Source organism: Megalops cyprinoides, chromosome 23 (assembly GCF_013368585.1).
Source record: "Megalops cyprinoides isolate fMegCyp1 chromosome 23, fMegCyp1.pri, whole genome shotgun sequence".
In the NCBI taxonomy this organism is placed as follows: Eukaryota; Metazoa; Chordata; class Actinopteri; order Elopiformes; family Megalopidae; genus Megalops; species Megalops cyprinoides.
The window spans coordinates 1,999,809-2,071,897 of NC_050605.1; the positions used below are offsets into that span (position 1 = coordinate 1,999,809).

The 72,089-nt window shown below is 44.2% G+C and overlaps 1 protein-coding gene and 1 pseudogene across 1 annotated transcript; one reads left to right on the forward strand and one right to left on the reverse strand.

Moving 5' to 3' along the window:
• The first annotated feature begins 7,807 nt into the window (after positions 1-7,807).
• On the forward strand, positions 7,808-44,657 carry LOC118770634 (annotated as a pseudogene).
• A 7,138-nt stretch (positions 44,658-51,795) lies between these two features.
• On the reverse strand, positions 51,796-52,889 carry LOC118770635 (the record flags this gene model as incomplete). The annotated part of the gene is made up of 3 exons (XM_036518397.1): positions 51,796-51,815; positions 51,905-52,561; positions 52,757-52,889. Coding segments are annotated over 3 exons (810 nt in total), but the record flags the coding sequence as incomplete, so codon positions are not given.
• Positions 52,890-72,089: the final 19,200 nt, after the last annotated feature.

A 72,089-nucleotide genomic window follows, 5' to 3' on the forward strand; every position in this document is an offset into this window, starting at 1 on the left:
GCAGACCCTAATGCACAGGGCAACTTGCATATCTTAAAAGCTTTACAAGTTTTCCACTTACATTTATGTTTACAGGAGCATTTAAGGATAAGTGCTTTGCCAAGGGCACTACAGCAGTGGTCTAAATAATTTATGTAAATGCTGTACCACAGCTATGGAACATACATACTGAATGTAAAGGTGCAGCAGGGCTGCTTAAAGCAGGTACTTTATGCAAAATGTGTTGGCAGGACTGCCCTAGGTAGACACTATATGTTGTGTAGAAGATAATACAGGGCATCTGAAGGTGTATCAGTCCTGATAAAGGTGCATGGTTCATGTAAAAGGTGCTTCAGGGCCGTGGAATGTGCTGTTTTTTAGATACAGCTAGAGGTATTCAGCTGTTTGTCAGCAGCGCCGTCCTCTCTTGTCAACAGTGCACTCTTCTTCTCTCCACAGCTCATCTGAAGTGCCATTGATGTTCTTTGATATATCGGTGAGAGCCCTTCACTTCCCCTCATCCAGGGATTGAGGTCAGAGAGAAAGAAGTCTGAGATACCTGTGGAACAACATTCTTTAGCATTAGCTTCTTCACAATTGTGGGAAAAGCATTTCTATGTCAACCTCATTGTCAGTATTGTAAAACAGGCATTCATAGTTTATGCTAGGCTGGTATCCCCTCTCGCAATACTGTAATAACTTATTTAACTGTTTGCTGTGATTGTGGTCATAGTGGTTGGAGTGGTTGCCATGGCTATGATAGGAAAGTAGGGATTGGTCAAACCTTGTAATCTACGTGCCCGAAAACACTCATATGGGGGCTTTCCGACAAATATTTGTATACTGTAGATATGTTTGAATGTTTCTTATACTGTATATAGAATATAAGAAACATTCAAACACATGAATATGTATCAATAACAATAATTGCCAATGCATATTTAAAGAAGACCTGTGAACCTTGGAAACTGCAAGCATGTTAAAGAGTCTGAAAAACAGGAGAACAGTCTGATGCCCAGTAACTGTAGGAAAAGCTAATTAGGGAGGTGATTTAAGGGGCTCAGAGAAGCTTGTTTTCTTGCTGTTTGAGTGCATTTTACACCGGCATCAACAGTAGAACCTGATTCTCTGTATTTCCTCTATCTCCCTGTACAAATACCTGGAGAATTTTTTTAAACGTTTGCCATTCTTTTGCAGCATGTTGAAATAAGCAGCACACACATCCTGGGAACATAAAAAATTGAAAGTGCTGTATTCTTAGCGTCGTTGCCCAGCCTTTATGTGGTGACCTGCTGCGGGGTCCTCTCCTGCCCCCCGACAGTCCCCACTGCCAGTCCGCTTTTATTCATAGCCAATGATATGATCCAGACGTGCACTACCTGACCCCAAAATCCTCATTTCTCTTTTCATTCCACTGTGGAGCACCAGAACGACCATTAGTCATATCACTCTATAGATTATGTTTCAGCAGCCCTGCCCCCCCTTCGCTCCTCCCGTTGGCTCATTGGCTCTGCCCGACCATCAATCCCGCCTTGTGTTTCCCCCAGCGTCATGACAGCAAAGGGGTGAATTGAGTGGAGCTGACCTTCGGTCTGAGACAAGGTGGTCCCCTGGCATTACCACAGCCTGGTGACACTCAGGTTGTGGTCCGCATTCAATTGCAGTTACCCAAAGTCCAGCTGGATTGAACCGCTTCTGTGGAGCTGGACAGCTTAAAAGCAGGTGATGCACTTGTTGTCTCAGCTCTGTGTTTGGGGCTGGCTCTTGTTCATGATGATGGCATCCTTGCTTGTGCAATATCTCTTGTCATCTTGATGAACTTTATGTTCACCTTTGGTAGCTGCTCTGGATAATCCATCTGATATCTGTCTGCCGGATGTCAAAAATGTAAATGTCAAGCACATTCACACTTGATAGTAGATTGTGTGGTATGCTTGAAAGTACACAGATGTCATGTTCCACCCCCCCAACATAGAGAGACGCTTTGGCTGCACACTAACCTTCTTGTTCCACGTCCCTCTTCCCACCTCCAGAACACATACATAGCATGTTTTATTGATCTCCCTCCTCTGTGCAGCGACTTCTCCTCCATGGCATTAGTTGGCTGGCTCATCATGCATCTACATGATAGGGAACAAAACCACAGGACCGCATGTGTTCATGTTGCGGTCTCCCAGATGACCTTCCAACAGTCACACACCAGTCCAGGCAGGGCAGCCACACCATAGATTTGTCGCACACATACACATACACACTACATTACATCTTCCTTACAGTTACTTCAGTTACTTTGATAAAGAATTGAGCTAAATGAGTTAAATGTATCTTATTCAAGCTGTCTTATTCCTCTAAGCTGCTGAATAAATTCAGCCTGAGGTTTCATTAAGTTTGACCATTATACTAATTCTATTACACATCTCATGCAGTCTGACACTGGTGGGGAGGTGTAGAAGCTATAATTATACTAATACAGGTGCACCCTGTTATTACTCCCACTAAGGCAAGGCTAGGGTAATAAGCAGGCTGTAATATTAACAGGTTTCCATGAATGGCATTTGATGAATCATTAGTGGGAGTGATTCTATTTCTGTGTGTCCTTAAAAAAGGTATGGCGATGCTGTACTTGAGAAGAGCTTTGTGGGGGCTATACACCTGAGTGCGAGTCTGGTGAGAGGGTTTAAAACTGAAAACAAGGTACTGCTAGTAACGGTCATATCAGCAGACACAACAGCTCGCTATTTCTGGGCGGCAGAGGCTGTAGCCATAGCAGTGGCAGCACTGCGCCCACGCTCACATACACAAACCTCCGAAATGCATAGAGGATGGCCCCTCATCAAGAGCACCGGCCCCACCCCCGGGTCAGAGTGGACAGTGACGGGCTCTGTAAACAGGTCTCTCTGCACCGGATCTACAGCAAGCCGCCTTTGTCTCTCCGCGGGTGTGTGATGACAGATGGTAGCAGCGTTGTCTGCCTGAAAGCGATGGAAAGCCCGGGAAAAAACAGTCATTCCATTTATTATTCGTGTGGAAAGAACTCACACAAACATCCTGCGCGTCACCTGTCAGGTGTGAAGGCCAGGTGTTTTTTTTTTTTTTCCCAACTCAAAATTTCCACGCCCCTACTCCAGGCCCGTGGGTTTAACACTATTTAGTGCAGGAGCACAGCTTTGACAAGCCCCTGAACCCTGAGCCCAGGCAAGGGACAACAACAGATTAACCAATAACCTTCTCCAGACATAATGGAAATGTGGTCCTGGATCAGTGGGAATTAGGGTCTGTAATAGGTTCAGATCATCAGGTGCACATTATGGGGGTGGTGATGGTGGTGCCCCCTCTGTACTGTGAGAATGCAGCTCTGTTTCAACCCCTAAGCCACGGAGTGAAATGTATAATTCTCTCAAAGTATTACCATATTTTGAAATATACATTAATCTTACCTCATTAATCCTATTTTTGTACTATTCTATGCTGTGTGATTTACTGCCATATCAATGTAAGACATTATTGGTTTGTAAAAAAAAAAAACAAACTGCACACTCCTCATATTCAGATGTGCAAAAAAGAAACTTTGAAGAATGCCTTAGATGTGGAAAGTTGCACAGACTGCATTTCCAGCTCAAAGGAGGCAGGTCAATTGGTAGGCATTCATGACAGTTCATTGCCTTTGGCTGCACTCAGGATGGTTACATATGCTTTGTACTTTCACCATTGCTTTCACTGTTGGCATGCACACTGAATGAGCATGCTTGTACAAGGAGCAAACACTCGTCGCTAGCCTGTATCAAAAATGCAACATGTCTATGATATTGGGATTATGTGGCTATTATGTGGCATTAAAAATAGCAGCTACTCTAGTGCATTTACTGTGCTTCAATATCTCCCCAAAAGCTTAGCCTGAGTGGAGATACCATGCAGAGTTGATTTTCATTTGTCTGAATAGCATGTTAAGATTACTACTGTTGGACTGTAGTGTGTAATTCATGAATAAAATATCCAATAATGAAGACACTGATAATAACTGTTGGCGAATTCTTTGAAAAGAACTCAGTTGTGGCAAGTGGCGATGCTCAACAATATGTGGTTAATTAAACAATAAAATTAATAATTAATTATACATCAACACATATTTCTGATGTAGTCTTTTGATACCCATGAATATAATGATACTCTAGTCCATATCACTCAATCATGGGCTTGCTATTGTGGTTACTATCATTATTTTAAAATGAGAATTTGACTGAATCTACCACAGATGGACTAGGGGCAGGAGCTACTACAGTTATTTATAATTGTTATTCAATACTAATTACCAGTAATAGAGGGAGCAGGGTATGTTCCTGTGTATGGCTCAGTAATAAAACCATGCATTAACAGCCACTTTAAGTGTAAATTCTACAGGGTTATTTCCAGACAGCCTGTTAGGCAGTTACCTCACTCTGCCACAGTGGTTTTCTCTACAGGTATGAAAATGCCACAAATCTTCACCCACCCATGTCAGCTATTTCTAGTATGTGGTATCCTCCCCACCTCCACCTCTTTATCGTCACTGTTCCTGTTCCTATTGTCCATGACGTCCCCAGGGGGCATCAGCAAACTCCTCTTGGCAACATGGCAGAATCCTTTCCCCAAACCCCAAGCCCAAATTAAAATTTACACGCAGTAATTATCAACTCATTTGAATGTGTCTCATTTGTCTGTAAATAGTACCGCTGATTGGATACAACCAAAGTTATTACTGTAGCTTTGCTGCCTTGCTTAAATTTTGCTGTCATATCTATTTGTAGCATTTGGGCAAGGATGTTTAGTTTGTGGTGCTGCAGTCACTGTAGTGTCCTCATCACATACTAAGAGATGATTGTTGGAGGTTGCCTGGCATTGCGGATTTACTCACAGGATGGAGTGTCAGGGCTCAGGCAGGGACTCAGGCGCGGACCACGGGAGCTTCGGGTTCCAAGCGTCTTTGACAGAATCGTGAGGCAGAATCGTTAATCAGAAAACGGGCAGGGTCGAAAACCGGAAGGCAGTCCGTGGACAGAGCGAGGATCGGGAAACGGGAGCAGGCAAGGTCGGGAACCGGACAGGCAGGCAATCAGGCAAACGAGACAAGGAGGCAGGCAAAAACGAGGTCTGGGGAAAAAGCAGGGTCAAAAAGCGAGAAACCGGCAGACAGAAGCAAAATGCAAACGCGGGGACGAAACAGGCGAAAAACACTGTGACGAACTAGCAACAGGACAGGGAAAAGCAGGGAAGATATAGGGCAGGGCAGACGAGGGAATGGGAAGCAGGTGTGCAGGCAATCAGGCGGGTGGAGACCGGGCGGGGAGCGGGGCAGGACTAAAACACAAGGAAAACAAAAGCACATGGGCAAAGGAAAAAACAAAAACACAACAGCTAAGGAGGCGGAGCACTGACAGTACCCCCCCCTCTACGGACGCCCCCAGGCGTCCCAGCGGGTGCGCCAGGATGCTGGCAGTGGAAATCCCTGATGAGGGCAGGATCCAGGATGTCCCTGGCAGGGACCCAACACCTCTCCTCGGGACCGTAGCCCTCCCAGTCCACCAGGTACTGGAATCCACGTCCCCGGCGCCGGACCTTTAGCAGGCGGCGCACGGTGTAAGCCTCCGTTCCGTCGATCAGGCGAGGCGGCGGAGGAGCCCTCGGAGCCGGGCAGAGGGGGCTACTGACGACAGGCTTGACTCTGGAGACATGGAAGGTGGGGTGGATCCGACGGAGCGAGAGCGGGAGCTTGAGCCGAACTGCTACGGGACCAATCACCTTGGCAATAGGAAAGGGGCCGATGTAGCGGGGTGTGAGCTTGCGGGAATCCGTCCTGAGGGGAAGATCCCTAGTGGAAAGCCACACCCGCTGACCCAAGCGATAGCGGGGGGCTCTGGAACGGTGGCGATCGGCGAGCCGCTTAACCTGCGCTGAGGAGCGAAGCAGGGCGAGCCATGCACGTCTCCAGGTACGGCGACATCGGCGGATGAAGGCAGCTGCCGAGGGGACGCCGACCTCCTCCTCCTGGGCTGGGAACAGGGGGGGCTGGTAACCTAGACAACACTGGAAAGGGGACAGTCCCGACAATGATGAGGGCAGGGAGTTAATGGCATATTCTACCCAGGGCAGTTGCTGGCTCCATGCTGACGGCTCCTGGGAGGTGAGACACCGCAGTACGGTCTCCAATTGCTGGTTCGCCCGCTCGGACTGGCCGTTGGACTGGGGGTGGAACCCAGACGACAAACTGACCGTGGCACCCAGCAGCCTGCAAAAAGCCCTCCAGAAGTGAGAGGTGAACTGGGGGCCCCGGTCGGACACCACGTCTGTGGGCAGCCCATGTAGCCGGAACACGTGGTGTATAAGCAGTTGGGCTGTTTCTCTGGCAGAGGGGAGTTTGGGGAGTGGGACGAAGTGGACGGACTTGGAAAACCGATCTACGATGGTGAGGATGGTGGTTACCGTCAGATGAGGGCAGACCGGTGACGAAATCCAGAGCGATGTGGGACCAGGGTTGTCGGGGAACTGGCAGGGGTTGCAGCAGGCCAGCGGGCGGCTGGTTAGATGTCTTGTTTCGGGCGCAGACCGAGCAGGCAGAAACGAAGCTGCGGACGTCCTCCTTCACGGTGGGCCACCAGAACCGCCGACTGATGAATGCCGCCGTACGTCTGGCGCCGGGATGGCAGGCGAGTCTGGACGAGTGCCCCCATTGCAGGACCTGAGCGCAGACAGAACGCGGAACAAAGAGGCGATTAGGGGGGCAGGAGCTAGGACCCGGTTCGGTCCGGAGGGCGGCGTGGACGTCAATGTCCCATTGTGCCGCTGCAACCAAGCATCGGGCAGGTAAAATGGTGCTGGGTTCCGGAGTCTCGTCTGCTGGCGCGAACTGGCGAGACAGGGCGTCGGGTTTCCCATTCTTGGTTCCCGGTCGGTAGGACAGAGTAAAGTTGAGCCGGGAAAAAAACAGAGACCAGCGGGCCTGTCGGGGGTTCAAACGCTTAGCCGACCTGATATACTCCAAGTTTTTATGATCTGTCCATACCAGGAACGGCGTCTTTGCCCCCTCCAGCCAATGCCTCCACTCCTCCAGCGCCAGTTTAACTGCTAGTAGCTCCCGATCGCCGATGTCGTAATTGCGCTCCGTGGGCGAGAGGCGATGGGAGAAGTAAGCGCAGGGGTGGAGTTTGCTGTCGGTGGCAGAGCGCTGAGACAGGACTGCCCCCACTCCCACGTCTGAGGCATCCACCTCCACAATGAACTGCCGGGCAGGATCGGGCTGGGTCAGAATGGGCGCTGAAGTGAAGCGGCCCTTCAGGTTGCGGAACGCCTCCTCCGCTCCCGGGGACCAGGTAAATGCCCTGTTGACTGATGTCAAAGCAGTGAGGGGAGCCGCTATCGTACTGTAATTCCGAATGAAGCGGCGGTAAAAGTTAGCAAAGCCGAGGAAGCGCTGCAGCTCTCGACGGGAAGTGGGGCGAGGCCACTCCTCTACAGCTCGCACCTTCTGCTGGTCCATTTGGATGTTACCCGCCGTGATCACGAAACCCAGGAAAGAGACGGTGTCCCGATGAAATTCGCATTTCTCTGCCTTGACATACAGGTGGTTCTCCAGCAGGCGCTGGCGTCGTCCAGGTAAACGAACACATACTGGTTCAGCATGTCACGGAGGACATCGTTTACCAGTGACTGGAACACAGCTGGGGAATTCGTCAGACCGAATGGCATGACCAGATATTCATAGTGCCCGGAAGAAGTGTTGAAGGCAGTCTTCCACTCGTCTCCCTCACAGATACGGATCAGGTGGTAGGCGTTGCAGAGGTCGAGTTTAGTAAAGATGGTGGCCCCTTGCAGCGACTCGAAAGCAGTGGACAGGAGCGGTAGGGGGTAGCGATTCTTAACGGTGATGGCGTTGAGACCACGGTAATCAATGCAGGGACGGAGGGAGCCGTCCTTCTTCCCTACGAAGAAAAATCCAGCCCCGGCAGGCGAGGAGGACGGGCGGATGATCCCGGCAGCTAAAGACTCCCGGATGTAGCGATCCATGGCCTCCCTCTCTGGCGGGGACAGGGAGTACAGGCCCCCCCTTGGGGGTGAGGAGCCGGGCAGGAGGTCGATCGCACAGTCGTAGGGGCGATGCGGAGGAAGTGAGGTGGCGCGGGACTTACTGAAAACCGGCTTCAAGTCCAGGTACTCCGGCGGCACTGCCGACAGATCCGGGAATTCCTCGGACGAGGGAGCGTCTAGCGACACAGGAGCCAGAGCATCGCGAAGACAGTGGGAGTGGCAGAATGGGCTCCAGCCCAGAATCTTGTTGCCCTGCCAGTCAACGTGGGGGTTGTGCCGAGCTAGCCAGGGATGGCCCAGGACCACGGAAGCTTGTGGGGTGTCTAATATGTGTAGAACAATCTCCTCGCGATGGTTGCCGGAGATGAGGAAGCTCACAGGAGGGGTGGCGTGAGTGATGCGGACCAGCGGGGGCTTCTAGCGGTGAGCGCAGCGGGACACGGGGCAGCTGCAATTGGGCTGCCAGGCCGGCATCGATAAAACTCCCGTCAGCCCCCGAATCGAGTAGCACTGAGACGGCGTGGGGCTGGCCCCCAATGAGCAGAGCGGCCGAAAAAAGAGGGCGGACTTCAGGGGACTGGCTTAAGGGGGTCACGCTCACCTGTACTCCCCTTGCTACGGGTGAGTGCTGGCCCTTTACCGGACAGGTCGCCACGAAATGCCCTGACTGCCCGCAGTAAAGGCAGGACCCGGCGCTGATTCTCCTCTGTCGCTCGGCAGGGGACAGGCGAGTCAGGCGAGCGCGGTCGACCTGCATCGGCTCCGGGGAAGCAGGCGGCGGAATAGCAGGGCTGTGCACAACTGGCATGGGCAGTTGTGCTTGAGAGGGGCTCGGCAGTTCACTGACTCCTCTCTCCCGGCGCCGCTGCGCCAGGCGCTGGTCGACTCGGATAGCCAGGTCCACCAGGGCGTCAAAGCTGGCCGGCAGTTCCCGGGTGGCCAGCTCATCCTTGACGGACTCAGTAAGGCCGTGGAGAAAAACGTCGTATCGAGCCTCCGTATTCCAGCCGCTGGAGCGAGGTCTGGGGAAAAAGCAGGGTCAAAAAGCGAGAAACCGGCAGACAGAAGCAAAATGCAAACGCGGGGACGAAACAGGCGAAAAACACTGTGACGAACTAGCAACAGGACAGGGAAAAGCAGGGAAGATATAGGGCAGGGCAGACGAGGGAATGGGAAGCAGGTGTGCAGGCAATCAGGCGGGCGGAGACCGGGCGGGGAGCGGGGCAGGACTAAAACACAAGGAAAACAAAAGCACATGGGCAAAGGAAAAAACAAAAACACAACAGCTAAGGAGGCGGAGCACTGACATGGAGTGCTCAGCGAGGGAACCAGATGTGTTTGGTCACCATTACAACAAGTGCTCTGCCCTGCTCATTCGGGGTTCATCCGCTTAAAACGTGCTCAGCCCAGCGTCTAATGAACAGATCCCCCACTAGAGTGCCTGCATTATTCACCACTAAGATGTGTGAAAGTCAAGCCACGCCTTCCTGATGTGTAACTGCAAACCTTATTTATGGTTTCACTGATCTGGTATATGAAAAAAAATGTAATAATAATTCCAGACAGTTGTGCTCTGAGTGCTGACAAAGGACATGATGCGCGAAGCTCACAATGAAATTAATCAGTGGGGCGGAAAAAAACATCTCACTCCGTACCAGACGCCAATTAACAAGGGAAGAGGAAGCAGAGGTGAAAACCTTTCCAAGAGCTAAGTGAGAACTCATGATGCTCTGTACAGTGTTTCGAGAGTACAGTCTCACCTACACGTCAGCAGAGAAAGAAACTAGCTCCTACAGTAATCTAAATACAGACTGACCCTGGTATTCTAAATTTTTGGCACAGAGCCATTTTTGTACAATTCTTGATTCCATGTATACCATAGGCCTTTTCTTAGCAAACCTTGTATGCTATAGGCCTGTTCTTAGCAAATCATGTATACTATAGACCTGTTCTACGCTAACCAGCTATACCATAGGGATATTATTAACTACCTAGTTATACTTAACAAATCAGGTTGTTCTTAACAAATCAGGTGTACTACAGGGCATATCTTAAATAACCGGGTATGATAAATGACTGTTTTTAACTAATCATGTGCCATTTTTAGCTACCCAGTAGGGGTGTAACGGTTCCTAAACCGAAACCGTTATACAAACGTCCACGGTCCCGTCACGGTTCCGGAAAACGGAACCAACCAACCCCAACCCCAACCCACTGCAGCTCTCATTATGTTACTAATGTAACAAAACTCATTTTTCATTTCACAATTAACACTATAACACATGTAAATCATGAAATTATTATTCTATTTTATAGGGGGTGTAACAGTTTCCAATAACAGCCACCAAAAATGGAGAGGGTAGCGGTGGAGAAGTTAATTGTGCTAGTTTCTGAGTACAGTGAACTGTACAACTTGACAGTTAAACTGTATCATAATATTCATCATAAAGAGGCCGCTTGGAGTCAAATTGGATCCTAGGAGTTTCTGGAAAGTGTTTGTGTTTAATGCTTGAAGCTGTTGTTAGCAAAACTAGCCTGTTAGCTAAAGTTAGCTCTGCAACAATATATAGCCAGCTAGACGCTAACAATGTACATGCTACTGTTGTTATGGCAACAAAAGACGCTCTCAACTGCTTTTTGGAACAAATGCTGCCAGCGTTTTTTTTACCTGAAAAAATTCTCTGGCCAGCGTTTTTTTTTTTTTTTTTTTTTCAAAAAAGACGTGTGAACACAGCAGCTGAATTAGCACATGTTCAGTAGCGTAATGTCTTACCGTAGCGTAATCAATATTTCATGTCACTGTCCCACTGAAATCGGGTATGTTGCTGGCAGTACATCGAACATGATTACTCATTTGAGACGGCATCATCCAAATGTGAATATCACCAGTACAAGGAAAAACACTGGAGTGCAAACACTGCTCCCCGTGGAATTTAACTAAGCAACCTCTACCTGCTAATTTAGATTGGGCAAAAGCAGTAACAAACGCCATAGGTGTTTGCCTTTATGTGCATTCCTTATGTGTTCAGGAAATTATGGCCAGTTTGCCACTGTTTACAAGTTTGTACAAGTTTTTATGTTTACAAGTTAAATTCATAGTAAATGAAACAAAATTTCATGTTTTGCATGCCTTTTTTTCACCATACCAAAAACGTACTGAACCGTGACTTTTGCGTACCATTACACCCCTACTAGCCAGGTATACTACCAGCTTGCTCTTAGCTACCCTGGTAGACTAAAAACTTGTTCTTAGCTATCCAGGTTTATTCTTACAAAACTGTAGGACTATTTAGGTTACTAATTCTCTCAACTCCCAACCTAGTCATCTCTCTTCTCACGTAATCATTATAAAGAATTATGTCACATGCTTTTGAAGGAATTCAGCCTGATAAAGAACATGGTTCTCTGCCAATTATGCACTTATGACCTCTCCCCCCAAATCAAATACATAGTGATCTTAATGACCTCAGTGTGTGTCTGAATTACAGCTGGATCAGGAAGCCAAGATGCCCTTTGGCCTTTGTGTAAATGGTATGGTAGGTAAAGACCATTAAATGGAATGGAGCAGAAAAAAAATTCTCAGAGCAGCAGAAAGGTTTTCCAATGGGGGAAACCACCACAATGTCAGACACGTGCACACACTGCCTCCCTGCACAGTCAAATGCTCCAAAAGTCAGCTCCACTAAGCCTTAAAGGTCACAGGTGCTACAGCTGTGAACTTCAGAGGACCAGGGTAGTACATACAAACTCAAACACAAGACAGGCTGCGTGAGTGATTAGCACCAGAGATGGACGGGAAGACACAGTGCAAAGCTGAATGATAATGTAGCCCTTGTGGAGACGTCATGTAGGCGCGGAGGTCATTCTTCTTAGCAGGAAATGCAAACCACGAGCCGTCCATCCCGTGATAACACGAAACTTCACTCTCCTCCCCTCACCCCCCCGCGTATGATACAGTGGGCTTCCAGGGCTCTAGCTGGTTTCCTTGTGAGCTGGATGGAGATTCAGAGAAAAGCTGCTTCCTTGAGAGAGTGAGGCCTGCTGGTGACTCGGTGTAACTGCAACGGCAGCAAAAAGCTCTGGTCTGCTGAAGTGGCTGAGTTGATACCATGTTGTGAAGATTTATGTTTTCTGCTTCAATGCAAGATTTCCTCAGGTCTGATCCTGGGTCAGCTGAGGTTCAGGAGCACATAGAGATATCACTCTGGCACACTGGCCTGGAGCCTGTCCTTTCCAGGAGGATTCAATGTTCTTAACGTGTTCTTAACTGGACTGGAGCCCAGACAGGCAGGCAGGCAGTCCAGGACCTGGGTAGGTTGTCTTGTACTTTTGACGTCTTTACTGTTGTCACAACCGGCGTGTGTCACAGTAATTTACATTCTGAGACCCTGTGTGTGTGAGTGTGTGTGTGTATGTGTGTGTGTGTGGGTTTGTGGGCGTGTGTGTGTGTGCGCTGGATGTCTGTAAAGGAGAGATAGAGACTTGTGAAAACTGCTTATTTATTGGCCGTAATAAAGACCATACATAAATAGGAACAGACGGAAAATGAACTGAAAGCATAAAGTAGATCACAAAAAATCCCAACAATGAAGCAAATCAACATGAGCAGCCACATCTAACAAGCATATCACATTCTGAGGAAACCTTCCTCAATATCACACATTGCCATCTTGTCTTTAACCACTTCATGTACACCTTTCAGAAGAGAAGGACAGAGAGATAGATAGATAGATAGAGAGAGAGAGAATGTTTTAAAGTCTCCCTTGTTCTTGTTTTTTATGTTAGCAAATGACAGACATGCCATGCTAATCCAGCAGGTAGAAGGTGACACTTTTAATATCATGTGTGTGTGCCTGCTCCAGCAGAAGCCAGTGTAAATGCCACAGCCCTGCTCTCTAACTGCTACAAAAATGTCCTGATTTTACAGCACCTTCAAATAAAGCCCACACTGAATAATCATGTTATTGTAACAAATTGGAATGTCTTGTCTTTTCTTAATTATAAAACATCATCAATGGGTGGTATAAATCACAGTGAGACTATTTGCTTTTTTCCCATGTAATAACATCCTTAAATCCAAATTTTGACTCATGCATAATCAAATGTACAATGTAAGACATCCAATTTCTGCCTGCAAGTAAGTCTCACAAAGTAAGCACCCATACCATGTAACCATCTGCTCAGCAGGCCAGTGGACAGGTAATAGAAAAGGCAACATCAGATGATCAGGGAATTTTGAAAGACTTTTTAATCCTTGATAAGAAAATGAATTAGTGTTATGGGGTTCAAGGGTTCATTATGTGTGAAAATAAATTAACAGGAAGAGGAAGTGTATTTGTGTGTGTGTGGGTGATAAGGTTCTCTTCGGTGTAGATGTATTGAAAGCCAGACCTATGCGGAGAGGGACAAATGCATCCCAGGCCTGTTAGGCCTGTGTGTCTGACACTGCAATGATGTGCATCTTTCATCACTGCTGTCTTCCTGTACAGTAACCCCTCCCCATGGACATGGACACACACACACATTTCTAGGCTGTGACATTTGCTGCCTCCCCATGCGGCCATGGCGCTGTGAGGCCATATGGCCTTCCCTCCATCTGTTTCAGGAGTGCACTTGCTCACACAGTCAGGTCCTTAAACCTTGACCCAAACACCGACCTGAGGCCCACTTGTTTTCCTCTGCGAGAAAGGGAGGGAAAAATAACAGATTGATGGGGTCAAAAATAAATGAATGCTGCTTTGACTGAGTGGGGCAGAAATAAAACTCAGCTGGATACATGAATAGTTTCTCAGTCTGAGCAGATGCCTGTTACCCAACAGCCTTGGAGAGCTCATATCAGCTCTGTGGAGGCAACAAAGCCTCAGAGCAGGGCCTCTGTAAGTAAGGGTCAGCAGGTAAGTAAGTAAGCCTCTGTAAGTAAGGGTCAACAGGTAAGTAAGTAAGGGCCTCTGTAAGTAAGGGTCAGCAGGTAAGTAAGTAAGGGCCTCTGTAAGTAAGGGTCAGCAGGTAAGTAAGTAAGGGCCTCTGTAAGTAAGGGTCAGCAGGTAAGTAAGTAAGGGCCTCTGTAAGTAAGGGTCAGCAGGTAAGTAAGTAATGCACTTTGTACTTTCCCCTTGTATGTCATTCTGGATAAGACCATCAGCTAAATGACAAAAATGAAAGGGTCAATGAAAGTGTTGGCTTGTTTTGTTTTGACCTGTTGCATATATCTTCACACATACACATGAATTCCAAAACATGAAAAATAAATTATCAAGGATATGACAAAATAGCGTAAAAGACTCATTTCCATTGTGGTCCTTGTTATGTTAACATGCAAGAGTGGTGAAAATCGTAGACATTCATGGTTCAGATTTGGACGTTGCTTTCCTACAATAGGATGAGCCCTTTGGGCCACCATCCTATCACTGCGGCTAAATTTTTTATTTTGCCTTTCTTACTGTCAGTCAGAGTGATTAAAAATCCCATCCCAAAGGGAGGTAACTTGATGTCAGAGAGACAGCAGAAAGAATACTCCTCTCCTCTGACAATGCAGAAAAACTCCTTTTTGAGGAGAAAGGCCATAATGAATGGCTTTGAGTAGATCTCACAGCCTCAGAGAGACAATCATTAATAAGTACCCTCCTGTTAGAACTAACAGAACATCTTGAGTGTGGCTGCAGATGCCAGTGTCTCACTATACATCCATGATCATTGTGTGAAGGCCTCCCTGGTGCCTGTCTTTCACTGATTTTCATCCAATAGCTCTGTTAGCAAATGTCCTGTCTTTCACTCATTTTCATCCAATAGCTCTGTTAGCAAATGTCCTGTGCTGGTCTCACTCCTCAAATGGCATGTGCCACAGGACATCAGCAGTTGCTGTTTACATGGGGAGTAAAATAAAAATGAATCCTCTTTTGTTCACGCTTGAGAGCTCTTCCGCATGTGATCAGAAGGGCAATCACAAAACCCTTCTCAGACAGGTGGCTGTCACACTGATGGATGGGACCACCCTGCCCCACCCTCAACACTGTGATTCAGAACTTACACACACAGGCATGCACACACACACACACACACTTGTAAGAAACAATGATTTCAGCTCCCTTCTCAAATCCACAAGGGCATGCTACAGAAAGCCAAGGTCACGCCGAAACATTGTTGTCCAGTAAACATCCAGTTAGTTTTGTCTCCATATGTTCAATGCTCTTCACTTTTCTCTTCCTCCCTGAACATCACAGCTCCTTCCTCTGCAGCTATAAATAGCCTCAGATAATTCTAAAGCTGGAATAGGGAGACGATCCCTAAAACCAGTGGGGGAGCACGGTAAAACTCTTCAGCATCCAATGAACACAGGTGCGTCCACCCAGTAGCGCAGGGATTACCAAATGGAGAGATTGCATTTCCACTACTAATCCAGCTGAATCTTGTGCCATCTCAACTCTCATGAATTTTATATAGGCTTCTTCTCTCTGAATAACAATTTCACAAGGAATAATGAACAGCTCCCAATGCAGGAATATCAACACAAAGTAATTTTCACTGATGTTTGCGAACAGGAATAGTCAGTCTTTCTGATGAGCAAAGTTAAGACATGGAGTTTGACAGAAAATAAAGGGCTCTCATATTTTACATTTCACTAGGTATGAATTTTAATACAATGAGAGTTGTTGCTGTCGATGAAGGTATAGGAGTACAATTCTTTGGCTTGCGGTCCCAGGAAGGGCTTGCACTTTGCTGTGGGTCAACGTTTCTGACCCATTGCAATTGAACATCATACATGGGAACAGAAATAAAAAGGAAATGGGTTGGAGGAGGGATGCCATTAACAGCTGACAAAAAGGAAGTGATAAATGGCTTTTTATATGTGAGGATGGGACAGGTTTGTTGATTGTCAAGATTGTCAATTCAAGAAAACTGCATTGTGTTTTTGATTGGTGCACACGTAATGTTATTCAGATTAAAATTATTTGTGCTCAGAGAACAACACTTAAAGAAAATGCAAAGAGAGCTGTTTTTTTCTTTATCACAAAGCACTTTGTCTAAGAGATGGTAATACCTATTTCAAATGCTGGAGTGTCTAATTATAACTGCCAGTAAATATCGGGGAAAAAAAACAGTTTTGCTTCAACCTGCAGTAAAGCAGTGTTTGTATTCCTGTCCACATGTCCCTCTGTGATGTGAATGGGATCACACAGCAAATAGAAAGTTCCAGATGCCCGCCCTTGCCATTCTAATGAATCAAGCTTATTGTAAAGCACTGTGCCATCGTTTACATCATCTGAAGTATTCAGGAGCTGTAGGTGAACAGCAGAATTCTCTATTCAAACTCCCCCTTGAAAAGGAAGATAAGTATTTGAAGCCAAATGCCAAAGAGAAACAAAATCAGTTGTCCTATAGAGAGTGGGGCGAGAGCCGTGATTGGGTAAACCAAAGCTTGGGGGGGGGGGGGGGGGGTAACCCAGGCCTGTGTGCTGAAATGAACCTCAGATATGAATTAATGTGTCTGCTTATTCTGGCAGAGCTATACCTGCTGTGAAGTGTGTATTGTAAGCTTCCCATAGGGGCCCGGGATGACCAGAATGTGAATTGAACACAAAGCCAATGTCTTGCGACACCCATAGCATGCTGGTGGGTGTCAGAGAGGGTAGTGGGGTTGACAGAACGCTATGAAACCTTAACCAGTGCGGTCACTGCAGCTATATTCTCTCTCTCTCAATCTGTGTGTCCCTTTCACACCTTTGTCCTTCTGTTGTAGCTGTCTCTTTCTCTCTCCCACTCTCTTTCTCTCTCTGTATCCCTCTCACTCACATCTATGTCCATGTATTATATCTCTCTCCTACTCTCTCTCTCTCTCTCTCAGTCTCCTCTCTCCTATCAGCATGTGTCTGGCACTGGGGAGAGAGGTGTGGAATCAGGGAGGGCTACTCCTGCGTTTTTTGGCCGCTGTCGGCTGTTCCTGCTGTCTCCCACAGCCTGGGAGGTTTTCTGGACGTGGGGCAGCGGCGGCCTCAGACAGGCACCTGCACAGCAGGCACACGTCACATGGGCTGGTAATCAGCCCAGGTGCAGACACCACCTGCTGGGCTTTTCGACCAGAGACCTGCATAATCAGTGACTTGTTGCATGGCTTTGTCTCTCCGCAATCCCTCACATGGCTGGGACTGCTGTTAATCTGGCTCCTCACCCTCCACAGGAGTTATTTAACTTCAGCCAGTATTGGGATACTTCTGTCCAAAGCCTTTGTTCATTTTTTTCTTTTTGTTGCAGCCTTGCACTGTCAAATGGAATGGAATTCTGTTTGGTTCCTTCAGTTTGGCCCATTCAGTGTGATTTATTCAATCTGGCCCATTCGCTTCCTATCCAGTCACCACCTGGCATTGTGCCAGAGTATGGTTACAAATGTTTTTATCTCCCCCAATAAGACAGTTGAAGAATTACCACCATCATGTCTGTCTGTCCTTCTGTTAGTGTCCATGGCAGTGCACGCTCTTTAAAGGGATTACACATGAAGAAGCGCAGTCATGAAACATCCACACATCTCCACACATGAATAGGTTGGGAGACCTCGCTGAAGGGTCACTGAAGATCACAGGGCTGAGAATGGCAGTAGAGACGGTCATGTACATGTAGGTTTTCACATGTCATGGCGGTCAGGTGTCTTAATGTAGTGCTTATTCAAACTTGCACAACGACAGCCAGTCTTTAAAACGTCTCTCTTTCTTTCTCTCTCTCTCAGCAAAATTACCCAAGGGGACCTCTGTGACTGAGAGTGAATTCTGCTGCTTGCTATTTCAGAGGCCCTGTCCCTGTCCTGAACTCAAGAGAGAAGCGGGGGTTTCTCAGAGGGCAGGGCTTCTCAGCCTCCCTCGCCTCTGAACTGCTGCTGTTTCCTCAGAGCGCTGTGCAGTCTGTGACGACACTTGTGTATCATCCCCAGTGTATCATTTTAGAAAACAATGCAGAAATTTGCCAAAAAACAAGCCTGGAAATGACTCACTCTCAGGTCTCTTTGTGAATTCCTAATGCTGTTCTGGAGTTTTAAATATCCCATCCTCCAGGCTGCCATGTGGTGCTGTTGGTTGGTTGGTTGCCGACCCCCCCCCCCACACACACACACACATACCCACACCCATGCACCCAAATAGACACACTCACAGAGGAATCATTCATAGTCTGGAATACTCGCATAGTCTGATAACCCCTGAGCCGGACCAGCCGAGAAGTGTAGCCAAAGTGACACGCTTCATTTGGCAATGAGGATAGGACCCGGGATAGGGGTCCAGTGCATCCCTAGGAGGCGCTAATGGAGCAGAGAGCCAAGGAGCCCTGTTGGATGCCAATTCTCATCTTGCCACTGCTGATCCCCGGTCAGCTGAGGACACAGCCCAAAACTGTGACTTGCGGTGCCTGGGCTGCAGGGCTCAACCTGCCCCCAGAGAAGGGGGCCTTTGCAAAATTGAAGCAGTCAGGAGGCCTCCACCTAATTTTTTAAGGCATTATTCAGAGAACCCAAACATGATTCCATTAGCAAAGACGTGCACCATCTGCACTAAACACACACATAAACCCCCGCTGATTGCTGTCAAGGGCCTAAATGCAACCTGGAAAACGATGCTTAATTTGGGTTCACACAAAGCACACCAGCCCAGAATTGATTAGGCTCAAGTGGCTGTTTGGTAAATAACTGAGAATAGGGCTGCAGCCGGCCTGTACCACTGCACTAAAACATAGGGGGGCAGAGCAGCATCATTCAGTTGAGGAGGATCCTCAACTGCATTCATAGGAAGCACAAACCACCCCCCACCCAAATAATGGTCCTTTATGATAGGAATTTGATCTGTATGAGTTCACAGTTGCCATTACATTTCAGCGTGGTGTGAGACAGTGTAGCATAGCGGTATGGCACAGAATTCCTACGCAAAAGGTTGGTGGTTCATCTCTATGTTGTACCCTTGGGCAAGGTACTTAACCCACAATTGCCCCAGTAATTACCCAGCTGTATAAATGGATAAAATTGTAACCTATGTAAGTCACTGTGGATAAGATTGTTTGACAATAATGTAACATAAATTCATGCACCATTCACAGATGCTAGCCAACAATCCTGTATTACATACAGGAGTAGCATAAATAAATAACCCCCAACTGTTAACTGGGCAGAGCAGAATTTAGTTACTCAGACTTTTAAGACTTAGGCAGAACCCTGATGTTGTACTCCTGAAAAAATCTACATCTACAGCTTAAAATGGTAATGTGTAATAAGGCAAATGCAGAAAGGTATCTTTTATAAGGACCTCTGTCAAGAAAATAAATAATGTATTCATGAATAACACAATAACCAGGAGATATCTTGCTTATCTGAAACAGATGCATATGCTCTGAGTTTACTCTGTCAGAGGCAGAGAATGATGGTTTGGCACTGAAGAGCATTATTGCACAGGTTTTAATACAGAGTGCTTTGTTTAATTTAAATGGTATCGCCCATGCATTTGAGTGCCCACTGAGAGTTCTGTAATTAATCACTTTTTTCAAACATTTAGGGTTTATCTACATGTCTCAAGTGCGTGACATTCTTCTCATGTAATCCTTAGAGCTCTAATTATTAGCTCGCACCTCAGGGTTCCATCCCTTTAAAAGACAGAAAAAGCACTTTTACAATGAGAAGCTGACTTAGGGCTGGATTCATGCTTCATGTTAATTGAATCCAGTAACATTGATAGTATGTCAAATTAAGTAACAGCAATAAATGAAATGAAAACATCTTTTTTAACACAAACACAACATTTTAAAAATGTTCTCCTTTTTTTACATTACATTACAGTCATTTAGTAGATGCTCTTATCCTAATCAACTTACAGTTGTATCCATTCATACAACTGGATATTTACTGAGGCAATTGTGGATTAAGTATCTTGCCCAAGTGTACAACAGCAGTGCCCTGGTGGGGAATCAAACCAGCAACCTTTCAGTTACAAGCGCTGCTGCTTACCAGTATGCCACACTGCTACTTTTTTCCTTTCTTTTTCATTTCTTTTCTATTTTGGTCAATTCAGAATTCATCAAACTCTGTTTGCAAAGAAACAAACAAAAACACATGCATTCATTTGTTGTTCAAAGTTTGGACTGTTCTATTTTATAGGATTTTTACCCAAAATACCCATTGTTCATCTTGATGAAATATGATATGTCAATAACTCGGTTCATACCCAATATTAAATGATTCTCATTATGTCTTTTAAACAACAAAACTTGTATTGTTGTAACAGGTTCTAGTCAAAGTATGCCACTTTAAGCCAATGTGAGGTAGCTAGCTCTAGAAACTCACAAAAATCATTTGTAATTGTATTGAGTCATGGCATTTTTTTCTTGTATTTGTCTTTGCTTATATAGATGTGTGTGTGTGTGTGGCCTTTTCCAGAAATACATCAGAATGCCAAGCACTTGATATTGTAAACACATAAGACTTAGGAAATAACCATAGAATCTGTGTGTGACGGCTTTTGCTGTATACTCTGCAGTAATTCATAGCATTGATGCCACATCCATCCCAGCCTCTGTGCCTCGGGTGAAGTGCAATGCAAATCCTCTATCTGTACACCAATCAACACGAAAGAGGATTGTTTCCCTCTATTTTTCTGCATAAAGTGGTCATTGCTGCTTAAAATGATATCCGTGAGAGCCTCTTTATAATGGAAAAACACCATGTTTGTTACTGAGAGTGTGTACAGCTCACAAATGGTTATGGTCAAGTATCTCATTATTATTCTGTAGTGTGAATGAGAATGTGTTCGTGCGTATGTTCATATGTGTGTGTGAGTATATGAGTGTACCTGTGACAGACCCTTTTCTTAGTAAAACACATTAAAGTAAACATACTTTTACTTTATCACAAACTGATTTTCAAAAAAGACATGAAGCTGGAGTACTACTTTTTCTTTAGCCCCACAGGGCAGTCTCTTTAGTAAACCAAAATGAGCAGAGGAGTTGATGCTCCTCAGAAATAAAAAGCTGACCAATCACAGGAGGGTAAAGCAGTCCTTGCAATTAGCTGAGTCTCAGGCACTTTCCCAAGACAGTGTTCGTGTTTTTAAATGAACCAGGCTAAAATCTACACCACTAAATGGGTTTAGAGACTGTTTCCGATGTTAAAAATTCAAATCTCATTTAATATATCCCTGGGACACACATTAATATCACTCACTTTTAAAAAATTAAAACATTAAGCTAAAAATGAACCACATTATAAATTTTTCAATATATTTGGCATAGATGTCATTTGAAATATTTGATCGATTGTAAGTTGTGGAGATGTTGCAAAAGCCATGCTTTGCAGTGTAAGGTGACTACACATCCGTGTCCATTCTCATGACAAATTTACAACAGTTCCTTTCTGACTGGGCATTTTTTTTCCTAATTGGGGTAGACTGCTGCTGTATTTGTGTGTGGGCAAGGACTGGTAGGCCTTCTCGAATTAAAGGTGAATCATGACAACAATGAGGCTCTCAGGATTGTTTTCTATGGAATTTATTACTGTGTCATCTTTCATCTAAGCAGAGTGCAAAAGCATCCCTGGGACATACAGAATCCAGCTCTGAGCATCACTTGGCAGAGGAACTTACATTGTAAATAAATAAAACAAAGACAACTTGAACAAAGATGAATAAAAGTGCAAACAAGCTAAAAGGCCTTGAAAGGCCCCTGAAATCCAGACCTCTGTGATCGCCGTGAACTCTGTGAACTCGGCAGCTGTTGTTTACAGATACCTCAGATGGAGCGGGGGCCACACATCCAGTTTAGAAAGATCCTCGGGCCTAAATCCGAACATTTCCCCCCATCTCCTCCCACTGAAAATGCCTGGGGGTCAGAGACTAGTCACACGGTAAACAGCCGATCCAGATTTTCGCCGGGCACTGATTTTTCTGTGAAAATGAAGATGAAAACAAAGACTCAGCTTGGTTCTGAGTGTCCGTTAACTACTGAACATTTGAAGAATATAGACTCTGTCCTGTGATGCTGCTTGATTTTTAATTGAGTAAATCTGCTCTGAAGAACCAATTTCTTCATTAGAATATCATTTGGTCAAAACTGCAAAAAAAATATAATGTTTATATGGTTGGGCACAAAATGTGCATCTTGACATCAACAAGGTAACGAATGGTAATCCATGCCAACGTGTATGATGCTGTACAGCAATATTTCATATATAGGCTACACACACAATTACATCCATGCAGAGCCCTCAGGGATAGCTGAACTCACATCAAAGAGAGATCCAAAACCATCATGACAGCATGAAAGTAATACACCGACTCACCCTGCCAGGAGTCTATCAGGTTCACTGCTGTGAAAATAAATGGTCAACCATTTGCTGAACTGCATTACAATGCATGGCAGCAACTGTTACAATATGGTTCATGATGTTAGCTAAAATAAAAAATCCAACAATGTAAAACAGGCTGTGTTTATGTCTGTCATTCTGCTTTAAACCCTAGTTTGGGTGACAGTGTGGTGTAATGAGCAAGACTCTAAACCAAAAGGCTGGTGGTTTGATTCTCAGGCTGGTCACTGCTGTTGTACCGCTGTTGGCAAGTCATTTTGTCCAAACAGTTTCAAAAAGTATCCAGCTGTATAAATGGATAAATTGAAAAATTGTAAGCTATGAGAATCACCATAAGTGCAATTGTTAAGAAAAGATAGAAATATGGGATCTGCAAGGGCGTAGGAGAGAGTTTGATATCGGGGGGGACACAACTTGCTATGAATTTTATGTCTGTATACGTAATTCCAGTCCTCAAAAGGAGCATATATCTTGATTGAAGAATAATACAATATCAGGATGGCTTGAAATAAGAAGGTATGCATGTGTAAACACCGCTTAAGTGCTTTCAAGAAGAGCTGCACACCTCTGTTACTACTGAGCTCATCTGGACATGGGAGATGCACTTCTGGGGCAGAGTTTGCCCAACATTAAGGTGTGTCACCCAACATCAGGATGTGTCTCATTAGGCCTATATATACATATTAATGTGGATTAAATCATATTTGGTTTTTCGTATATCAAATATACTATGTTAACAGCTGTAGGACTCCCTATTGCAGCTCTTACCTATATTTGTCCTGACACAGACGCACTCCCTTACACAACTGCACTCACTCTGGACTCCTTTGTCTGCTGCTGTCCCTTTCTACATTAAATAGATTTTATACTTTAATGAGTAAACATATACTATGTAATTATAATCTACTATAATATCTAATCATATGTCCAAAGTTATACTCCCTTTAGAAATGAAAACATGATTAGATGTATTATAATAGATTATAAACAACTATTTAACTTAAGCCCCTTTCAGACATGCACTGAAAGCCGGAACTTATCTAGCCATTAGCCGGAGGAGCTGTATGTGAGAACGCAAACGTCCGAATCAGTCGGACTGGACATGAGATGGACTTCGTTCTGCCAGCTCCCTAGTACAAAGTCCGTCTCACGTCAGAGTGACCCCATGTGTGAATAGAGCAAGTAATTCGCCAGAGAGTTCACAGCGACCGAGTGGGCGTGTTGATGACGTTTATATCATGCGACTGAAGCGAAACCGCAAGAATACAAACATCTGCTTCGTACTCATTTCTGCTTTCCTGTATGTTGCTTTCCACACTTTCGTTGACATTGCGGATACGCCCAAATACATGCTACTTTGAGTCCAATGATCGTTAAAGAGATAGTTAGTTATAGTTATGCTGCCAAAACTTGTCTCTTACGATGATCAATGATGTTGGTTAGTAGTTTATTATCTGGTTAGTAGCTAGCTAAGCTGTAGCTAACTAATAGTGATAGGTATAGTGAGATAGGTGAACTGATGACCTAACATTACATAGCGAACAACAAAAACTTACCTTCCTGTTATAATAAATGTATAATTAATAATAAATTATGTGAACCGGTTGCACCATTTGGATGGCTATGTGTGATATTTTTTATAGGCTATAATAGCTATATTCGCCTTCTCCTCCTCCGTGCCACATTATGTGCCCGTACCACTGGAAGGTTAAGATATTGAAAAGAAAACACTTCAACTCGCGAATGCTTTTCGTGAACTCGTCAACACTTTTCACTCGTGACAATGCAAGTGGCGTCTAACTGGAAAATACCACAAGGAAATCTTGACGTTTCTAAACTCGCAATTATTTCAAGCGACAATGTAACATACTACAAATGTAATTATTAATGGTCGCATACTGGGTACTACACTGAAAAACAGCATGCAGTATACAGTATATACTTGTGTAGTACGCAGTACACAAGATGCAGCAGGCGGTTTCGAATACAGCCACTGTGATTTCTGCAGCGTACTTTTTGCGTCATTTCCTGCCTCCTGCACGCTCTACTCAGGCGCCGCCCCTCACCTAAACCAAACCGGAGTATTTCCGGTAGGTGAGAACGCGTCTGTCACAGGCAATCTCCTGTTGTGTGCTACATGTGTGAAAGGGCAATTACGGCCAATTTCCGGACCAGATTCTCCAGACATTTGTCCGGAGTTCATGTGCGAAAACGGCTTTAATGAATTTGGGCAACCTAACTCCACATTTCTCACCTCTTTTTCGCACTTACTTTATTGCCACAATCCGTAGATATGTAGGCGTGGCTGTGAAGCACTCCGTGGTACCTATACACTGCTAAGCTCCGCTATTGCTATCCTGTCTTCCTCTGGTGAACCTTTATTTGTCATAAAAGTTAAAATGACTAGATTTTTTTTTGCGTTTGCTTAATACAAAACTCTGGTGCTTCTTTGTTATTGCATGATTTCCATGATTTCCTGCTTCTTTGAACCTGTGTGTCTTATCTTATTTATACTCATTAAACTTGACAAAATAATCATTTTCTTAAAACCAGTGTGTTGTCACTTATTTATACTCATTAAGCTTGGTGAAATAACCGTCCCTTAAAACCAGTGTACTGATACTCATTTATACTCATTAAACTTAAACGTAAAATAACCGTTTTAAAAGCAGAGTGTGGGAGCCCAAAACACTATGCTAACAGTTAACTACGTACATCAATAGGACACCACTAATCCAATTAGCTATTAGAAGCTAAACGTTACTGTAGTTTGCCGCCACAGCTAGTTCGCGAGACGGTAGCTAACTCTTTACACTGTCTCAGCTACCCGCCTCAGTCAATGACAAACTTTCTATTTTCGCTTTTATTCTAAAATTGTCAAAATAACAATGTAATCAGGATCAAACACACATCAGGAGAAAGTTGGAACTCAAGAAGATTGGAAGTTTGATCTGAGGGGAGAGCCGAGGACCGTCCCCATAGAAACTGGACGCAACTGCTCGTGCGGTGCCAATCATTAAGGTTCTCGCTAGACGCTGTGCCGTCCTATAATAATAAACCTAAGATTTATTTAATACAAATAATATAACCGATGTGGTCATCCAATTTCTTGGGTGCGCCACATGAATACTGTGGTGAAGTTTTCTTCACAAAGTTGGTCACATAATTCTCCCACCGGTATTACTAGCTAGCTAGCTGATACTAACTTTACCTCAACAATAGGCCTGTGTCAGTGACAAAACAGCTGGCTAGCTAACGTTAGCTTGTTCATTAACGGCCAGCGAAATAAGTACATTTACATTTATTTATTTAGCAGACGCTTTTATCCAAAGCGACTTACAAAAGTGCATACAGCAAGTATAGCGACAGTACGGGGACAGGATGTGTACAGTTCCACAATGAGACAGTTCTCAGCTGAGAGCAAGGTCTGTTTGAGGTCAGTCCAGGTAGAGTCTGAAGAGGTGTGTAGTAACAAGTAACAAGCTAACGTTGTATATGAACATTTACGATATACTAATACTGTTCAGTAGTAGGCTATAGAGAATACTTCCTACGCCCTTGATTAGCAAAGGCGGTTACCTCGTGAACTCAATGTTTTTTTTTTTTAGCCCAGTGCTTTTTAAACGACTGTTGTAGCTAGCTGTATCGTCCCAGTTAATCTGCTGTGTCAACGAGCGGGAGCTCTGAGTTATCTTCGAAAATAAAAACCTGTTTATTGGGTTTACTGTGCTTGCGATCGTCGTTTAACATGGATCCAACGTATCTTGAAATCAAATGTTATTTAACGTACAGTAGTTTTTCAACAGTACAGAAACTAGCTAGCAAATAGTCTAGGCTACAATCGCTGTTGCCGAATTATTCAAAGATGACTAACGTGAAACTGGTCGCTAAATAAATTCACACACGCCTATCACTATCATCTACCATACTTAGTCTTTACTCCAAACAACGATCTAATGTCTGTTTTTTTTCCAGGGAGCAGGTGCATGTTTAAGGCTTAGGTTTAGGGAGAACGATATTCCGTTTGCAAATTAACCTTTTATTCTAAATTTATGTTTTTAGAATTTATGTCTATATTAATGTTTTACTGATTTAGAGAAATTAATTTATTGGGGAACTAGTTGGCCCACACAAATAATGGGGGGGGTGTGTGTCCAGTTCCTATACGCCCCTGGGGATCTGGGTCCTGTGGTTTGCACGGTTTTGGACCCCCATACTTTGCACTCGGTAAAGGAGCAATCCTTTAGCACATCTGTCAGAAACCTTAGCGCTACATCACACCAGCAAGTGAGGTGTTGAGGTGTTCTCACTTGCTGATGCAATCACCCAGAAATACCTTGACATCTTGAGAGTAATTTTCAGCCTAATGCGCGTGGAACCAAACAATAATACACCAGCTGTTGTTTATTTGTATTTATTTACAAGTGCAGGTATTCAAATCAATTGTCCGACTGCTAACAACGGTGTGGGGAAAAGGAGTCTTTTTGCAGTTAATTGTGATTGTATTTTTAATGGTTATCTTTGTTTAATTTAGTGTCCTCCGTAACCAACTTTTTTTTTTTTTTGAAACTTGCAGTGGCTGTGTGCAACTTTATTTTGTATTTATACCTGCGTGAAGTTGGCACCCCAAGTATTTAAAAAGTTCGAAATGGTATTACTGTTCGTTTGTGCTACGTTTGTGCCGGTTTGTGTCGTAAAAATTTTCGTTTGTGCTGCTATGGTTTTTTAAATATAACAAATTATATTGTATGTGCTGTGACGTCACCCAGCACCCCAAGCTTCTCCGAATTGCTCCAAAATGGTCTCGTTCGTTTGTGCCGGTTTGTGCCGTAAAAAATTTCGTTTGTGCTGCTATGGATTTGTAGATATAAACATTATATTTTTGGGCGATGAGGTCACCCAGCACCCCAACCTTGTCCGAATTGCTCCTAAATGGTCATTTTAGTTTCTGCTACGTTTGTGCTGGTTTGTGCCATGATAATTTTCGTTCGTGTGGTCATGCTTTGCATAAACACTGTACATCATGGCAAAAATTCTGTGACAACTTCCAGAACGCTGCTTTCTCCATAACGAAGAAAGTGGCTTCTACTGTGCAACGTTTTGCTGGTTGGTGCCCTGAAAAAAACTTACATTACATTATTTCCTGATAGGCCTATGTGAGATACAGGATATTTCATGTCATGGAATATTTAATATGTTTAATAAACATAAGCCATACGTGTGTGGTCCTGCAGGTATACAGGTAATCTTGAATGTCTATAGACACCGACCCATTTCATTTTTTTTCCTGTACTGTATTTTAACTGCTCTATTTGAGTGTAGAACGCACGATACCACCTGTGGGTATTTAAACTGTGGGAATGCGCTGTGTTCTTCAGTTGGCAGTTGACATGAACTGAAGTAAAAAAAAAATAAGCCGAAAATCAAACGAAAATTTTTACGGCACAAACCGGCACAATGTAGCACAAACGAACAAGACCATTTTGGAGCAATTCGGAGAACGGTTGTATTTATTTGTACCTACAAAATAACTTATTACACTTTGGTTTTTCTCTTTTATGAGAAGCTTCTTTACATGGACAAACGCAGAACCACAGGAACTCCAAAGAGACCAAAGTATTTTCTCTTCTGCTGGCAAGTGGTTTTTGGAGCCATTTCCCAGCCTGGGTTGGCAGAGGGAGGAAGTGAGCCATGTTTCCACACTGGGCGAGCTCCGTTACTGGGTGACCAGCTTCAGCAGCTCTGCTCACAGCGCGGTGAGCGTCCCAGCGTGTGCTGCTGTGCCATCATAGTGGGGAAAAAGAGCACGAGGAGCAGTGAGCCAGCACAATGATGACATGAGCAAAATCCATTGGGTTCTCCTCACCTTAATGCTGTAATCCCATCAAAGCCCTCGTCGCTCTTATTGATAGAATTATAAAAACAATATTGCTGCTTGGCCGACGGGATATAGGATTAGTGCCTGCCCATCTAGGCCTGGTGATATTGATTCAGCCTCTCACTCACCCTCTCTGTTCTGTAATTTAAAGCCCATTCCCTCTCCCCAACGTCTCCAGCTGGCAAACACCTTCATTTCCATGATGACCTTGACAACCTGCAGCCAGCCTGCTCGGGACTGTAATCCACACACCGTATTAACAACCAACACGAGGACAGAGAGGCCCTGGCCTCTCCTAAATTGAAAATTTCATCAGAGTCCTTATCTATTTACCCCGGGACAGGAGTGGGAGGTAGGGGGGGGGCATGCTCCAGCTGTTTCACGTTGCATGACGGACGTGTGTCTGTTCAGATTCAGGAAAGAGGAGCTCTGCCTGTGGGTGCTTGTATGATCTGTCAGAAATCCCTCTCAAAATCAGTCCATCCTCTGAGGAAAGTGTCACCATTGTTAAATTGCGCCAGTAAGAGTTCCATTGCAAAGGAAAACTCTGCAAAACCCTAATACCATTTTCAAGGCACTAACAAAAAAAAAACTATATGTACATGTTGGTTATTTAACATTGGAGTTAAATTTGGCTGTCCAAAGCCCAGGTGTAGTGTTAGGGTGCAGGGCACATAGCTGAAAATTTGCCAGTTCAATTCCCTACTAGGGCACAGCTGTTTCCCTTACCCTTACCCTTGGGCAAGGTAACTAACCCAGATTTGCCTCAGTAAAAATCCAGCTATATAGATGGGTAAAAAAACCTACATAAGTCACTCTGGATAATGACAATAAAGTAATGTAATGAATTCGGACTGGGAGCTGATTTTAAACGTGGCCTAAAGTATCCAGTCGAATGAGGACTGAAACCAGGACAGGGGCTCATTGATCTCGATCCCCCACTGTTGTTAGAAGGTGGAGAGCAGCGCAGGAGCGGACGCTTTGTCACCGGCCTGACAGTTGCTGCTGAATCGCAGTAATTGCATTTCACTTATTCATTCCTTGCTTTTTTGGTTCAGGATCGAAGGTGGCGTGATGGGAATGCAAATGGCAACGCCTTTTTAAAAGCTGGGGATCAATACGCAGCGGTTACCTTTAATGAACACCCCTGGATTCCTGCTGAGGCACGGGGTAACCAGAGACCCCACGCCCGAGTGTTTGTAAGATATTATAATGGATCCCCCACATTCTGCAAGCACCCTATTTTTCACATTTCTCCACATGACATGCTAAATCACATGCTGTGTATCTGCATCAAATAAGCACAATATTTGTGTCACTGCATGCATGCCAAAGAATGCATTGCCATTTCATCAATCAAGAGAAACAAATGAGCTAATGATGGTTATTGAGGTAGAATTGTCAAAAATGGTGTGCATTCTAGGACAGAGTACTTCATGTTCTGAAAGTGAGTACTGGCTGAGGAATTTAAACTAGCTTTGAAGTAGAGTATAGTCTCATTCTCTTACGACATAGGTGTACAGAAGGTCATTGTTTGCAACAGAGGGAGCCAATTACATGCAAGTGAATGAGTCCCCTCATTCGCGCCTGTGTTAATGATTTTTGATGATATTTGATGATGATAGTATTAAGAAATCAAACTCCACAGTGTACACTTACACTGGCATCATCTCCTAGATAAACAATCTCTTGACGGTATTTTTCAGCAGACCCTTTCAAAGTAATTAAAGTGGCGTAGAGACAAAGAAATAAATAATGTTTTATTCCATGTCCATTAGACTTGTGTTTTAAACCACTTTAAAAAGACGCCACAATTTATATGTTCAACACAGAGATACAGGCAATAGACTAATTTGAGTCTATTATTAATTTTGCACATTGCTAAAACCGCTAAACTACAGCTATTGATTTTTCTTCTGTCTGCCCTAACCTTTGCAGACAGTGTATTAATCCTTTCCTTTTGCTTTGCCAGCAGCCTTATTGCTGTCTTTGGAAAATAAATTCCTCTTTGTGTAATTACCTGCTATCAGGTCCGTGCCTCTCTGGTTGTTGGTGGCTAATCGCACTCATTACAGTAGGCTAATATCTTAACTTGTTAGCGCAGGAACATTTTCTCTTTCCAGAGGGGTCACCTTATTGCAGCTCTGTTTTATTAGCCTATTAAGTAATGGTGCTAGCTACTGCCCAGCATATATTACTCCAGAGACCATCATTTTCCTTTTGAAATAGCGCAGAGTTTAAATTGCTTTTTAATGAAAGACATTTGCCCGAAGAGTTTCCTGCCAGAGAATGGATCAGTTAGGCTAAGGAAAAGGTTCAGAGAAGGTTAACCACCACAAACAACAAACACACATGCGTGTACATGCACACGGACACACGTTTGTAATGACTACACACTGTACAAATATTTATAGGCAATTTTCAGTATGTAATTATTTAATTATTTGGCATGACATTTAATGAATTTCAGCTAAATGAATGCACCTTTGAAAATCACTTCGCACAATATGTGCCTCTATTTGACTCTTCCAAATTATAAACATGTGCTTTTAATCACAGCTGGCAGTGAATAAAAGTACAGACACACACACACCTAGCAAGAAGCTGGGTCTCACTTAGGGGAAGTGGCCTCAGGTGACTGATAAGGCCTGAGCCACACCCTCCTGTCTCCGCGGTAACAAACTCTTCTAGGAAGTCAGTCCCACAGCTTCCATCAACTATCATGGGGTCAAAGCTCTTCCAGCCTCTGAGCGCAAACCCTCCATAACCACACAGGATGGGTTTTAATGTGCTTCAGCGCAGGTCATGCATGTCTAAGAACAAACCTTCCATTGCCACATAGGATGTGAATAGACTTACCCCAAACCTCTACCTCAATCTCACTCAGAGCAAACTCAGGTGAACCACAGTGAAGAGCAAACAATTATCTGTCTTTTTTCTGGGTTGTGTCTGCTATACTGTGATAATGTCATGGCCTATTTTTCTTGTACATATTATTTATTAATGTACGTATCAGGAGTTTACTGTCTGAACAAGCAATATGAAGTTTTCTCCCTTTTTCGCATTCAGACAGACATATAAATGCGTAGCCTTACAGTGGTGCCCTCTGTCCCCACTCTGACAGCCATGCCTTATCCCTCACATGGCTCTCATTTAATCATTCATGGACCTGCTCTTAGAGCGGGTCTGAATGGAGCACATATCCAGGGTTCATTGAGGAGTTGAGGGCAGCCCGATACAAAACAGATTAAGGAGTAAATATATGGAGACTTCTACACCCGAAGAACCTGAAGACTGGGGAAGAATCCGAGGCTCCGTGTTCTTAATGCCCACTTCAGCGGTTTTAGGAGCCACTCGTGAACACAGCATGTTGGATTTGGAGCACTGCAGAGCTCATTTCCGATCGTTAACTCTAAAAGCGGTGTGCTGCCGCTTCATTATCTGCATGCTGCTACCAGAGAAGGGAGGTGGAGAGTGGGTTTTATTTTTTATTTTTTTGGCAAGATTGTTATTCAGATTGCAAGCACTGGAGAGGTGCTCACTGAGAGCGAGGATTAACTGGGGAAATGTCACAGAAAAGACCATGCTCCCTCCCTCTTTGTCCTTGGCTCTCTCATTCTCTCTATCTCTTTCCTTCTCTGTGTCTGTCTCCCACTTTTTCTCTCTGTCTATTTTTCTGTCTCTGTCTATCACATTTGCGGTCTCTCTACCTCTTTCTGTTTTTCCCACTTTCTGCCTCTGTTTCTTTCTGTCTTGCTCTTTTCTCTCTCTCTCTGGCTCTTTTTCTGTCACTCATTTTACTCTCTGCCTCTCCCTCTGTCTCTGGCTCTCTCTCTCCTGCTCTCTTCTGCTTCTCTTTCTTCTTCCTCCCCCTCCTCTCCCTTTCACTTCAGTTCAATTCAGTTCCATTCAATGCTTTATTGGCATGGCAAATGTACACATGTTCATATTGCCAAAGCAGGATACAAAAATGTAACAAGCAATCACAATACAATAAACCATACCAAACCTTTCTCTGTCTCTCTCTACATTTTCCCTGAGATATCATTACCTGCAACTAATGGATAATACCCTGGCTAAAACTGACTGATCTGGGATCAGGGACTAAGAGGCTGAGCACTGTAACTAGTGTTTCACCAATAAGAGTGAAGACAGGATGGAAATGTTTGGCGCATTCTGTTAGTACACCGTATCTACCAGGTCCAGGCCAGAGCCCATTAAATCAAACACTTAATTACTGTAGGTTTATTAGCGGGATTAGCCCCCCAGGGGTTTTGGTCCCCTAGTGTTAATTGATTTGAGCATGTTTAGCATGTAAATGACCAAAACAATACAAGGTTAATCTGAGATGTTTATCTCAATTATAAATCAATCAGCTTCCCCTGCTCTGTGCTGCGTTTGTGATGGCACTGGCACGATCCATCCGCACCGAACAAGGTCCCCTAGACAAGTGGCACCCAGATGTCTCTGACATCTGTTCCCATCGTTTGACAAGTTGGCCTTCTCTCTGAGGGAAGTGGAAATGTGCTTGCTGTCTGTCTTTAAACTATATGAACTCATGGTGTCCTCAGTTTCTCTTAAAAAATGCAGCATCAGTTAGTAGTGCACTTTAGATCTAGCCCAAAACTATCAGAAGAACATGAAGCATCTGAAGTCTAATGCATCTTGGTGTGATCTATTTTGTGTGAAAGAATTATGAGTGTGTTTCTAAAAAAGAGAATAATTGCTTATAATAATTATAATTCAAACTTTTGTTTTGTGTTTGCAGAAAAGTGATTGCAGTTCAAAGAGAGAGAAAATAAAATTGAATTCATCACTTTGAACCTGTAAAGAAAGGTAAATTTGAAAAATAAAATTAGGCCTCCCAAATGGTTCAGTTGGCTCATGCACTTGTTTTGAGAGCAGACTGAGCTCTGCAGCTCAAGTTTGACTCCAGCCATGACATCAGCTGGCAATGATTAGGAGCACATCAACAGACATGACAATGACCACATCCCATCAATGGTCATGGCAGAAAGGGTAATAAAAACAGCTACCACTCCAGATACCAGGATCATTCAGCCTCCTGTCTGTATTTACTGCCCTGCTTTAACTCAAAATTTCACAGGAAGGACACAGTCATTACTTTCCCTGTCATCAGAGTGGACAGGCCAGTGAAATATAGGTGTGCAAGTACAATTGCTAGAGTTCCTCCCTACCCCTGCACAAAGCGAAAATCATGGCTGAACTCAGTGCCGCAGATTAGCACTGTGATGAGCGCTAATACTAATGAACCCCATGACTGGTTGACCAGGATCACTCAGCTGCAGCTGAAGGCCCGTGGCCGGGAGAGATTCCTGCGGGTGTTATCAGTATTCTTTCTCCTCCTTGGCACTGCCGCACAGTGGAACACACCCGGGGGAGAAGGCGTTCAGAGAGAGGAAGTGTGTTCAGCCTATGGCGCGATACACTGGCACCGTGTGTCTCCACGGATGCACCGTTGCCAGGGCACCTGGCTGGGACTAGTGAAATGAGCAGCATCACAGCGAAAGTCTGATTAAGGAGTCTGATTAAAGGGGCCCTCTTACAAAGCGCAGTACAAACATGCAGTTCAGTAAAGCTTGTCGAGAGTAATTAAACTGGCGCATAAGGCAACCAGCATTGTACAAAACATGAGTGAAAACCTGTTACCTTGCCCTGAAGCAACACTTTACCTGCCAGTCTTTAAACTCAAATGTTTATGAATGCTGATATTGCATTATGGATCATTATGAAGGCATTTTTCAGCTGTCAGGCATCCATTTTCTTGCCGTTATACACGCATTGTAAAGACATATTTCAAATGAAGTGTTAACAGCACTCTGTACTGCAGCAGCATAATCTAGCTCATTAGAATGCATATCTCTGACTCTGGGGTCGTTTTGGCAGAGTTCTGTGCAGACTTTTAAGGTCTCACGTGGGTGGTGCTTGCCACTCCAGGTCACTGTCCCTAACTAGGGGGAGGGCATCACCCGTTTCTTTTGGTGTATTCCCCTCGTGCAGCCCCGCTCATCTTAAAGGACATGTGGTGCACTTCAGCAGCGTTGCGTCACTGCCAGCCGCTGCCAGCCTCAGTTTGTTTCACACGTGACAGATCTGCAGTTATATCAGACACCTGAAATGCTGCGAGTGTCTGCTGCTGTCACCACTCCCCAGTGAGGCAGATTCAGGGTGCCATTCGGACTACAAAACAGCCCATAAAGCCTGTTGATGAGGCGACCCCGTTAATCATTAATGCTAAAACAGTCATATTGCGATGTGTCGATATGTGGGGGAGGTTACCCAGGAGAACGTGTTCTCAAGAGAGAATGTTAGCAGATGGCTCCCAGGGCTGTAACGACAGGAGTCAGATAAAGAGAAAGTGTGTGTGTGTGTGTGTGTGTGTGTGTGTGTGGGTGTGTGTTTGTGCCTGTGTGAGTATGTGTGTGTATATGTGTGAACTCATGCATGTGAGTGTGTGCGCATTTGCGTGTGTGTGCGTGTGTGTGTGACATGGATATAAGCGCCTAAGTGAAGGAGGGGAGCATTGTCTAGTCAATGCAGTGGGTTCCCATTGGCATAGCTATGACTGCATATCCAGAGGTGTGAGTGGTCGATTCATCCTCTTCCCCACAAATGACATGGCCCAGGGAGGACTGAGTGCCACTCCATATTGATGAAGGCATTTACACTGATGCAGAAGCAAGGGAAGATGTTCAGTCCCCCCCCCCCCAACCCCCCTCTCCACACAGGCATGTGGCACCTAAAGAGGTTGAGGACTCAGCTTAGGGACCTCAAAGCACAGAGCAGGAGGAACATAAAATCTTGTTGTACAAGCCATCCAGTCTACCGTGGCAAAAAAATAAAATAGGATGACACTGGGTCCCACCCCAGGGCCTTCCACCACCACTATCACTCCACTGTTCAATAATTCAGGGGGACAGACCATCTGACTGCATCATACCATCACTGAGCCCTGAAACACACATGATATGAGAAGCACATTCTAAGCATTTTACCTTGCAAAAAAACTGAAACAACTCACTCAAATAAGGGTGACAGGGCAGATAAACAGTAAATGTCCATTTCTAGCTCTCTAATTCATTGACAAGTAAATAGAGTGCATCTTGACTCCTCAAACTCCTACCCCTCCTAATACTGTGGTAAACGTTTGTGTGCAATCTATAACCTTTCAAGGTAAAGCAGTATAGGTCTCTGCTGCTGATCAGTGCTCAGTGATCAAAACTTTATGGCAACAGAAGCTTGGTACCTGAAAATGGTGATGGTAATATATGGCAGTTTTTATGGGAACAATATTAAGGATATGGCACTGATGATTCAGCACTTATACCACCACATCCCTAACCCCACTTTTTGTATGTGACTGTGGATAAGGGCAGCTGCTAAATCAATAAATGTAGAATGCATACAGATGTTGGATTTAAGTTGATGCTCATCTTACCTTTAACAATAGGGTATATATGATTGTATTGATACATGAATTTAGGTACAGTCTTGAAGTTACTTTAGACAATCCAGTCAGTAATTTAGCATGCCACCAGCAAAAGGGTTACTGCTATTGTATCCTTGAGCAGGGTACTTAAGATGAAATGTGTCAGTAAACAGCCAACTGCATAAATGGATGATATGCAAAAATGGAAAATGGAATATGCTAAATGGATTTTGATAAGGGCATTTGGCAAGTATTTTAATGACCTAAGTCAGAGGAATAATAAACAACACAACCCGTACTGCTTAACAGTGGTTTAAGGGGGAAGGTTTTTTCAAAGCTCTCTTTGGTCTCCATGGAGACTGGGGGTGATGGGCTTCTGCTTGAGCTACACAACTGCTGTTGTTTCCTTGTACTGCCCACCCCCGACCTAACACTTGGGTTTCCCGATTGTCCTTGCAAAATCCAATCCTGCTCTTAGCCTGGCCTAATAATCCCACAGTTTAACTGGCAAAATCCCTCCCTCCCTCTCCACTTCATCTGATGGACAGTGAGCACTCTGATGCAAAATGGCTGCTGTGTCCTCCAAATGGGTACCATCTGTGAGAGTTATTGACCATATGATTTGCTCAGTCTCGTCAAATGCTCTTGTAAATTGAGCTGGTTTACAGATGATGGAGCCTGGTGTCCAGGAAAATTCATTCACACGTCTGTAGGAAGCTCTTCCCACAGGCAACCATTTGGTTCCTTGCATTAGCATAGGATTCGCTGCTGTTCTGGCATTGGGAGAGTGATGAGATAATCAGTTTGCTCTTGGGGCTGTGGGTGGACCATCACGGTTGGGCCAGAAGGCACACAATCAGTCACGCTTCTTTGTATTTGCCCTGCCTTGTTGTACACAGTGTCCTTGCACAATGTGATCATCATTCACTCTCTTTCAGTAAACCATCTTTAATTGGAACTTGTCTGAACGCAGAAATATGACACAGGTAGGAATTTGTACACCTTGGTGGTGGTTGAGGTGAATCACCCCTACTTCACTGTGAAGTGCTTTGAAATACTTGAAAAGCAGCACTACGCAAACATCTATTTTTACTAGTATTATCAAGTTTCCCTTCCGCCTTGTATTAACAAGTTGCTCTCCAGTGAACATGAGCACAATAAATTCCCATGTACTCCAGCAATTTTTTAAAAGTTTTATCTGCAAACAGTGACAACATTTCAACCATTCGGTCTTCATCAGGTATTCTTTTTTTGCCAGGTGCCTGATTAAGTTTATGAGTGTGCGCATGTCTCTGGAAAACCATGATAAATACCACTGTCAGTTTTCTCTCCAATAAAGTAAACACTGGTTGTCTGAATCCCCAATTGGTGTTATTAATTTCTGATACAATGCACACATCTCCCATCTGGGCGTGTGTGGGCAAGAACGTGTCTACGGACACGTCAAACACAAATGCAGGCTCAATCTAAATTCACAGGATGTGGTTGTTCCAATTAAAATTCATGCAGGCCTCCCCAGACTCCTCAGTGGAAGCTGTTTTTAATCAAATATTTGAATGTTTATTCAAGCCTTGACCTATTCTTTCAAGTAGCATCTAGCAACACATCTCCACCTGACTGGAGTTAGTGCTGTGGCCACTGTAAACACTGGAGTCTGAAGTGTCAGTCTGAGCCTGAAATTACAAAACCAAAGTGAACAACCCATCAGATGTCCGATGGCCTCTGGGCAGCCAAAAAAATCACTTGGGACAGATTTGAGCTAAGCCTTGGTGTAACAGTTATACTCGCTGTAAATGCAGCCCCTAGAGCTCACATAGTTGTTGATGGATAATACTATCAGAGAAGTTTATTTGATACGCCTAGTTCCTCTGAGAGGAATCTGTGTAGCATGTGATATGAAAGTTGAACCTTCAACTTTCAACTGAAGATTTGCGAGGAGAATTTTGAGACAATCCCTACCCAATTGACCAGATCTAGACAAACCGGTCCTGTTCGGAAAGTCACCTTAATTACCTGACAGCTGTTTCTACATGTAATACCAACTCCTCTTTTTGAAGCACCATAGAGGCCTATCAATCACAAATATCCAATACCCCTAAAGCAAGGGCCTTTGAGAAAGTTTGACGGTTTTGAGCTTGCTGTTTGGAGGCATTAAAATTCACCTCCATCTTTCAGCTCAGCAGGTGGTATGGTTGGGCAGAATTCCACAGGCAGAGCTCCGTGCACATTATGCAGGCATTATGTTGAAATCTGGCAACTTTTTTTGTTTCAGCTGGAATGAGGGAAATGTCTCTATATCTGTATGTCTGTATGTCCTTACATCTGTACATCAGACCCCTGAGCTCAACAGCCAGATCATGGTCACACCGATGCACCAATCTTTAATTGTGCCAATGTGCCGATCTACTGCCGATCTAATGGAATTATCTTATCACATCCCCATTTCTGATCCCTTCCCCAGTGCAGAGTACATCTGTCATCGGGAGTCTACAGTAATTGTAAGTGCTGTATACTGTTTTAAGGGTAATCGGACTAGTGCTGTTGCTAGCTAGGAGTTTGTTAGTTTGTTTGTGTGTTACCGCTCTGTGTTTGTCGATCTTTAGCTAGAATTTGCTTGTTTTGTCGATCTGGTTATTAACCTCTGTGCTTTGAAGTGTTACAATTGTAGTACAGTGGTACAGTTTTGGCGACAGGAAAGCCATTAACGCGTCAGAACTGTTGTGGTAATTAAACAGGCGTCCTCAGCTGTGAACACAGCTCACGTATCTATTTAAATAGGTAAATAGCACAGGCGCAGAAGTGTCAGCGGAAGCGAGAGTCCTCATGGGAAGCCCTCCTTGTGTGAAGACCTGTCTGTGTAAAGACTCGCGAGTTTATCTGTGCGAGTCCACCAAGTGAGGACACCGGCAAGGTTTGTCATAAACAGAGAAGTTTAACCTTTCTTTCTTCTCACATTTATGCTTGCCACCTGCCAGATATATGTGTTTTCAGTACACTCCTGGGCAAAAAAATGGGCCAAGCCCAAAATCGTAAAACATTAAGCTTTTAATGGTCTTAATAACAAATAATTGGTCAGGAAATTAGCAAGAATTATACAAATACACTTCAGAGACCTTCTGTGCCACCATTTGCTCATTAACTTTTGCTGCAGGGAATAGTTTGGGAGAAAGCTGGAAACAGGGAAATTCACTTATATAGTGTTCTTGTACACAAGGTAAGATAATGATAATGATTAAAATGTTTGGTATAAAATTCAAACTAACACATGTCTGGATGTACAAAATTTTCTAAAAATATCTTCTGGGATGTCTTTATTCTGAAAAGATAACTCATTATTTGGTGATCTGCCACACCTAACGCAGCCCGTCAAAGTCCTGATAATGAGCACATAAATGGAGCCAGGAGTGATAGAGAGATCTACAATATGCAGTGTTGTGAGTCCCAAGGAAAATCTGCTCCAAAAAAAGTAAAATATCATGCAGGGGTTGCTGTCAGAAATCGCATAGCTGGTCTTCATCAGGCCAACTGTAGTTATTCTGAAAGTTACAAGACCCTAAAGGCAGAGAAAATCCCTATTTCTCTATCAGCTATTAAGAGAATAGGTCAATGCTTTGAAACAACAGGTGATATTGCCTGAAAGAAAGTATCTGGAAGGCTCAAAGACATGTCATGCAGGGATGACCACCTGCTGAAATTTTCAGTTCTCAAAGACAGGAAAAAAAACTGTCTGAAGAATTCAAGACCTCAGACAACAAGAATCTTTCGAGAACAACAATTACCGGAAGGTTGTCTAATGCAGATTTTGTGTCTAGAAGATTTGTTAAAAAGCCATTGCTGTCTGAGAAAAACATCAAAGACAGAATGAAGTTTTTGGCAGAATATGGAAAGTTTGATTCAGAGTGGTTCAGCAGAGTTGTGTGGAGTGATGAATCATGGTTTGAGTTGTATGGTGATGCTCCAGAGAGGTGTCTTCAAAGACCTGGTGAGAAATACAATATATGCATCTCTACTACAGTGTAATGGTGTGGGGAACCTTTTCAGCTGCTGGTACTGATGAGCTGCTTCACTGTGAAAAGTCAATTAATGCTTTGGAGTACAGGAGAAAGACTTGCTTGTTTTCTAAAGAGAAACAATCAGACATTATTTTTCAACAAGACAATGCTCCTGCCTACACTGCAAAGACCACCAAGAAGTGGCTTGAGAACAAGTCCATCAGGCTCATGTTTTGGCCTGGCCAGAGTCCAGATTTGAACCCTATAGAGAATATTTGGTCTCACATTAAACACAAACTAGCCAGGAAATGTTTTTCAACTACTTGTCAACTGTTTGAAGCCATCAACACTGAGTGGAACAATATTGACTCTTCCTTCTGTAAAAAGCTCTCTGCAAGTTTACCCTCAAGGCTTCAACATTTAAAGAAATCACAGGAGAAAGCTATCCCATACTAAGTTACTTTATCTATTTGTTTGATTCTTGCTAATTTCCTGAAAAGTTATTTGTTATTAAGACCATTAAAAGCATAATGTTTTGCCATTTTGGGCTTGGCCCATTTTTTCTGCCCGGGAGTGTACATCCCAGTTGTTTTAAACAAACGCAGCTCTAGTGTCATTCACAGGAGGAAACGCTATCCAGACAACCTGAGCCCTCTCCCCTCAGATGCACCCCTCTGCTTCTCAGCTGGCCTCTGGAACTGCCAGTCCATGGTCAACAAAGCTGACTTCATCCCTGCCTTTGCCGCCCAGTCCTCCCTCCAACTCTTGGCTCTGAATGAGACCTGGATCAGCCTGGAGAATACAGCAACTCCAGCAGTTCTCTCCACCAACTGTGCCTTGTCTCACACTCCTCGTTTAACTGGGCGGGGTGGTACAACAGGTTTGCTGATTTCCAACACCTGGAAATTCACTCGTCATTTCTCTACGCCACAGTACCTCCTTTGAATACTATGCAATCAGTGTTACTGAACCTATCAAAATGTATTTCATTGTCATTTACCATCCTCCAGGGCAGCTGAGTAACTTCATCGAAGAGCTGGACATGTTACTGTCCTCTTTCCCTGAAGACAGCAGCCCGCTTGTGATCCTCAGTAACCTGAACATCCACCTTGACAAACCTCAAGCTGCAGATCCTCTCACTCTTTCGGCCTCTTTTGACCTGAAACGTGTCTGCACTCCAGCGACTCTCAAAATGGGAAACCAGCTGGACGTCATCCTGACACGTAACGCTGACAACCTACTTGTCACTCCATTACACATATCTGATCACTACTTCATTCAGTTCATGTTATGTCCCCCTCCATATCCACCATCCTCCCCTCCTCCTGTTTCCTTTCGCCGCAACCTCTGTTTCCTCTCACTTTTCCTCCTTGATCACTGCCTCTCTGCCCCCTCCCAGCCATTTCACTTCACTAAATGTAGATGACGCCACTAGCACTCTCTGCGCCACCCTAACCGCCTGCCTTGACAGCATCTGCCCTCTCTCCTCCAGACCTGCACATGCAACTCCCTCCACCCCCTGGCTTTCTAAGGTTCTCTGCGACCATCAGATTGAGCTCAGGGCTACCGAGAGGAAGTGGCGCAAATCCAGAGACCCAGACCAGTCTCTCCTTACTATGAGAGGCCCCTTGAGAGATAATTCATACTTGGTCTCACACACAGCATCATACTCTCATACGTACACCACTATACTCTTACACAAACACTACTATACCCTCTCACATGCACAATCATACTTTCTTTTATTTACTATCACACTCTCATACACACAGCGCTGTTCTCTCTTGCACAGAGAACTATAGCTACTTATAATAGGATAATAGTATGTGTATGTAAGTATGGCTGTATATGTAAATGAAGTTAATAGTGTATGTGAAACAAAGATCTAATATATGTATGAGAGTATAGTGTTATATTTGAAACAGAATAATAGCATATGTAAGAGACATAACTAGTACATGTGAATGCAAATGATCATGTGTAAGGAACAAAATAGTGATAGTGAGTGTAAGACAGAATGATAGGATATGTGAATGAGAATAGTTGTATGTGTGAGAGTTTGATTGAAGCGGAAGCGAGTTTGATTGAAACGAAAGTAAGTTTAAATTCTCAGTTTCTGATTGGTTATAGAAGAAGCGGGATTTCACGGACATGGCCCGCCTTCCCGATCATGACTGATATGAGAAGATGGTGGAACGGGAGCGACTCAGTGAAGCCATTTGGCTCTTAAACAACATATTAAACTCTCCAACCGTTGTCACAACTTTAGCAATGTTGGATCAAGTCGACAGCCATCAGTGGTGTACTGGCATACCGAGACAAATCCCAGTGGGCTGCCGCATCGGTGGGCCAGTGGAACGTCACAAAATCCAAAGTTGTTACCGGACCTCTCTGTGTGCCTATCATCTGATGAAATGATTCAATTGGGAGGACTCAGAAATGAATGTTTATTTCAATAAGAAGATACCATCATTTAATGAATGCTTTCACTGTTAAGGCATGTTGTACAGCAGTTTTCAATGACACGTTAGTTTGTAATCCTTTACTTTGACAAAGTCACGTTACGATTAGTTCAAGCAGAGGTTAGGTGCGTAAGCTTACCAACAACGCGCTCATCTAACCTAAGGAAAATATTGCATTGTCACTGCTGTTTTTTAAATTAACGCTAAATAAAACGAGACATGTTCGCTGTGTGCCGTTATCAAGGCAAGCAAGCTAGCTGGCTAACTAGCAGGTTAAAGGGAACTTCAGGACCACTGACGTCCAAGTTGTACCTAGCTAGCTAGCTGCATATGATACGCGATGATATAAAACTTGCTACATGACGTATATTCAGAAGAATATAATCGTTTGTAAAGTCCATGCACATTAACTAATTAAGAGGGAGTCTCAGTTGTAGACAGAACTTGAGAATCGTAGCCAAATGTACTTTAATTCCCGACCACCGCCCCCCGGGCTGGTCCTAGCGGTGAAGTCCAGGGCTGAATTTCTTTCCCAGTACACCCCTGACAGCCATCCACTGGGGCCTCTTCTAACGCGAGGAGGAAATGCGGCGGATCTTCAGAGCTGGATCATCAGGTGTAACGTTATCAGTTAGCGCCAGTGGCACTTCGTCTGGAGCTAGCCTTAATGTGAACCAAGTGATGCGACCTCGATATCAAACTCAACAGTATTTCGATGGATCGGCTTCAAAGTCAAGGAAGAGGTGAGTTCATTGAATAAGGTTCAATCATATTTGTTAGCCTAAGCGGGGGCTTAAATAAAAACCACATCTGCAGCTAAATAAATATGATTCAACCTTATTCAATGAATTCACCTCTTCCTTGATTTTGTAACCGATTCATCGAAATACTGCCAAGGCCGCTTACTACGAGGACAAAATCAACAGCACCTCAGACGCACGCAAACTATTCACGACGTTCAACACTCTCCTCTGCCCTCCGTCACCTCCACCCCCCACCTCTCTGACTGCTGATGACTTTGCCACTTTTTTCACTGGAAAGGTGGATACCATCAGCAGTCGGTTCTCCACTCCACACGTTCACAGCCAGCCTCGACCCACATGCAACACACTACTGTCCACATTCTCTCCGTTATCTGAGGCTGACGTCTCTAAGCTGCTACTCTCCAACCAACCCACCACCTACCCGCTGGATCCTATCCCCTCCCATCTCCTGCACTCACTCACATTATTAACACATCACTTACCACTGACACCTTCCCCTCCACCTTTAAGAGGGTAAGGGTAACCCCACTACTCAAAAATTTATGCTTAGCCCCCCACAAATAGAAAACTACAGACCCATCTCTTTCCTGCCATTCATCTAAAACCCTTGAACGAGCTGTTTTCACCCAGGTCTCTGCTTTTCTTTTCCAGAACGACTTGTTGGACTCCAATCAGTCAGGATTCAAAACTGGCCAGTCCACTGAAATGGCCCTCCTGTCTGTTTTCGGCACCCTGCAGGCAGCGAGAGCTGCCTCCATGTCGTCGGCCCTCATCCTGCTAGATCTGTCTGCCACATTTGACACAGTGAACCACCAGATCCTCCTGTCCACCCTCGCTGAACTGGGTATCACCGGCACTGCACTTCCCTGGTTTGAGTCCTACCTCACAGACAGATTATTTAAGGTATCCTTGAGTGGGGTGTCCATATGACACCCAGCTCTACCTCTCGTTCCAACCTCATGACCCTATGGTCTCATTGCAGCTCTCTGCCTGTCTTTCAGATATCTCAGCCTGGATGAAGGAGCGCCACCTTCAACTCAACATATCTAAGACTGAGATAGTCCTAGTCACCCCAGCCCGTCGATCCAGCATGACAACACCATTCAGCTCGGCTCAACGACACTGACTGTGTCCAGGTCTGCAAGGAACCGGGGGGTGGTGATTGATGACCAGCTTAAATTTACTGACCACATCACCACAACTACCAGATCATGCAGATTTGCGCTGTACAACATCAGGAAAATCAGGCCCTACCTATCTGAGCATGCTGCACAGCTCCTTGTCCAGGCACTGGTCATCTCAAGACTGGACTACTGCAGTGCTCTTTTGGCCGGCCTACCTGCATGCGCTATTAAACCTCTGCAGTTGATACAAAACGCGGCTGCACGTCTGGTTTTCAACCAACCAAAAAAGGCTCACGTCCCACCTCTCTTAGTCTTACTCCACTGGCTCCCTGTAGCTGCCCGCATCATGTTCAAGGCCTTGATGCGTACAGGGTTACCAACAATACTGCACCTAAGTACCTGAACTCACTGCTGCAACCCTATGTTCCCTCCTGACTGCTACGTTCTGCCACCGAACAGTGCCTGGTAATCAAGTTGCATTGTGACATTAAATCACTATCCAGGACTTTTTCTGCCGTTGTCCCTCAGTGGTGGAATGAACTTCCACACCTCATCCGTTCTGCTGAGTCCCTCCCTGTCTTCAAGAAACATCTGAAGACACAGCTCTTCCGCTCTCACCTGAGCACCTGAAACACTTCCCCTCATCTCCTACTAAACTATAAAAAATGTAATGGTTTGGTTGTAATGGTTTAACGTAATGGCTTGGTTGTAATGGTTTAACGCACTTGTTAGCTTTACCTGCTAGTTTGTACCTCACCTGGCCAACCTTTGGAACTTTGCTATGCAGTGCTTCTAATATTGTTAATTCTGTATGGTTTTTCACTTGTGCTGTATTGTACCTCACTTGTAAGTCGCTTTGGATAAAAGCGTCTGCCAAATGAATAAATGTAATGTAAATGTACATCACATCTCACCCCTCCTCTCCCAAGAATGGTCAGAGGTAGATGGTTCCATTATGATTGGTCCTCTATGACAAAGAAGGTCATCTCATAACAGGGATGCACAATCAGATTTGGCGAGTCTCATAATGTTTCAAATGTGAGAATACAGCTGGTTTTCCACTTCATCTCCTAGTCACTGTAAATATCTTTCTGCATGGAGTGACACTTGTGGAGCCTTGTGAAAATGCAATGTACTGTATCTTATATACAGAAACAGAGGACGAACTAACATCTCAGTGTAGTCATTTTACATTTCATAACATTATTACATTATTGGCTCTTATCCAGAGCAATTTTCATCAGTTACAGTTTTCTTGCAAAGTTATCCATTTAATACAGTTGGATATTTACTGAGGCAATTGTGAGTTAAGCACCTTACCCCAGGGTATAGCAGTAATGCCCCAGTGGGGAATCGAACTGGCAATCTTTCAGTTATGAGTCCTGCTCCTTAACCACTATGCTACGCAGAGTAAAATGCAATGCCATCACCTGACTTCACTAGGCCTTTCTCATAGTTTTCAGTCTAGTATCTGTGGCATTAGTTTTGTGTAACTTGTCACATTTTCACTGTCATCATTATCTTTGCCAGTCAGTTTTGGGGCAGCGGGGTAGGGGGGAACAAATTATTCAAAGAGTTAAATTATGAAAAATTAAATAAATTAATTGATCAATGGAAAAGAAAACAAATCTGCCTGCTAGAAACCATAGGGACCTTTCCTTGAATTAGGGGCAGATTAAACACGTACTGATTTTGAACAAATACCGATTAAACGTAATTCCCAATCCAACGTTGGGGCCTTTGTGGAGCCTGATTGGAAGAACATGCTCCCATCTTCGCAGAACTCCAGGGTATCAGCACAAAACCAGTGGGTTTTAATGACTGCTGTTTGGGGGTGGCAGGTTTGGTAATTACCAGACTGATTAGAAATACCTTGATGTTTTTGCAGAATCTAAACGTATTGTATCGTAATGTAATTAGTTTGCCAGTGAATGCATGTTATTGGTCCCTTATGCTGCTGCAAACTATTGTTCTTCGTAAGGCTTTTTAGTTATATACTTCTGAGAAACTAACAAATATAATATAAAAGTTATTAGTCTTACTATGAAATAAATTTCAAGCATTTATGCATATGTCTTTATATCAAAATGTCTTTGAATGCATGTTTCCCATTATCTTAATCAGGTGTGCAAACTTTTGATAGTTACTGTACATTTTTGTACATTTGTTGCTTAGCAGATGTTTTTATCCAGAGTGACGTACAAGAACAAGTACAAGATGAGTACTTATAACATTACATTTACATTGCTGACATCCAGTATCCAGAGCCACTCAGTCAAGCACAAAGGGCATCTAGCAAAGTAACACAAAGTAAACTGTTACACCATCATCCATAAACAAAAAATATCTTAAAAGGTATTTAATATTAATTTAACATTTTAGTGAGAATACACCAAACTCAGCCCAATAAATAAATAAATGAATTAATTATGAAAAAAAAAGTTAAATAGTTTGAGATTAATTTAAAGAACTAATATTGATATAATATTAGCTTGCAGTTTGCTAGCAGGTTAGCTAGTTGTGTACTGCATGCCAGAATGTAATTGATAAGTTTGTAATGTTGCAGCACTGAGTACAAGCTGCAGGTTGTGTGGTTTTCAGGCCTGCCTGAAAAAAAAAAAACAGTGAATCCATACTTTCAAAATCCCCAAAACTCCACCCATAACGGAATGTGAACAAGGATTGTACTACTGCAGTTGCCAGATCACAGCCGTTTTTACCATAGCTTTTACAGTAATTCTGGTAACAGTGTAGATTAAAGTTATGCTGAGAATCTGGCAATAACTACATAAAAGAGCAAGTAAAAACAGTAAAAGGAAGAACTAAAACAATGGAATAGAACAACAAGTCATTTTCTCTGTGACATTAACTGGTATCATCTGGCCTGCCACATTTTCTTTTTGTGACTTTCTTATCATAGTGTGATCTTCAGTGTGCCACAGTTCAGTAGTGTTTCTTATTCAGAGCAAAATGTGAAAAGCGATTCTGGCATCTTACTGAAGTAGTCTGTCTGTCTGCATGAAATGAGGACATTGGTGACAGCAGCAAGCCATCTTACAATACTGAACATGCTGAGATAATGAATTCTGGATAATGCATTCATAGTATAAACAATACAGTGTTCTTGGACATTTGAATAAGCCACAGGCTAAAGCTAAAGGAAGAACCCCTAGGCACACAAGCAAATATCACTTACTATTGTAGCGAAGGGCGAGAGCAGTCACCCCACCCGGCCTCGAACCCGGGTCTACGGGGTGCCAAACATGCGACTTTGACTGCGACATCAAAGAGCCAGGCTTGTTAGTATGGCAGTCAGAGCGCATACTCAACTGTAGTGACGGCACTCTGTCACACTGCCCTCCCCTTTGGGAAGCGCGCCCATGCGCTATGGCGTCCCTCACGCATTCTCTTGCCGTACTTCTCCCATCCCAGGGTGCCCCACTCACCAGTGCTTCACCCATCTCTGGGGTCCCTCACACTGTGCTTTACCCATCTCTGGGGTCCTTCACACCAGGGTCAACCTAACCTGGGGGTCCCTCATACAGCTCACACACCGGGCACGCCTTCGATGGCCTCGCAGCCAGCCATCCCACTTCTCACACCAATTGTAGCAAAGGGCGAGAGCAGTCACCCCGCCCGGCCTTGAACCCAGGTCTACGGGGTACCAAACATGCAACTTTGACCGCGACGCCAAAGAGCCAGGCTCATTGGTATGGCAGTCAGAGCGCATAGTCAACCGTAGTGACGGCACTCCGTGACATATTTCAGTTTGTGCCATAACACTGTAATTTATACAATGAGCGCTTCAAACACATTCCTGTTTTCTTTTTCTGCGCAAAACATATAATGACTGAGGGGTGTTTGCACTACAAGCAATGCACATTCAGCCATGACAATAATGTAGTGCAAAAGCCATGACATCAATACTGGCAGAATGCGCAAACAACATCAAACAGAAAAATCGTTGCGCAATGCATACTTGAATGAAAAGAGATGGATGTGCAGTCCGTTACACGGCACTGGAAAGGGCCTGCTCTGTGTGGGTCGGGGCAAATGGCTCTCAGAGGCTTTGCCATCCTCTGCTTACTGCACAGAGCCAACAACACAAAACACTCTCATCAAAGCCCCTCCCCCCTACCCCCATGCCCTGAATCCCTGAGGTAAATTCAGCCCTGTCTTAATTACTTTTGTATTTTTTTGATTCAGAGTGTGTTTGAAATGAAATGAATTGAAGGACGAGGCAGGAAAGTGTCTCTTCTCTTCCCTCAAAGGCTTTTTTACTGTTTAATTGTGAAATGAATCCCAGCTTCACGTCTGTCACCTTGGATTGAAAGGGCTGAGTGACGGGTCCCTTTGGGCAGTGTAGATTCCACAGAACACAGATTGCCTAATGGAGGGGGGTCACCTGATCTCCCAGCACAGGTGGAATGGGAGGCTACAGTGTCCGTGGACTGAAACAACATGTGCTCTGTGTCTCACGTGTAGACTCATGATCTGATCTTCCAATACATTTTTTCTGTGAGGTTACCGAGGAAAAGAACATCAAACTCAGATGTCCTCAGGGATTTTTGTTTGAAGAATTGACAAGTCAAGGCTGTAAAGATGACTTGTGAAGATGAGGGGTGGTAATATTAATAACTGCTGCAGTCCAATCAAAATAAATGGCCAATAAATGGTTCAGAATGCTGCTGCACGCCTGGTATTCAACCTCCCAAAACACTCTCATGTCACTCCGCTATCTACTCACTGCAGAGCAGACTTCACTGGCTTCCGGTAGCAGCCCACATCCAGTTTAAGACACTGGTACTGGCTTACCAGGCCACAAGAGGCTCTGCCCCATCCTACCTTCAGTCTCTGATCAATTCAATTCATTCAATTCATTTTTATTTGTATAGCGCTTTTTACAACACAAGTTGTCACAAAGCAGCTTTACATTGTTCCCAGGCCTGAGACCCCCTGAGAGCAAGCCAACAAGGCAACAGTGGCAAGGAAAAACTCCCTATCAGGAAGAAACCTTGAGCAGAACCGGGCTCATGGGGGGGCCCATCTGCTTCTGGCCGGCACTGGGCAGATAGAGTTAGACACAAAATTATGCAATGTACATTTGTTATTGACAAACAATAGCAGTTAACAGTAGAGTGATTATAAGAATATCTTCTAGGATGTCCGGGTCTTGGAATGCAGTTGGCTTTGATGGGCAGGGCAGCGAGGTAGCAGGACTGGAAAACGAGATGAGACGCTTGGGCTACAGCTCCGGACAGGCGCCCGGAGCAGGGAATAGGAAGCAAACAGAAAACAGTGGTTAGTGGATGATAAGAATGGCAGGGATGTAGAACAGAGAGGCAGGAGAGGAGGGGCAGAGAAAAAGGTGTGCAACAAGGAAAAGGCCCCGGCAGGCTAACATTATGGCAGCATAACCTAGGGGACGGGAGGCAAAGAACCGGCATAGTCATGAGGGCGACCCTAAGACAGTCAACACCAGATCACGGCACAGGGTCCATGAAAGCAATGACCACTTAGTCCACCAGAGACTCTATGATCCACGCCAGCACAAGGCCATGTCCCTCAGCTGAAGGATTTACTATATAGATATGTTTTGAGCCTAGACTTAAAGGTGGAGAGAGAGTCTGTTCCCCGAATCTCAGAGGGTAAACTGTTCCACAGGAGAGGGGCTTGATAGGAAAAGGCTCTACCGCCTACAGTAGTTTTGCCCACTCTTGGAATGGTGAGAAGCCCGGCATTTTGGGAGCGAAGGGCTCTCTGCGGAAGATATATGATATGATCACTCCATACTCTCCAACCAGATCTCTCCGCTCAACCTCCTCTGGGCAGCTGGCGGTCCCCTCACTTCGGGAACCTGGCAAACGTTCCACTCGGCCACGTCTTTTTTCTGCCCTCGTTCCACGGTGGTGGAATGACCTTCCTCACTCACTCAGAACTGCGGAATCACTCGCCACTTCCATCTTCCACAGGAGCCTGAAAACCCACCTTTTCAGAATCCACCTGTCCCCTGTTGTGTAACCTTTCTCTTATGTATTTATGTCATGGTATAAGATGTTTAAAATGTAAAAAAAAAAAAAACTTTAACTGTGTACTGGTGAATACCTAAAGTTTTTGAGATTACTTTGTAACCCCTTCCAGTTTTATGCAAATCAACAATTCTTGATCGTAGGTCTTCGGAGATCTCTTTTTTGTGAGGCATGGTTCACATCAGCAGGTGCTGCTTGTCTGTGTATATATGGGTTTGTGCATTTGTAAATGTGTGTGTGTGTGTTTGTCCTTCCTTCCTTTAGAGAACATGGACCTTCAGTAAATGACACAGTCTGACCAGTGATCCCTGAGGTAAGCAGAACGAGCAGGAAGCCTAGCTGAAACACATTAAAATTCCACATTGTCATGGCATCACCCCCAAGGACTCCCTGTCCAAACACTTATCTCCTTCCGCACGTCGGCCACGTTAAACATCACATTGCCCCATCATTGTCCTAGTGCTGGCCTGTCCAAACACCCTGTGGCCCTGGTGTGACTGAACTAATACAGCAAGCTCTGTCAGGACAGCAGTGCAGGTCACCGTTTAGGTGGTGACTGCCTCAGCCGCTATCAGAGAGTCATTTAAAAGAGACTGCAGCGCACCCTATAAACCAGCAGTCTCAGCCTGCTTACATTATTCCCCCAGTACACCTGACGCAGCTTAACAGAGAGGCTCATGGGCGGCTGGTCTTGTGGGCGGCCCACGTAATGACACAGCAGCTGTGGGGTATTGCCTCAGTATGGGTTATTGATGAGGATGATGGATGCCGAACCCCTCGATGTGGCATATGATCTGGGTGAGCCACAGTGAGCATTCACCTCAGCATAGCATTCCACCTGCACTGATGCTGGCTTGTAGTGAGGACAGATAAATGTGTCAGTGCAATCTCACACAGGGGTTCAGATTTACTGAGGTGTGGCTCCTCAGAGGCTTTTAAGGGGCTTTATCTTTTTATTTGTTATGGCCTAGTTATACCAGGCCTCATGTGCTTTGGCCTTTCCAACATCTCTCTGTCCTGCATCTCCCTAAACTACACCAGCTACCTGACTGAAGGGCAGACCCATGGACTAAGCTGTTGAGAGGGTCTGGCATTTAAACGTGTCTATGTGAAGGAGTAGCCTTAATCTGACCCCAGAAAACTGAAATGTTTCAGTAATGTACCTTAGTTGAATTCATAATGATAAATGCTTGCGTGTTAATGGAGGATCCTTGACCCTAATTGCCCATTCAAACACCCCAATCACTGATCAAATTCAATAAATTTTATTCAAACAGGATAACCATAATTGTCATTGTCTGTGATAAGGAGCAGGACCAGAAAGGTTTCTGGTTCAATCCCCCACTGGGGCATTGCTGCTGTTTACATTTACATTTATTTATTTAGCAGACGCTTTTATCCAAAGTGACTTACAAAAGTACATACAGTAAGTATAGCGACAGTACAGGGACAGGATGTGTACAGTTCCACAGTGAGACAGTTCTAAGCTGAGAGCAAGGTCTGTTTGAGGACACAGTACTATCAGATTTGTACAACTACAGCATATAGGGCAACTAATACGATACACCTTCAAACAGCAAACTTCAACAACTTCAAACGTCGCAATGAGCGTCAGGGTAAAGGCGGCAGCAAGAAGCAATTTAAAAAGCACAGCAGTGTACGACAGCACTGATTGGGGGGGGGGGGGGGGGGCAATTGTGCGCTGGGTCAGTCCAGGTAGAGTGAGAAGAGGTGCATCTTCAGGCCCCGTCTGAAGGAGCTGTCCGTAGCAGGACGGGGAGTTCGTTCCACCACTGGGGAGCGATGTAGGTGAAACACCGATGTCTGGTACGGAGACAGAACGAGTACCTCTTGCCTTGACCATGCAAGGAGCGAGGCGTCCAGTTGCTGCTGAGCGCAGGGGTCGGGCTGGTGTGTAGAGCTGGATGAGTTCTTGGAGGTAGGTAGGGGCTGTCCTGTTGATTGCAGAGAAGGCGAGGGTCAGGGTCTTGAATCTGATCCTGGCAGCGACAGGAAGCCAGTGGAGGGATTTAAGCAGGGGAGTAACATGGGAGAATTTGGGGAGGTTGAAGATTAGTCGGGCAGCTGCGTTCTGGATGAGCTGGAGAGGCTGGGTGGTACAGGCTGGGAGGCCTGCGAGGAGAGCGTTGCAGTAGTCCAGTCGAGGGAGAACTGTGGCCTGGATAAGGAGCTGCGTCGCGTATGTTGTCAGGAACGGACGAATCCTCCTGATGTTGTGGAGGAGGAATCGGCAGGCCCGTGACATGCGAGCAATGTACTCCTTGAAGTCCAGGTTGCTGTCGAGGATGATGCCCAAGCTCTTTGCTGACTGAGAGGATGGTATTGTGGTGCCATCGACAGTGATGGAGAGGTCATGCAGGGGGGAAGGGCCGGCTGGGATAAAGAGCAGTTCCATTTTTCTGAGGTTCAGCTTTAGATGGTGGGATGACATCCATTTGGAGATGTCAGCCAGGCATGCAGAGATTCTTTTGTTGACCTGGGAGGTAGAAGGAGGGAAAGAGAAAAAGAGTTGGATGTCATCAGCGTAACAGTGATAGGAGAAGCCATGTGATTTGATAACTGAGCCAAGAGAGTTGATATAAATTGAGAAGAGTAGGGGTCCCAGTACTGAACACTGTGGAACTCCTGTAGTGAGGGGGGTGGGTGCAGAGGTGGAGCCTTTCCAGTAGATCTGGGAGGATCTACCAGTCAGGTAGGACTTGAACCAGGAGAGGGAGGTTCCAGAGATGCCCATCTCAGACAGCTTTGATATTAGTGTCTGGTGGTTGACTGTGTCAAAAGCAGCGGAGAGGTTGAGGAGGATGAGGACAGATAACAAGTCGGAGGCTCTAGCAGTGTGGAGAGCCTCTGTCAGCCTCTGCTGTTGTCAGTACTCTGCCCACCTAGCTGTGGTTTTTTTGTTTTTCCCTGTCCATGTGCTTTTGTTTTTCTTGTGTTCTAGCCCTGCCCCGCTCCACGCCTGGTCTCCACCCGCCTGATCGCCTGCACACCTGCTTCCCATCCCGTCGTCACTGCCCTATATCTTCCCTGCGTGTCCCTGTCCTGTTGCTAGTTTGTAGCAGTGTGTTCTCATCTGTTTCGTCCCCGCCGGCTCTCGTTCTGTGTGCTGTTTTCCGTATTCCCAACCTTGGCAGTTCCTGACCTGATTCCTGCCTGCCGCTCTGCCTTGATTGCTCGATATTTCTGCTTGCCTGTTTCTCGACCCTGCCTGCTCCTGTTCCTGATCCTGGATCTGCCCCGGACTACTTTTCTGGTTTCAACCCTGCCAGTTCGTGTTGACAATCTTGCCTTGCAACATTAATAAATCTATCTGGAACCCGAAGCACCTGTGGTCTGCGACTGAGTCCTTGCCTGAGCCATGACAGCTGTACCTTTGGGCAAGGTACTTAACCCACAATTGCCTCCCTAAATATCCAGCTGTGGATAACATTGTAAAAAAAAAAACTGTAACTGATGTGAGTGGATAAGAGCATCTGCTAAATGCCAATAATGTAATGTAATATGTTGACTGTGTATCTGGCAGCCAGTCACCAGATAACAAGCCCCACCTGCCTGATTGATGGCCAATTAAATACAGGTGTGTGGCTGGAGGGAGGACTAGGTTCTCTCAGCAGTTTGTCTTCTGGCTGTGCCTATAAATATACTGGTTTTAGGTTGGGGTCTTCTTAAAAATAAAAAAATAAAAACATATTTGGTGCTGTTTCTCCTTTCTGCAGTTCTTCTGTGCGGTATGTTATGCTATGTTATGCTATGATGGCTAGTTACATTCAGATACAGTTACAGATACAGAACAAACGCTTACATGTCAGTGGGGATGTAGCTGCATTTTGAGCGCAGTTTCATTGGGCACAAACCTGAATTTGGAGGTTAATATGCGCACCCATGCAGAAGAGTAGATGGACAAGCAATGAATTATGAGTTATTTGATCACTAATCATATTCTCAATGAATTTAGTTTCTCTTTAAATGCAGTCTGTCAGTGATGACTTAAAGGAGATTTTCCATGCCAGTTAAATGCCAGAAGGCACCTCTGTGCCTTTCTGATGTATTCACAGGGGACTGATGTACTTGCTGCACTGCCGAGCAGTGAACACTGTGCTGTTATCCAGGGTTGTCCCGAATACCATTTTTTCGAGCTTCGGTAGTAATCAACAGCGAATATTCAAAACTTCAGCCCGGGAGGGGTGGGGGTGGGGGGATGCTGAGCATGACTCAGGAAGGACTCAGCCAGACATTTCTCCATTCTCAACTGAGATGGATGGCATAGCGCTGCAACATGTGTCTTTCGGTTTAATTAAAGGCATTAATTTTTAAGGATTCTGTTATCCTACAATAATGCTGTATTGTTTTTTGTCATTAAAAAAACATTTTCCAGGTGCGTTTTATGCATGTTTGTAATCCTGAGGGGTTTGGTTGAATGAGGTCTTATCAATGCACTTTTAGTGACATAATAACAGCTTGTGACAATTTTTCTTATCATGGATGAATTATAGACCTACATAAAGGCTCATAATGATAGGCTCTGAAACCGAGACAACGCCTGACAAAGCACTGTGAAACAGAAGCGCAGAAGTGCAGAAACAGCATACTAGCTCCAATCTAAATTTATATTTATTTATAATTTCTTTATTGTCATTTCTCAATACTCGCATACATTGAAAAGAAATTTGTCCTCTGCATTTAACCTATCCTATACACTCATTGTATGAAGGTAAATATGTTGCAAAATGCGAGGGCTTGTAGACTTGATTTTGAGTACTTGTAGAATATGATTTGAGAACTTGTAGAACAAAAATCTGAACTTGTATGTTTAAATTTTCACTTGCAGAAAAAATGTGAGCATGTATGTTGAAATTCACAAATGTGTTGAAAAAATCTGAACTTGTATGTTTAAATTTTCACTTGCAGAAAAATGTGAACTTGTATGTTGAAATTCACAAATGTGTAGATTGATATTTACATAAATACAATGACAACTGCAATCCAACATTTACTCATATTTATTTTTTTTACTTCAGTCCATTTTCCAGTACAACCACAACTCGTTGATTACAACCTCTCAAATTTGGTCCCTACAACTTCAAATCTCACCAACACTAGCATTTTTCATCTGCGCAAACGGGGACTGAGAGAACCACTTTGATTCGCTGGGTCTGAGCCCCTCAACACTTCAATATTAGTTTTGATTTCAAAAATGGTAAATACACAGTGTGACTGCACAGAGACACTGGCAAGAACTGAGCAAATTCATCTTATTTTTGCCTCTACTTCAAAAGCAGTTGTAATCCAATTATAATTTTTTATAAATTAAAAAATAATAAATCATGAAAAACCCTTCCATTTATAGTTCAGAAACAGAATGGCTTGAAGTTGACATTAGCATAAAACAACAAGGAAAGAGAAGCTCCATTGAAATGTCACAGACCTGTTTAGAAATTCCAGCCATTCCTTCACCTTTGCCTGATGATGCGTACTGCAGAAAAATAAGACCCAGGCTGACCAGGCAATGTATCTTTCCAACTAATGATACATTTGTCATCCATATTTTGATTTGTGTTAAATTAGTCCTGCTTTCAAAAAGGTAATCATTGAAGCAGAAATGAAGGGGTTTATTACAGGGTGAGAGTTTCTCTGCTTTGATGCTTAATGTATGGAGGCTCAGTTCTGTCAGTCTGTGCTTCCATGATGCATGAGATGGTGTGGACCCACAATGCACTGAGAAAGGCCCAGCTCTGGACAGCCCTCTACTTTATGTGTCTGTTCCAGAGGAGGCCCTATCCATCCTTACCAACAGTTGGCATGAAAATATGTGCTATATGTTATGCTTATATATATGTATGTCTTTCTTGAAAATGAGATCTTTATCTCAATGGGATTTACTTGAATAAATAAAGGTTAATATATAATCATCAGCTGATCTTCTTGGCAAGTCATCATACAAAGCTAGATGTGATTCAACATTGAACACATTCTGCAGCAAAATCATTGTATTCTGCAAGATCCTGTGCTATGCATTGGTGCTCCAATGACGGACATCTTAGTACGTGCTCTGTGGTTTGTGGTTCTGTACCACATATACAAGTGAGATCCTGGCTGTCTTGGTATTTCCATTTGTTTAGGCACTTTTTTAGAATGTCCAATGCCACATCTTAATCTGTGGAGGCATTTCCACTTTGTCCAATGTAAATCAGAACCTGGTGGAAGACCTTCCTGTATACTCAAGGACATTTTGTCTGCTGGTGAGAGGTGGTGTAGTCTTTCCTCCCACTTTAGAACTCCGGTATTTTCTGGTGAGGCTTCAAGCAGCTTGACACTGTGCATGAAGCTCTCTTTTGATTGAAGGCGGCTCTGTGCTGGCACATGACCAATCAGAGGGAGCCGCTCATCTCCTACTTGGTGCTGGAACTCTTTCATACTAGATACTCTGTGTCTGATCTCAGGAGTGGCAATGCCTGCTAGGATGTAGAGACTGTAAGTTGGAGTTGGTCTTAGGCATCCGGTGATCAGGTGGCATGTAGCATTGAGAGCAGGATCCAGCTTCTTGGCATGGGGAGATCTTTCCTATACAGGGCTGACATATTTAACAGCTGAGTAGCAAAGAGCTAGAGCAGAAGATCTCATAATTCCTGGACTTGCTTCCCAAGTTGTACCAGTCAGTTGACTAATGATGTTGTTTCTGGACCTCACTTTGCTTTTAGACTTCTCTACATGGTGTTTGAAGGAGAGCCATCTGTCTAAGGTGATTCCAAGGTAAACTGGGTGCAGTTCTCGAGGGTTGTTTCTGACCATGTAACTTCAAGTTTGCGCTTGGCTTGATGATTTCTAAGGTGGAAGGCACACACCTGTGTCTCGGATGAATTAGCACGAATGTGGTTTTTTTCATAGTACCGTGTCAGCTCGTCGAAAGCATAGCATAGGAGAGTCTTTCTCCTACAACTCTGAAATCAGTGTCTTGAGCTCCTACACCAAGGTCATCTGCTTAAATGAACCATCTGGTTCCCTCACTATGTGGTTGGTCCTTAGTATAGATGTTGAGTAGGAGTGGTGCAAGCACACTCCCCAGTGGAAGACGAAGCGTCTGCTAGCCAGCATGCTTTCAGTGAATTCCATCAGCTTGATGTCCTTAGTGATCTCCATGATTTTATAAAGAAGACATCTGTGGCTGACAGTATCATAGACAGCTGACAAGTCGACGAACACGACTCCGGTTACCTTCCCTTCCTCATAACCATCTTTGATGTACTGTGTGGGGTTGAGTACTTGGCTAGCCGTTGACTTGCCTGGATGGAATCCTGCTTGTTTGGGGATGAGGTGTTCATCAATGGCAGGAGCAACTTTGTTAAGAATGAGGTGCTCAAGAAGCTTGTAGGTGTGACTGATAGTTCTTGGGAACTGATGGATCTTTTTCTGCCTTTGGCAGAGCAAGAACATGAACTTTCTTCCATATCTTTGTTAGCTCATGGGATCTCAAGCAGTAGTTGTACAGTTTTTGAAGCCAGTTCTTAGCCTCAGGACCAAAGTGCATGAGCTGCTCAGTTGCGATGTTATCCAAGCCAATAGCTTTGCCAGGTTTAAGTATAGAGATGCCCGTGCTCAGCTCTTCCATGGCCAAGGGTCTTGTGAAGCCAGGGTCATTGCTGTACTTGTTAGTCAAGCTTGATCTTGTTCTTTGTCTTTCCACTGACAAGCAGTTGGTGGCCAACTTGGTTGACAGAAACTGAGCTGTTGAAACTCAGCTGATGACATGGCTGGGCCACAGGGCTCAGTGTGTGTTGAAAGCAAACACCTTGATGGCTCATCTGCTTGGGAGCTCTGTGGTGCTCCCAAGTAGCTGAGAAAGCACGGACTTTCATTTCTGACAGAATCATAATGCAATTCATCCAATTCAAAAAAGAAAATGCAGGACAGTTCTCACCCTGGCAGGCCGTGTCGCTCACCCAGGCAACTAGGGTAAGGAACGGGAACGTCTGGATTAGTTACTGGGAGGGGTTGTCTCCTGCTGCTCCCACATGCTGTCTGTGATCAAGCTCTCTAAAATATCACTCCCATTTGACAGACAGGCTACCACCTGGCAGCACAATCCTCCCACTATCACGGAACAAATCAATGAATCAGGGAGAAGACAGGAGTTACGTGAATTGCCAGCTCAGCCATTTACACACATGTGCTGGTGCTAAACGCTTGAAGATGGGCCGAAGATCCCACAGACAGGAGAGGAAGGACAGAGAGAGAGGAAAAGGGAAGAGTGTGCACTTGCATACTGACCTGAGGTCAGTTAATCCAGAGACAGAGAGGAGGGGGAGAGGGGGAGAAGGAGAGAGACACAGGGAAGAGCATGCCCTCGCAGGTCAGCTAGGTCAGTTGACCAGGGTGAGAGGCTGCCCTTTCCCTGGAACAGTGCCCACTCTAAACTCCACCACATTTCAAATAGCAGCTTTAAAACAAAAGCCTGGGGTAAACAGTATTGATCCAAGCCTGTAGGTTTTCATTTCCTGTGTGGTCTCAATGCATGCCATTCCCAGAAACATGAGGCACCAGTGCAAAGGTACTAGGTACAAAAGCATTACCTTTTCAAAGCAGTTCACTGCTAAACAAGCAATGCACAACTCCTTATTTTACAAAACTAAACAAATTGGATTAGTTCTCATGTCTTTGATGCTCACCCTCTACAGCACCTTCCATGGCTGTCAGCATATCATCTCATCACAGTTTGCAATGGCACAACGACCTGCCTAAAGTCCTTACAAGTAATCCTTACAACAATATTTGATGTCACACGCAATGCAAGATAATCAATTTTTATTTTGAGCTCACCTCTGTGTGAAAACAATGCTCTTTCAGCAGCACAAGGCTCCCTTGTATTAGTTGTACCCACAACGCACTGCTATCTCACAGGTCTTTCACAGATATTCTCTACACGTTTACTTTTGAAATATGTATATACACACACACATAGGATACAAAATGTCTACACATCCTTATGAAATTCCAGGTTTTTGAAATGTAAACACAGAAATAATAGCAAGACAGAATAAGACAGAAATAAATAAATGTCAGACTCTTTCCATCTTTAATATGACCTTCCAACAAACAAATCCAGAGAAAGAAAGAAGAGTTGATTATTAGGAAAAATAAATAAAAAAAACTACAACACCCTGATGGCAGAAGACTGCACACCCCACCCAGCTAATACTTTGTGGAAGCAGCTTCTGCATTTATCACAGCAGCAAGTCTTTTAGAATAAGTCTCTATTAACTTATGTACACTTTGGAATTTTATCCCACTCTTCTTTGAAAAAAAGTTCAAGTTCCTTCAAATTGCGAGGGGATCTCCTGTGTACAGCTCTCTTTAAGGGTGTGTAGACTTTTTTATATCCAGTGTATATATATATATATATATATATATATATATATATATAAACATAACCTCTCTCTTTCTCATCTGTGTGCCCATTGGACACTGTCTTTGAGACTAGCAGCTACAAATGAACACATAAAAAACATGCTAAAGAATACAGAAGTATGCATTTCTTGCCTTTTACGCAACTGCATCCAGACCGACTTTTAACCATGACGGCTGAGGGTGACAATACGGCCTACTTTTTCCAGTGCCTTTAAGCAGCTGCCTTTAAGATTTGCAAATAGCTTTGCAAATAAAATTTTATAAATCATGTTTTCTTACTGTTTATTAATGCAGAATATTGTTAATGAAGATTTAATAACATATTTATAAATGATATGTGCCAGTTTCACGTGGTCCAGCATTAGCTCAGGATGATTCCTCATTTCCATCACTGCATTTGAGACACTGCAGGTAAATTCATGGGAGAATTGTAAGGGTGTGGTATACTTTTGTTTCAGTTAAATTGGTTTTGCTAAGCCAGTAACGTCTTTGTTTATCTGATTCTGTGCTATTTGGTTGCCCTTCCACCTCTCTCCATCCTGTTTGTCCAAATGTGTGCTGCTCTCAGCAGCTTGCTGAGGGACAATCCTGAACACATCCCAGACCAAATAGCCTGAACAGACCTCAGATCAAACAGACCTTAGACCAAACACACTATAGACCAGACAGGCTATAACAATCAATGTTGTTGAAACAGATCATTAACTGAACAGACCACAGACCAAAAAAATCATTGGCAGACAGATCATAACTGACCAGCCACTTCTGACAAACTGTAACTGGAGAGTGGATTAGGAAACATCCAAGACACTGAGATAAGTGATGATTTTGGGAGTACTTATGGCCACCTATTCAACATGCAGTGCAGGGGTGGCTAAAAGCTCTCTCCTTCGTCCAGCAAAGAGGCAAATAACCTTTCCATTCACAGAGTGTCAGAATCCCTTAGCCAAGGACTTGTCAGGACTTAGCCCAGCATGGGTCACTTGTCATAATGTCTCACCACCAGAATCGCAAGGGTACAGACAGGAGGGTTTGGGGAGGACAGACAGACAGGGCAGGCAGTGAGGAAGAGATAGGAGGAATGAGAACAGGACGCTGATCGGGCCAAGCGCTATTTCCTCGACATTCATGGCTGTCAGAGCTAGCAAGCTGACAGTCCTCTGAGTGCATACATTTGAGGGGGAGTTTATAAAGGTCTGTCACAGATGGAAAAGCAGCGAATATCTGGCCACCAGGCAGGACTGAATGGCACATGAGTACTTCCGCAACCTGTCTGTAATCCTGTAACAGGGTTATCACATCGCTACAACTTCACAACAAGGTTGCTGAAATGTCAGTGGGCCCACAGGCTGGGATGTCATTTGAATCATTTGTAACCATCTGGAGGGCAGCATTTGAATTTTATTGTATTCACATCTTCATACTATAAAGACATACCATAGACATTTGCATGTGAAAGCTTTGTGACCATAAGGGAATTTTAAATAGAAATAAAGGTAACACTTTAGAACAAATGAATAAAGACTTTAACTCTTCCATTCTTTCATTAAGATATACATTGTCGGTGTTCAGTCAAATATTAATGAATGTTACTAAGTGGTGAGTAGTTATGAAACCTGGCCTACCAGCGGGAAAAAAAAATTCACATGAGGCTTCACTATGTACTGATTAGATGAATGTACACAACATAATAGCAGTGCATATTGTGTAAAAGGAATGTAAAATTACTGAAAGTATGATGTGCACGAAAGGGATTTAGCACAATATATTCAGTGACTCTGCAAAGGCTGCTTGAACTTTCGTAGATGAAACGTATAAATTCATTACGAAACCAGGTAATACTGTAACGCATTTTGTCCACAAAAAACACAAACATGTTAGCCTTGTGTCCAGGAAATATTGATGTCTACGAAATTTCAAGCAGAACATCATACTTTCAGTAATATAGCAAAACAGTTAAGTGGACAAAATGAACATTTGATGGCATGAAATGATGATAATATAGCACATTCTGCATTTCGTGCCACAAAAGCATAAATGCGCTGGCTTAGGACATCTGTTACGTGGACAGAATTACTTTTGTCTACAAAATGAGTTTCTTTTGTCCACATAGTGCGAAGGGCATTCCGCCTTTTGTCCACAAAATGAAAAGCACAACGGTCAATTCAGTGCATGACAGGAATTATCTGTTTTGTTTTCTGTGCACAAAAGTATTTGCTCTCCAATATTTCATAGACACAATTCTAGCGCGTTTGTGTTTTTCGTAGACAAAATGCATTACAGTGGTACATGGTTTGGTAATGAATTTATGCATTTCGTAGCACAGAAGGCATTCTGTCTATGTAAAAAGGTCAGCGCCCCATACTATACTACCTAGGCAAAAACGTGCTACAAATACAACGTAAGAGATAGTGCTACACGTACGAGCCAAGAATCTTAGATTTACAAGGTCAAAAGTGTCAGTCCAGGTAGAGTCTGAAGAGGTGTGTCTTCAGCCCATGTCTGAAGGGTTGGAGTGAAGGAGTTGTTCTCGGAGGAGGTCATTCCACCACTAGGGGGCGATGATGGAAAAGTGACGTTGAGAGGAGCTTGGGCCTTTTCATGGGCGAGAGAACTTTGGGAGGTTGTAAATCAGCCTAGCAGCTGCATTTTGGATGAGATGCAGCGGCTGAATGGTGCAGGCCTGCAAGGAGGGCAGTGCAATAGAACAGGTGGGAGAGCACGGTGGCCTGGACAAGCAGCTGGGTGGAGTAGGTGGTCAGAAAAAGGCGAATCCTCCTCATGTTGAAGAGAAGGAATTGACAGGAGCGTGTTGTCTGCGAGATGTAGTTGTTGTAGTCCAGCCTGTTGTCGAGGGTGACACCCAGGCTCTTCACAGATGTAGAGGAAGTTACTGTGGTGCCATCAACAGTAACTGAGAGCTCTTGAAGAGGAGAGAGCTTGGCCGGTATGAACAGTAGATCAGTCTTGTCCAGGTTAAGCTTTAGGTGGCTGGAGGCCATCCATTTGGAGATGTCAGCCAGGCATGCAAAGATCTTTTCGTTGACCTGGGGGTGGAGGGAGGAAAAGAGATTAGCTGAGTGTCATCAGCATAGCAGTGGTAGGAGAAACCATGTGAGTTAATAACTGAACCAAGTGAGTTGATGTAGACAGAGAAGAGGAGGGGTCCCAATACAGAGCCCTGGGGGACGCCTGTAGTGAGGGGAGTGGGTGTGGACTTGGAGCCTTTCCAGTAGACCTACCAGTCAGGTAGGACCTGAACCAAGAAAGGGCAGTCCCAGAGATGCCAATCTCCGAGAGCTTGGCGATGAGCAGCTGGTGGTTGACGGTATCAAACGCAGCAGAGAGTTCAAGGCGGATTAGGGCAGAGGACAGGTTGGAGGCTCTAGCTGTGTGGAGGGCCTCTGTCACTGCCAGGAATGCCGTTTCAGTTGAGTGCCCGAGTCTGAACCCAGACTGGTGGGGATCTAGGAGGTTGTGCTTGTGGAGAAAGGGAGACAATTGATACAGCATGTTCAAGGAGTTTGGATACAAAAGGCAGCAGGGATACTGGACGATAATTATTCATTATCAGATGAATATCAGATAATATCAATTATTCAGATGGGTCAGAGGTAGGTTTTTTTAGCCGGGGGGTAACCAGAGCATTTTTAAGATTTGTGGGAACAAAGCCAGTAGTTAGCGATGAGTTGATGAGGGAGGAGAGACATGGGGCGATCTCACCGGATACAGACTGGAGAAGGGTGGAAGGAATGGGGTCGATAGGACAGATTGTAGCTTGGTGGGTTGTGATGAGTTGAAGAACGTCTGAATCATCGAGTGTAGAGAAGGAGGACTGGATGCTTTTCCAGTGGTCGAGGTTGAGGTTGTAACTGGAGGAGTGAAGGAGTCCCGGATGCTGGACACCTTCCTCTCAAAGTGAACCTTAAAGTCTTTTGCAGAAAAAAGAGAAGGGGAGGGGGGAGGAGGAGGGGAGAGAAGAGGGGAAAAGGTAGAGAACAGATTGTGGGGGTTAGTGATGTTAGCGTTGATTTTGTTTTGGAAAAATGAGGACTTAGCTGCTGTTGTTGTAGTCGTATAAACACAACAAGTGCTGTCAGGAATCAGAATCAAAATCAGAATAGACTTTATTGTCATTGCACGGTGAGGGTGCAACGAAATTGTGGGTGGTCTGCAACAGCAGCGCACTGAGGAACATTTATGTAAAACACAATACAAATAAGGCACGCGACATAGGAAAAAAAAATACAAAATATACAATAAAATACAATAAATAAATACAGCACGCAGTCCTGAGGAGAACCAGTGCTGAGTGTGAGTGTGGAGGAGAAGTGGGGGCCAAGTCTGACAGATTGTGGGCGGTTTGTGAGAAAATGTTTGATCCAGGTGCAGGTGGGGAGGGGGATCTGCAGTTTGAACAGTTTGGTAACTAATATGTCCTGGATGATTGTGTTAAACGCTGAGCTGTAATCCACAAAGAGCATCCTCACATAGCTCTTCCGGTTCTCCAGATGACTCAGTGCTCTGTGAAGTGTTATGGCGATGGCGTCCTCTGTAGATCGGTTCGTTCTATAAGCGAACTGGTGGGGGTCGAAGGAGGGAGGGAGGCAGTCTCTGATGTGCTGAGAGACTAGCCGCTCAAAACACTTCATGACTACAGACATGAGGGCTATGGGTCCTGAAGGCAGAGTTATGAGCTCTGATCAGAGTCTGGACTTCATTCGTCATCCAGGGTTTCCTGTTTGGAAAAACCCGGATGCGTTTGTCCACTGTGACATTTTCTATGCAGCTCTTTATGTAGAAAAGCACAGTCTCTGTGTATGCCTCTAGGTCCTGCTGTTCAAAGATGCTCCATTCTGTACAAGCAAAACAGTCCTGTAGCTGAGAGAGAGCATTTTCAGGCCAGGTTCTGATGGTTTGTGTGCTCGGTTTTGTTTGTTTTCGGAGGGGGGTGGTAGGACGCTAGATCATCAGAGGATCTGGATTTTCTCCAGTTCCTCTCGGCGGCCCGCAGCACAGCTCTATTGGAGCGGAGGGAGTCAGTCAACCATGGATCAACTATTAATACCAATAGCAAATAACCAAATAAGACCAAATAACACATTTATGAACATTTACTAATGTCAGACATTTTTAATGATGCATAATGCAGTTATGAACGTTAAACAGGTATCACTGACATACAAAAGTGTTAAGAGCTTATATGCACAAAAACACTGTATGTATTGTTAGTTCATTAATATAGCATTATAGTCTTATTTGTGTGTTTATAATAAAATGAGATAATAGGATAAAGGTTTATTGTCTGTTTACAATGAAATCCTCCCCCCAAATGTTTTCACCACAATATTGAATGAACAGTACAATGCACAGTACAGAACATCACATATTAATAGTCAAAAATCGAAAGTGCACTGTACATTATATTACATGTGACCAAAAGCACACTCACATCGATTTCCACAGTGTATGCACACCTTCATGACACAATGAATAATAAGTACTGGTGTCTTGTGTGTGAGTGTCTCCCCTCCTCCCCCACATGTTGGTACTTCAGACAGATGAGTGAAAATAATTTGTAAATTCCCCCCCTCAGAGACCTGCATTCAACAGCCCAGCAACCTCCTCTGATGCTCTGACTGGCCTTCACTTCACACAGAGCGTGTGTGCTTCTCCACCAGAGGCCTGCTTAATTGGACCTCCCCCTGTGCAAGGGTTTGTTAGGAGGTAGAGAGAAGCTGTGGGGGAACGTGTCGCACGTGAGGCCCCGCCACTTTCCTGTCCCTCTGACCTCCTCCCACTGAGGTCTGTTTTAACCATGGAGTTACACCACAGTACAGGACAGATGAGTAATTATTGTGTGGACCGAGATCACAGAAGAGTGGAGGGAGACTTTCCATCATGCACTGTTCTCAAAGAAATGCTCAGCCTGATTGCTGAACTCCTTCAGAATGCACAAAAAGCTGGGTCAGACTTAAAAGACATGTACTATATGAAGACTCAGGAGCCCAGGGCTAGGGTTATCAGCCAGGTGCTCTTTGAACCCTGAAGTTTTTTTTTGCTGGTTTTGTTTTTTTATTCTTTTGTAGATTGTTTCTTTTGACTGAGACTCATCACATGGAACAATCACATTACCAAGAGATTATACTATATAGAGAGAGTATAGTATTCTTACATAATTCTGTGTCAATAGGACTTTTGTTTTATTGGACCTGTTTTATACTGTGAAATAACACATGAAAAGTGCATGCATACATGCTACATGCCTCAGTAAATATGCTAGTGCGTGCTTATATGTGCTAGTAAAAAAGTGTGCTCATCCTCTCCTATACCTTAGATTTACCTTTAAGGCTGCAGATGCTCTGCTGCTTAGGTCTGACGGAACATTACAGTGCTATGGAAATTCTCAGAATGACTAACAAAGGATTTAGCAACACAGTTTCCTGGGAATCCTTTCATGCCCTAGACAGCAAAACAGCTTCAAAAAGTTTAGCCATCATAAAACACTGAAAAGAATGAGTAAGTAGACTGTGCATAGGCACAATACCCCCTTTTCACCGCTTTCCTACAGCTCCGGGCTACAGTGATGGGGATGCTATTTTTTTTTCCACTAATGTGGTACAGCTCATCACTTTTGGCAATGAATTTTGCTTTTTTTCTCTCCTTTTCACAAACTGAAAGCAAGCAGGTTTCATAGAAAGGAGAAGATTAAAAATGGCATGAGGACTGAAACAATTCTATGCTGAGGAGGGATTTTGAGAGTACAATGAGAGCCCGTTTTAAAGGACCACAGCTCTGTTACCTGAGGGCAACGATGGAGGGATATATTTACAATCACGACTGAAAGGGAAACAAGAAAAGAACCAGTACCAGTCCACGGAAGTGAGTCCGTTGCCTGCCTAATCACCACCATCAGGTCGAAAAAAGTACTGCAGGTAACCGCGGAGGGAAGAGCTCAGTCACTGGAATTTCTTTGGCTGTTTCTACTTTCCATATTATGAGTTTACAGCAGTGCATGCTGGCTGCTTGTATAATTGGGTTGTACTGTATCATAGTTTCTGAATATACCCTACCAGTCCTACTATGCAACTAAAAAATATGAAAAGTCGAATCAGCCTGGCTGTTCAGATGTGGGAAGCTGAGAGATAAGAGATATTAGAAAGTGATGTGGTGTGTTTATGTGGAACAATGTATGAAGTAACATTAACAGCACACTGGGAAGAGGAGGGGTTGATCTCATTTTAAATATATATGCTTAGTATTTAACATTTTTAACCTGCACCTTTCATTCCAGAGTCACAGATGCAGCAGTATGTGTCAGGACTCAGGCACGGACTCAGACGCGGACCACGAGTGCTCCAATTACAGGCGTTTATAAGCAAAATCCTCAAACAAGCAGGCAGTCCAAAAACAGGCAGGGTCAAAATACCAGGTAAGCAGTCCAAGGGCAAAACAGGGATCAAAAACCGAAACAGGCAGGGTCAAACCTTGAAGGCAGGCAGATCAGGCAATCAGGACAGAAGGGCAGGCAAAAAACGAAGTCGAGGAACAGGCGAGGCAAAAACCAGCAAAATCCAAACAGGGTAAACAGGCGGGAAACGAGACAGGCAGAAACACTGAAACGATCTGGCAAACAACACAGAGACAAGCAGGGTAGATATAGGGCTGGGCTGATTAGGAGATGGGAAGCAGGTGTGCAGGCAGGCGGGTGGAGACAATCAGGTGGGTGGAGGCAGGGCGGAGAGCGGGGCAGGGCTAGAACACAAGGAAAACAAAGGCACATGGACAGGGAAAAACAAAAACACAACAGCTAGGGGGCGGGAGCCCTGACAGTATGCTCAGAGAACTGCATGCTTCAATGTATACAGCTACTCCACAGCTAAACTCCACGGCTAAACTATGTGGAAGGTCCCCTTTACCTCCAACACCCAAGCCAATTCAGTTATACTGTTAAAACTGTGTAAACACAGATATCACGGCTTACTGAAACATTAACATCTGCATTTTTTTTTTCATTAAAAATACATTGTTGATGCGTTGCCCATCATGAATACGTTTCAAGATATGTCACACTAAGGAAAAGGGCTTGCTGCTGTGAGTGTTTCTGTCAACCACGGCTGTATTCATGAGAGCAGAATTTGCAAATTTGCAATCAGAATTAAAGATTTTAGATAAGCCTCACCTCAATAAAGGCCAAAACAAATATTTTTTTATATCAGAAATAAATCTCTCCATAAAGTCAAACCAGCATATTAGTTGCCACATTTCACGCCACAGCTTGGTGACTTTCGAGATTTTCATATTTAATATCAGTCACAGTAAGCACAGCGGAAATTAAAAAAATGCAGGAACCAGAGGTGGTGGCTCCCGAATATCCACAGCTGTCACAAGTTGGTCAGAGGACAGGGACATCAAAGCGTGTTTTTCAGAGGGAACATCAACATGCGGGAGCGCGAAAGAGAGAAAAAGAGAGGCTTTTAAATCGAAACTAAAAAGAGGCTCGGGGCTGGGAGAAAAAACACCTCCTGCCTGGAGTTTTACAAAAATCCAAATTAGCGATTGGCAGGGGAGAATGGCAGCACAGTGTCCCAACTGCTGGGAGCAGAGCCAGAAGCTAATGATGGCAAATAAATGAATGGTTCGCATAAATTTTCTACTGCACTCTCCTGCATGATTCATGCATATTAAATCGCACAGATGACGGTGTTAACAAATGTGTTCCCAAAATATATCTCAATTATACATAACTACCTAAATAATGTTGTTTCTACCCAGCATGCAACTCCATCAAGCACAGATGAAGGGCATTTGTATGACCCACTGGATCTAATTGTGCTGAGTGATAAAGGGAGTCTTTTTTGTTTTCACAAATACTCCCCCACCCAACACACACATACACATCAAAGGAACTTTTACTTTGAACTGACAGTACCGCACACATAGCTTTCAAGCGAGAAACAAAATTGCCTAAAATGCAAGTGTTTCATTCTTCTGGAGTCGTGAGGCTTGGATTCATGGATGTCCTGTGCAATACTTCCAGAGCAACAGTCACGCTTGTGCTTCTTTGGAAGGAAAATGCGCATGTAAGATCATAACAGAATTATGTTCTTATCAGATCATTGCACAACACACATACAATTACATAGGAGGGAACATTTCTCAAAGAGCCTACACTATGGCAAGAAAATTGTGCATAGCGAGCATCTATATTCAATGGGCTGAGCAAGTGTTCAGTAGAATGGTCAGAGATCATTATTAATATTAAAAACCAAGATAGCTCATATCTGAAGGGTGAGCATTAGAGGAATTCTATAGTTAGACTTCCAATATAGATAGCCTTAGGCTACCCATTGCTAATATCTGGGTTCAAACAAACCATACCAATCTGTATTATCTGATGCGAAGGCCTTGAATTAATGCAGATAGCATTATGCTAATCGACTCTGACTACCAAGGGAAACGAGTTAGATCTGATTAGTGTTTCCAGCATACAGAGCATGCTGGTTAAAGCATATGTGTGGAGAAACATGGGTGAAGACAGCAATAAGTGTGGAGAAAAGATGTGCTGTCTGATAAAAAGGTCTACAGGGTGCAACTACCCAGTATACAGCACTTATAATGAAATAATGAAAACGACGACATCATCAACACATCGAATGGTGCCTGTTGGAAGTTGTGTTCGCCTTTGTAAGAGCTCATAGTATTCACACACAAAAATAATATTTTCTGACTTCCACACACAAAGTAGTTTCTTCATTCTCAGTATGCACATTCATCCTAACTCTGTGTGTGTATGGGTAAAGCAGCAAATGTACCACCAAATGCCAAGCAAGCCAGCAGCAATTTCTGCTTATAGAATGTCACCTCTTCAGGTGTCTTTCACACTTTTAGAGAGCAAAGATGTTTTCTAAATATTCTGTACATTCCTACTGTCTAGAATTTATAAAAGAACTTCACAGCAAATGTGAAAGCATTACAGTGTGAAGGGAAGTGGAATGTGTTTTTTAAATGTTTTTGTTTTCTGAAGATTAATTATGTTCCTTGAGTCTAGAATTTATCAAGGAGCCATACAGCAAAAGTAAAAGCATTACAGTGCTTTTCACTTTGCTTAGCAGTAAGCTGGAACTGTGTTACATTAGTGGAAAAAATAAGGAAATCTTAAATATAATCTCTATACTATCGATAGATAAACCAAGGGTCACGGAGATGGTTGGATGACATAGAAAATGTGCATTCATTTATTTCCCAAGATCCGGAGCAGTGGTATGGGGGATGAGGAGACGCCTTGGGGTGATAATGTAAATAAGCGTTATTAATTGCTCTCCCCAACATAAGGAGAGAGGACACACAGACTGCACGGAAATGCAGCAGTTTCATTCTATGCATGCCTGGATGAGTCGCACAGACGTTTATGCGAGTCGCTCTGCACAGTTAGTTGATGTGGCATTCCATCTGGGTATCACCGTAGCCTGGCGGTTTGCTGTTCGTGAGCCAAGTCGCATGGCGTATCACGCTGCTTCGGATGTTGGGTAGCACGCAGAGAGACTGGAGAGTGTGAGAAAACCTCTTTTTTCTCCGAAATCATGTAGCCTCTGCAAAGCCTCTTCCCATGCAAAACACCGCAAAACATCAAATTTGTTTCCACTGAAGCTCAAGAAGGCACTGTGAGCACCCCTGCCGAGTCCACCTAGCGAAGATGTCGCTGCCAAGCACCAGCCCACAGATGTGTGCGTACTGTGTGGGAAAATGATACTCGGTGCACAGGGAAGGTATAAAAACATTGAAGGTGGAAATTCAACACCATGGCTTTATATAAAGCTTTATATCCACAAAATGATGAGGTGTCAGACTACGGGCTGTGGCTGTGCCATTCTCTGATGTGTCATTCCTGGTCTGACAGAATGACAAAAACGCATCAACGAATGCCCCAACCCCACAACATCTTTTGATTTATGCAGGGCCCCTGCTAATTTATTTTGTTTATTTATATATCCATTTGCTTCGGACCAGCTGCATCCCACCCTCTGGCGTGAGATCTGTCTTTCACATCACCGAAGACGGCATGTTCTGTGTGAAGAAGGCGAGTTTGCGGATTTAATAAAGCAGAAATGACACCCTGATGTTCACAAGAAAAATACATCTCAGATTTCGAGTTGGACAGGGTCACTTGTCAAAAAGTTTGTACTGAGGAAAGAGAGAAGCTCGAACAGTGCAGCCTTTACACTTGCTTCCTTGTGATTGCATGTTCCAAAGTTACTCTTTTAATGCATGGTTTGCAGCTGCTCCTATTTTAATTCTGCTGACTTCACATGTCCCTGTTATATGCATACCCTGGTTAAGTGCACAACAGTTCTGAGCGCATGCAACTAAAAGGATCCAAGTGGAAAAAAAAAAACATTTATCCTGTTCCGTTGCCAGTGGTTATTATCAGCAATTATAATTTCTTATACATAAAATATTTTAAAACTTTCACAATGCATGGAAACTTCCTCTCTGAAAATCTCTTCATCAAATTTCCCCACTCAGTCAAACAGCAGCAAACAGAGCTTTTGGGCTTTTGTCTCTCTCTGTTGAACTTTCATACATCTAAACTTTTAAGTTTTAATCATCACAGCTCACATTATTCTCTGTGTAAGCTGCTCATACTCAGTTTGATGGATTTAACAAAACCGCCATCGATGGAGAATCCTTTAAAGGACCTTGATGGGGTTGATGTAGCCGGAGGGGCAGGTTCGCCAGCCGTCAGTGACAGAGAAACAAATGCAGAAAGCACAAAGCTGAAGCAGTGACATTTAACAGGCAGCTTAATCTTTAGAATGCTCCTTTCATATGAGGAACCAAATGGCTGACACAAAAGCCTAGAAAAGAGACTGAGGAAATGATTGTTTACTAACAACATCTGAAGCACAAAAAACAACAGCAGGCAGTACTGCAATGACAATTCCCAATATAGTTTATGTAAGCATTTCCCCATACATAAAAGTAAATTTGCACTTCCACAGCATCTGGGAAGCAAATGGTTTCAGCTTCCTTTGCAGCACAGAGTCCATTAGTGAAACAGTGCCTCATGGAGGTTAGCAACTTTGCCTGTCGCACTCACCCCCGTAGTCGCAAAGTGCCTGGAGAGACTTGTGATGACCCACATCAGGAGTGTCATCCCTGCTACCCTGGACCAGCACCAGTTTGCCTACAAGGCAAACAGGTCAACTGAGGATGCCATCTCCATTACCATCCACACCGTGCTGGACCACCTGGAACACAAGGACACCTACGCCAGACTGCTTTTTACCGATTACAGTTTTACATTCACTACCATAATTCCCAATAAACTGCATTCCAAACTACACAATCTGGGTCTCAATACATCAGTCTGCAACTGGATCCTGGACTTCCTAACAAACCACACCCAGACAGTCAGACTAGGCAAGTACTCATCATTCACCCTGATCCTGAACACCAGAGGACCTCAAGGATGTGTACTGAGCCCACTCTTCTATGCCCTCTTCACCCATGACTGCACACCCGCTCATGCATCCAACACCATCATCAAGTTTGCAGATGACACCACAGTGATTGGGTTAATCTCAAACAACGATGAATTGGTTTACAG